The sequence below is a fragment of the Jaculus jaculus genome, chromosome X (assembly GCF_020740685.1).
Source record: "Jaculus jaculus isolate mJacJac1 chromosome X, mJacJac1.mat.Y.cur, whole genome shotgun sequence".
Classification (NCBI taxonomy): domain Eukaryota; kingdom Metazoa; phylum Chordata; class Mammalia; order Rodentia; family Dipodidae; genus Jaculus; species Jaculus jaculus.
The window spans coordinates 62,733,502-62,805,590 of NC_059125.1; the positions used below are offsets into that span (position 1 = coordinate 62,733,502).

At 40.8% G+C, this 72,089-nt stretch overlaps 1 protein-coding gene across 1 annotated transcript; it reads right to left on the reverse strand.

Moving 5' to 3' along the window:
- Positions 1–40,226: 40,226 nt before the first annotated feature.
- On the reverse strand, positions 40,227–40,814 carry Rpl11 (ribosomal protein L11). The gene has a single exon (XM_004660973.3). It carries the CDS (start codon positions 40,762–40,764, stop codon positions 40,261–40,263), a length of 504 nt encoding a protein of 167 aa, XP_004661030.1. The 5' UTR covers positions 40,765–40,814; the 3' UTR covers positions 40,227–40,260.
- Between the last annotated feature and the right edge of the window lie 31,275 nt (positions 40,815–72,089).

Consider the following 72,089-nt stretch of genomic DNA (forward strand, 5'->3'; position numbering starts at 1 on the left):
GTTTGAAAAGGTAGTCATTTGTTAACTAACCTGACTATATGACACAATCATATAATCTGACTCCATGCCTATATTATAATATGGCATAGAAATATAGTTATCATCATGTCCTGAAGTCTAAAATATAGTACCAAGTAAAATGATATAAATCTCTGTCTCTACAAATTATGATGTAGACAAAGGAATATTCAATATGATACCTTGAATGATTTGAATTGATCTTTAGGTTTAGTAGAAATCTAATAAAATTCCAATAAACTTTTTTCCGGTGGGGGGGGGATGATCAAGGGTTGGGGAAATTGCTCAGTGGCTAAGGCACTTGCCTGCAAAACCTAAGGATTTGATTACCCAGTGGCCACATAAAGCCAAATGCACAGGGTGGTGCACGCATCTGGAGTATGTTTGTAGTAGCTAGAGGCTAATGTACCTGGTACATCCATTGTCTCTCCTTGCAAATAAATAAATAAAAATGTTTTTTAAAAATAAAGATAAAAAAAAAATCCCATTTATTACCTCAGTTCCCCTGGGTCAGGAGTCCCAGCACAGATTGGCTGGGTCCTCTGCTCAGGACCTTATCAGACAGCAAACAAAAATGTAGGCTAAGGCTGGCATAGTGGCCAGAGATCATATTGTTCTGTCAAGTCCACAGGGTTGTTGGCAGCATTTAGTTTCTTGTGGTTGTAGGACTAACTCCCTCAGCTCTTAGAGTTTAACAGTAACCCCTGTCCCCAGACATAACCTTCTTCACAGACAATTTATGTCCTGTCCATTTGCTTCTTCAATGATAACAGGAAAGTTTTTCTGAGTCCATTCTGCTGAAATGGTTTTATATAACCTAATGAAATCATGAGAATGATAACCTATCACCATTGCCACATAATGCCATTGAATCAAGGAAGTCAATCCCATCATCTTTGCCGTATGCTATGGATTAGAAGCAAGTCACAGGCATTATCTGTCTGTGAGAGGAGAGGATTATACAAGGTTTAGCTCCATGGGGGTTACCTAAGATATGTCTGCCTCAGTAAGGTAGGTACTAAATATAAGAGCAAAAAATAGCCATATTGTTCATTCAAACATGTGCAAGCTGGGGATGGTGGTGCAGGCCTTAAAATAGCATAAGAATTATGAATCCAAAACCAGTCTGGAGCACATAGGAAGTTCCCATCTCAAAAAAAAGTATAGATTACCTCTCATGGCTTAGGAATTATTGGGCACTGGGGACACAGGGATGAAGAAAGTGTCATCCTTATGGTTAAAAACAAATGGATAGCTATCCAGAAATAAATAAACAATTCATAGATTTGTCTTAAAATACAGAAAAATTAATATCAGATGGATGAAATATCCTGGGCTAGAGCCTTACCTTGAAGTTAGAGACCCTACTTTGGAAAAAAAAAAAAAAAAACAAGAACAAAAAAATGAAAATATACTCCCAACACTTGGGAGGTAGAGTCAGGAGGATCAAGAGTTCATTGGCAATGTCAGATACAGTACTTTGTTAGAGCTCAAGGCAGGCAGACAGGAAGGCAGGCAGGCAGGAAGGAAGGAAGGAAGGGAGGGAGGGAGGAAGGGAGGGAGGGAGGGAGGGAGGGAGGGAGGGAGGAAGGAAAAGAAATTATACCTAATTATAACTATACAACTGCATTATTCCACAAACAGAGTTATATACAAAAAGACTGATACTCCTCATGAAAATAGGAAGGACACAAGTTGGACTAAGGAAGTTAGCAGTAGTGGAAGCAGGATAAAAGAGGGTGATGGAGGTAACATGGTCAAAATATATTATAGACATGTGAAATTGTCAAAAAGAAATTTTTTTAAATTTTGTTTTGTTTATTTTTTATTTACTTATTTGAGAGTGACAGACAGAGAGAAAGAAGCAGAGAGAGAGAGAGAATGGGCACACCAGGGCCTCCAGCCACTGCAAATGAACTCCAGACACATGCGCCCCCTTGTGCATCTGGCTAACAGGGGTCCTGGGCAATGGAGCCTCGAACCGGGGTCCTTAGGCTTCACAGGCAAGCGCTTAACAACTAAGCCATCTCTCCAGCCCAAGAAAATATTTTTAAAACAAGAAAAGATTGATTAAATTTGAGCACAGAGAAATAAAAGAAATTCTAAATGGCAAAACAAAACAACAAAAACTTGCTATATGAAACAATTTGTAACTGACATTATAAAGAGTAAATTTTCCTGAGGCAGAATAGAAATGGAAAACTATGGGGATCAGGAGACCCTCACACTAATCTGGTTGAAGCCTCTTGGTCACTGAGAATCAATGGTATTTCTTTTATGAAGACATATTTTCAAATAAGAATGTTAAAATAGTAATGAACCATGCTTAAACCTAAGCATCTTTAACCTTCAATGTGGCCTTACTCCTTTCTCAGATATTTTCCGGAAATCTCACAAACAAGATTATTTTGTTTACAGTGAAGATATCCTAAATCTCCCCTCCCCTTGTGATCTAGGGTTTTACTTTATCTGCTGTAATCCTGTCTGGTGCACCTCAGGAGCCACCTTGTAATCTCATTTAAATTCCTTAGCAACCTTTTAAAGATAATAACTTCAAACCCTATCAAAATGCTATAGATGGCTATTATAAAAACAATAAAGTGTAAATCTCCTGTACAAAACCCACACCCACACTCTTTGGTGTGTTTCATTATTTCCCTGAGTGCCTCTTTCTATTAATGATCCCTCATCTCCATGCTGAAATATATGTTAAAATTCCCTTTAATAAATTCCGACTCTGTCTCATCCTGTCTCTCCCAAAAATTCCTTTCTGTGGCCAAGTCAAGGATGTGGCTTTATTTATCGAAGTGGAAGTGTCTAAAGAGAATTCCTCAGACTGCTGCAGGTGACTGCTACTGTACCATCATCACTGATATTAACATGCAAAGAACACCTATAACTCAATAAGGAATAGGCTATCCTTCCAATTCAAAATGAACAAAAGATATAAATAGTACAGGAAACGGATGGCTAGTAATCTCATGAAAATGTACTTCATTGATAATTTTGTTTTAAAAACTCTTAGTTTATTTATTTATTTGCAAGGAGAGAGAATGGGGGCACACCAGGGCTTCTACCACTGCAAACAGACTCCAGATACTTGCGCCAGTTTGTGCATTTGGCTTTACATGTGTATTGGGGAAACAAAACTGGGTATCACGTGTTGCAATGAAGCACCTTGACCAATAAGCAATCTCTCCAGCCCACTTTCACTTATAACTTTTTTTTTTTTTCTGTTTCACTCTGTATTCTCAGGGTGGCCTCGAACTCACTGTGATCCTCCTACCTCTGCCTCCCGAGTGCTGGGATTAAAGGCGTGTGCCACCATGCCTGGCTTCACTTATAATTTAAAAAAAAATAAATTGAGCTGGGCATGGTGGCTCAAACCATTAATCCTAGCACTCAGGAGTGGGAGGATCATCCTGAGTTCCAGACCAGCCTGGGCTAGAGTGAGAGTCTGCCTCAAAAAAAACAAAAGACAGGGCTGGAGAGATGGCTTAGCAGTTACGTGCTTGCCTGTGAAGCCTAAGGACCCTGGTTCGAGGCTCGATTCCCCAGGACCCACATTAGCCAGATGCACTAGGGGGCGCACGCATCTGGAGTTCGTTTGCAGAGGCTGGTTGGTGCCCCAGCGCGCCCATTCTCTCTCTCTCTGCCTCTTCCTCTCTCTGTCTGTCGCTGTCAAATAAATAAAATAAAAATAGCCCGGCGTGGTGGTGCACGCCTGTAATCCCAGCACTCTGGAGGCAGAGGTAGGAGGATCACAGTGAGTTCGAGGCCACCCTGAGAATACAGAGTGCATTCCAGGTCAGCCTGAGCTAGAGTGAGACCCTATCTCGAAAAACCAAAATAAATTAATAAATATAAACAAAAAATTTAAAAAAAACAACAAAAGACAAATTAAAACTAGTTAAGAATCATTTTTACATAATAAAGTTAACAAAGACCCCAGATTTTTATATTACATTATGATGGTCAGAATATGAGGAAAGTAGAGGCCCTGAAATAAAGGCAAATTAGCAACATATATCAAAGTTGCTTATATTCATATTATTTGATACATGAAATTCATAGTACAGATATACTAGTACATGTAAAGGGTTATTAATTATAATCCTATTTTTTGAGGTAGGGTCTCATTGTAGCTCAGACTGACTTGAAAGTTACTATGTAGTCTCAGGGTGGCCTTGAACCCATAGTGATCCTCCTACCTCTGCCTCCCAAGTGCTGGGATTAAAGACTTGTGCCACCATACCCGTCACTACAATGCTATTTTAAGTAACCATTTTAAGTAACCTAAATGTCAATCAGTGTGGAACTAACTAAAATATGAAATACAATATGATTTATATAAAAATGAAGGAGATTCCACTTCCTAAGTGTAGTATGAGGAACTCCACAGATCCATTCTCCAGTGAAATATCCATAAGTAGTGAAAATTACAAATACAGAACCACTTAAACACTCTGGAAATTGCCCTGAGGACATAGAGCAAATGAAGCAACATTTATTCAAGAGAATCTACTAAATTTCTACAAGAACAAGAGTCTGTGAGACTTGAGTAACCCACACCCCAACCAGCCTCTTTCAATGTGATAGAAGCTCCACTCTAGGCCTTCTCCCAGGCCTCAGTCAAGGTCTATGGTGTATCTCCAGAAAGGACAGGCCTACATCATTTCTCAACACCATCCCCAGTCAGCACAACAGAGGAGGTTAAATTTCTAGCAATGAAGTCAAAACATCAAGGAATTTTGGGCTGGAGAGATGGATTAGTGGTTAAAGACACTTTTTTTGCAAAGCCTGACATCTCAGGTTCAATTCTCCAGTACCCACATAAAGCTAGATGCACAAATTGGCACATGCATCTGGAGTTGGTAGTAGTAAGAGGTCCTGGTGTGCCTGTTCTCTCACTCTCTCTCTCTTCTCCCTCCCTATCTCTCAGATGAATGATAAGTAATTTTAAAAAACAGATGTGAAAGGAGCCTCACAGTTCTTTAAAAAAGGAAATCCCTTCACCATCCAACACCCATTCATAGAACAGAGTCTCTCCCAAGCATAGTAGGGCAAACATACTGCTACCCTAATGGCCCTTGCTACAGCTGACTTGTAAAGCAGAGGTACCACACTGACAAGCTAATATGTGACTCTACAACAGAAGCAAGCAAATGTCCCATCTTGACCTTAGAGGAGAGGCTCAGAGATGTAGCACAGGTGGAGAAGCAGTCTTCAAGAACTATCACAAAAACATAGCTACCCTATTCAATGGTCAAAAGGTAAATGCTTTCTCCTAAGATCAGCAATATGACACCAGGGCTAGAGAGATGACTTAGCAGTTAAGGTGCTTGCCTACGAAGTCCAAGGACCCTTTTTCGACTCTCCAGGTCCCATGTAAGCCAGATGCACAAAGTGATACAAGCACACAAGGGGGCATTCATGTCTAGAGTTTGATTGCAGTGGCTGGAGGCCCTGACACACCAATTATTTCTCCCTCCCTCTCTTCTCTCTCTCTGTTTCTCTAGCTCTTTTATAAAATAAATGTAGAAAATTAAAAAGTTATGTTTATTTTAAAAGTAGAAAATAAATTGAAATGTGGATATAGAATTGACAAAGTCTACTTTCCTCTGAAGACAGTAACTCTAAAGCATGCTTACTAGCTAAGAGAAATGGGTTGATCTAGAGCTCTGAGCTCAGGAGTAGAAGGCGATCGAAACGCTGAGTACTAGTGCAGCTGGATTGTGCAGTAGGGCAATTGATATAAGGCTTGAAATTTCTTATTAAGGGAAGGCAAGAGCATTTGCAGAAGGGGATAGATTAAGAGTGGAGCAGGTAGCCTGAGGAGTTGAAAGGAGATTTGAAGAGCATCTGTAGGAAACAGGAATCAAAGATGCTTAGTCATTGCAAAAGGATGCTAGATGGCTGGGACCATTGCATTTTTCATGGGGCAAAGACACCATGCATTTCACTTGGGGCTCCACATCAGAGCTGGCCCACTGTAAACTACAGGACAAGTTCCGATTAAGGTAAGAACTAGAGGAACTTTTCTGGAAACCTTGTCATATGCATGCTGGCTGAAGTGGCTAGATCTGTTGACATGGAATAAAATGAATCTAGCAGAGGACAGTCACGAAACAGCATGTAAAAGACAGCAGGATGAAGAGACTATCTCGAATACTCTATAATTTGTCTTTGCAAATAACATTTACTAGTTGTTAAATGGATGTGAATAAAAACTGAACCGACCACCTCTGAGTGGTGGAGTGAGATTGCAGTGGATTAAGGAAGAAATAGAAAGGAAGGAAAGATTCTAGGCCACCCTGAAACTACATAGTGAATTCCAGATCAGCCTGGGCTAGAGTGAAATCCTACCTCAAAAAAAAAAAATAAAATAAAATAAAATAAAAAAGGAAGGAAAGATAGGAAGTGCAGACCTCTCTGTGGAGACTATGAAGGAAAAGACAGCATTAAATTTAGCTAAAAAGAATTGCAGAATTCATGACAAACATAATGATACTATCTGATCTACATATTTCATAGTTTAAAAATACCCTTTTCTCTTGTTCTTTCTTTCATTTGTTCTTATTTTTAAAAATATTTTTATTTTTAATTATTTATTTGAGAGCAGAAAGAGGCAGAGTGAGAGAGAATGGGCACACTAGGGCTTCCAGCCACTGCAAACAAACTCCAGACGCATGCACCACCTTGTGCATCTGGCTTACGTGAGTACTGGGGAATCGAATTTGGGTCCTTTGGCTTTGCAGGCAAGTGCCTTAACCACTAAGCCATCTCTCCAGCCCTCATTTGTTCTTATTTTATGTTTCATGTTTTAAGGATTCAAGATAACCTTTTCTTTTTTTCTATCATTCTTTATTTCTGTTCTTTTACTGAGACAGTCTCATGAGGAACAGATTTTGTAGCCAAGGATAACGCTGAGTTCTTGATCCTCCTGCCTTACTACCTCCTGAGTGCTGGGATTACAGGCTTGTCCCACTTTACCTGGTTTAGGTAGTGCTGGAGAGCAAACCCAGGGCATCCTTCATGCTACACAAGCACTCTGCCAACTGAGTAGCCCCAGCCCAAAGAGTCACTTTTCTTTTCTTTTCTTTTCTTTTCTTTTCTTTTCTTTTCTTTTCTTTTCTTTTCTTTTCTTTTCTTTTCTTTTCTTTTCTTCCTTCCTTCCTTCCTTCCTTCCTTCCTTCCTTCCTTTCTTTCTTTCTTTCTTTCTTGTTTTTTTTTTTTTTTTTGAGGTAGAGTTTCACTCTAGCTCCGCTTCACCTGAAATAAACTCTGTAGTGTCAGGATGGACTGGAACGCACAGCGATCCTCCTACCTCTGCCTCCCAAGTGTTGGGATTAAAGGCACTTGCCACCATGCCTGGATCACATTTCTTTTGTTTGAAAATTTTCAAAAATTTTAATACATCAGATAATTTTAGAATCTCAAAATTGCTGTTGGCCGGGCAGCTGTTGCGATACAGCTGTCATTGACTGACACCTTCTGGTGAGATCAGGAAACACAGAACATATTAACTGAGTCCAAAAGTAATTCAGAGGCATCAGATTTCAAGTGTAAAGATGTTTCATCAACATCTTAACCAAATAATTTCATATCAGTGTTCTTTGTAAACAACAGGGGTAAACTGTGTTTAAATTCATTTCTGCTGGACATGGTGTTGTGTGCCTTCAATCCCACAACTTGGAAGGTTGAAGTAGGAGAATTGCTGTGAGTTAGATGCCAGCCTGGGCTGCAGAGTGAGTTCCAGGTCAGCCTGGGCTCGAGTGTAGACTTTGCTTCAAAATATTCATCTGGGCTGGAGAGATAGCTTGGCAGTTAAGGAGCTTGCCTGAGAAGCTTAAAGACCTAGGTTCTAATGCCCAGGACCCATGTAAGCCAGATGCACATGGTGGTGCATGATTATGGAGTTTGTTTACAGCAGTAGGAGACCCTGGTGCACCCATTCTTTCTCTCTCTATCTGCCGTGGTCTCTCTAAAACAAATAAATAAATAAAAAATCATCTAGAGGTGGAGAGATGGCTTAGTGGTTAAGGTGCTTGCCTGCAAAGCCTAAGGACCCATGCTCAACTCTCTAGATCCCATGTAAGCCAGACGCACAAGGTGACACAAGTGTGCAAGGTTGCACATGCACACAAGATGGTGCACACATCTGGAGCTCAATTGTAGGGGCTGGAGGCCCTGGCATGCCAATTCTCTCTCATGAAAAAAAATTATAAAAAATTTAACTATAGGGCTAGAAAGGTGGCTTGGCAATTAAGGCATTTGCCTGTGAAACCAAAGGACCCAGGTTTGATTCCCCAGAACCCACGTAAGCCAGATGCCCGTGGTGAGGCATGCATCTGGAGTTTGTTTGCAGTAGCTAGAGGCCCTGGCATGCTCATTCTCAAACAAATAAATAAAAATTCATCTATAGGCTGGGTATGATGGCATATGCCTGCAATTCCAGCACTCCATAGGCATAGGGATTGCTATGAGTTCAAGGCCAGTCTCAAACTAAAACAGCAAAAACTACAACAAATTTTATATATATATATATATATATATATATATATATATATATGCATTTTAAGTAAGAAAGAAAATTTTCAACTTTATATTTGCAATGCATAAATTCTAAATGGCAATATTGCCTTCTGTTATAATTTAACTAGTAGTGTTTTGTTCTTTCATACTTACTAGTGCATAAAATGAGAGTGCATTTTCTAGTCAATATTTCAAATTAGATGAAATACAGTAACAGTACATCATAAAGTGTCTATCAAAGCCAGGTGTGGTGGCGCACACCTTTAATCCCAGCACTTGGGAGGCAGAGGTAGGTGGATTGCCATGAGTTTAAGGCCACCCTGAGACTACGTGGTGAATTCCAGGTCAGCTTTGACTAGAGTGAGTCCCTACCTCAAAAAAAGTGTCTATCAGAGTACTATCCTTAGAAAAATACTAATATCTTAGCCATTAACATTATTCAACAACATTTACTGGCAACTCCAGATGTATGCGCCCCCCACCCCGCCCCGTGCATCTGGCTAACGTGGGTCCTGGGGAATCAAGCCTCGAACAGGGGTCCTTCACAGGCTTCACAGGCAAGCGCATAACCACTAAGCCATCTCTCCAGCCCAAATATATTTTTTTTAATGTGTAAAGATATAATTGGCCCAGTTACTTTGTCGCTGCTGAGACAAAGTACCTGACAAAAACCAGTTTTAAGGGTGGAAGGGTTTATTTCAGCCTAAAGTTCAAGGTTCATATTCAGTTCATAGCAAGGAAGCAGAGAGAGAGAAATACTGGTGCTCAGCTAGCCCTTCTTATTATGCAGTGCAGAATCCCAGTTCATGGAATACTGCAGTTAAGATAGGTCTTCCCAACTCAATTAACCTAATTAAAATAATCCCAGCTGGGCATGGTGGTGTGGGCCTTTAATCCCAGCACTTGGAAGGCAGAGGTAGGAGGATCGCTGTGAGTTTGAGGCCACTTGAGAGTACATAGTGAATTGCAGTTTGCAGTTCAGCCTCGGCTACAGCGAAACCCTACCTCAAAAAAACAAGCAAGCAAGCAAACAAAAACCTTTGATGGAAGGAGGATTCACGGGAGGTATTAAAGGTGGCATCACTTTTTCAAATGGAATCACCAATTCAAATGCCACCAAAAAAACAGAAAACAGGGCTGGAGAGATGGCTTAGCGGTTAAGCGCTTGCCTATGAAGCCTAAGGACCCCGGTTGGAGGCTCAACTCCCCAGGATCCACGTTAGCCAGATGCACAAGGGGGCGCACGCATCTGGAGTTCGTCTGCAGTGGCTGGAGGCCCTGGCGCGCCTATTCTCTCTATATATATATCTGTCTCATTCTCTCTGTTGTTCTCAAATAAAAAAAAATAAACAAAAAAAATTTTAAAACAACAGAAAACATGAACCAGATATAGAGGCACACACCTATAACCCCAGTACTCTGGAGGCAAAGGCAGGAGAATCAGGAGTTTCGGGTCAGCCTGGGCTACATAGAGAGACCCTATCTGAAACAGACAATGACAAAATATGTAATATAGCAAAACCAAAACCCATGGGCAATAACTGTAACAAAGCTAGGTAAAAATATACCTCCACTAACTCTAAATCTGTGGAATGGGTACAAACTACCAATAGCTATAAAACACATGTGTGTGATACCAGCAATTATGCGAAAGGAAGCACAGGGACAATGAGCAGCTGACAGACCAGAGAATCTCCAAATAGCTAAATTCACACATGTCCAAGTGCCACTGTGTGGACAGCAGCTGAAAGTCAGGGAGATTTGGTACATCCCAGTAGTGCGTAAGAACTAAAAAAGTTGAATCTGTCCATGTCTGGAGCAATGTAAGCCCCATGAACTCTCCAAAGTAACCAACAAAAGCTCCTTCCCAGCAACCCATCCAAGGAAACGGCTAGAAACAAACTCTTGTAGCACAGATGAAAGCTTGAAAGAACACAAACTCAGTACTGAGAAAGGAAGACATCGCATTTTTTGAAAACTACACGAAAGCGTCAGAAGAGGGAGCTAAAAGCCATGAAAATAGAAAATCGATTCTGAATCCCCACCTCCTTCCTTTTTCTTCTTCTTTTTTTTTTTTTTGTTTGTTTGTTTGTTTTTTGTGGTAGGCTCTCGCTCTAGCCCAAGCTGACCTGGAATCCACTATGTCGTTTCAGGGTGGCTTCAAGCTCACAACAATCCTACCTTTACCTCCTAAGTGCTGGAATTAAATGCATGTGTCACCACACCCAGTTTAATGTTTTGTTTTGTTTTAATTTTTTTGTTTATTTATTTATTTATTTATTTGAAAGTGACAGAGAGAGAAAGAGGCAGGTAGACAGAGAGAGAGGGAGAGAGAGAGAGAGAGAGAGAAAGAAATATGAATGGGCACGCCAGGACCTCCAGCCACTGCAAACGAACTCCAGACGCGTGCGCCCCCTTGTGCATCTGGCTAACGTGGGTCCTGGGGAGTCGAGCCTCAAACCGGGGTCCTTAGGCTTCACAGGCAAGCGCTTAACCGCTAAGCCATCTCTCCAGCCCTTGTTTTGTTTTTTAAATCTAAAGGTAGTGCACAATCCAGCACTCCAGAGGCTGAGACAAGAGAATGACAACTTCAAAGCCAGCCTGGACTGCATAGAGAAATCCTGTCTTTTTTAAAAACCAAATAAGTTGGAAAGATTGCCCAGTGGTTAAAAAAACCCACTGGCCCAGGTTCTATTCCTCAGTACCCACATAAAGCTAGATGCACAAAGTGGCTCATGTGTCTGAAGTTCACGTGTAGCAGTAAGAGGCCCTGGTGAATTCATATACTCTCTCTGTGTGTCTCTCTCTCCCTCCTCACAAATAAATAAAAATATTTTTAAAACAAAATAAATGCATAAATTTATTTCATGTAAAAATGAGTAACAGAAAGGATCGGTGTACTTATTAGCAGAAGAAATAGAGGATAAGGAGAAAAACTCACCTTGACAATGAATGCATGGCACAGACATATAACTATAAAACATAAAAATTATAACCTAAACCGGGCGTGGTGGCGCACGCCTTTAATCCCAGCACTTGGGAGGCAGAGGTAGGAGGATCGCTGTGAGTTTGAGGCCGCTCTGAGACTCCATAGTGAATTCTAGGTCAGCCTGGGCTAGAGTGAGACTCTACCTCGAAAAACCAAAAAAATAAAATTAAAAAAAATTATAACCTACTATATTTTTTCAAAGTAGGGTCTCACTCTAGCCCAGGCTGACCTAGAATTCACTATAGAGTCTCAGAGCGGCCTCAAACTCACAATGATCCTCCTACCTCTGTCTCCCAAGTGCTGGGATTAAAGGCGTGCGCCACCACACCCAGCTATAGCCTACTATTTTTATGCAAATTAAAAAGACATTATGGAGCTGAAGAGATGGCTTAGCGGTTAAGCACTTGTCTGTGAAGCCTAAGGATGCTGGTTTGAGGCTCAATTCTCCAGTATCCATGTAAGCCAGATGCACAAGGTGGTGCATGCATCTGGAGTTCGTTTGCAGTGGCTGGAAGCCTTGGTGTGCCCATTCTCTCTCTCTCTGCCTCGATCTCTCTCTGTTTGTCTGTCACTCTCAAATAAATAAATTAATTAAATTTAAATTTAAAAATATTTTTAAAAGACATTGTGGAAATGATAGAAGCTATGAAAGAATAAAATAAATCAATATGTTTTAAACTTTTTATTTATTTGTTTGTTTGAGAGAGAAGGGGCACACCAGGGCCTCCAGCCACTAAAAATGAACTCCAGTTGCATGTGCCACCAGGTGCATCTGGCTTATGTGGGCACTGAGAAATCAAACATGGGTGCTTGGGCTTCGCAGGTAAGTGCCTTAACTGCTAAGCCATCTCTCCAGCCCATAAATCACTATTTTAAAACCCCAGTCAATAAAATGAAGGAAGGAATTGGAAATAAGAGGGAAAAACAGAAATGAATTCTAAAGTGGAAAGGACAGAAGAGTAAATAAACCCAAGACATACTGCCTTCAGAGGAACAGAAGGGATTTTTGTTGTTGTTGTTGTTGTTTGGTTTTTCGAGGTAGGGTTTTACTCTAGCCCAGGCTGACCTGGAATTCACTATATAGTCTCAGGGTGGCCTCGAACTCATGGTGATCCTCCTACCTCTGCCTCCTGAGTGCTGGGATTAAAGGTGTGCGCCACCACACCTGGCTCAGAAGGGATTTTTTTTTTTTAATCCAAAAGGAAAAGACAAAAGTGATAAAAAGGCCTTGAGAGGAAGTGATATGTTTAGAAGATAGTTGAGGAAATTCCAGCTAGGAGGATAAGAAAAAAAAAAAAAAACTCATCTTAACAATGAATGCCTGGCACAGACATATAACTACAAAACATAAAAATTATAACCTACCTGTATATTATGACATATCTGTAATTGTAGCACGGGAGAGGTTAATACCCTGTGTCAAATGTCACTCCCCTCCAAAGGAAAAAAAGAAAACCCAACATAGAGAGAAGAAAATAAAACCAAGAAACAGAGCAGAATAAGCTTGACACAGGAAGACAAATAACACATTGTTTGTAGAGCCTAGAATTCTTTATCGATAAACTATAACACACACACTAACATACATATATATGACTTAAAAGCACAAGAGAGAAAGAGATTAGTTGGGGAGAGTGGAGACTAAAGGGAAGGAAAGAAAAGAGATAGATATTATCAAAACACATGATATGCTTGAAACAAATTACCTATATGAAACCCAACAAAATGTACAAATGAATACACACCAGTTAAAAAGAAAAAAGCACTTTTTTCAGCGACAAGGGGAACATAGAGATCTGGGCCGCAAAGGATGTGGGATTCCGGGGATGTCTTGAGCCCCTCCCCACCTAATAAAATGGTTTGAGTACCAAAAAGAAGGAGGAGGAGGAGGAAGAAGAAGAAGAAGCAGAAGGAGAAGAAAGCAGCTGAGAGCTGAGCATGGAAGTTCATGTCTGTAATCCCAGTACTTCAGAGGCTGAGGTAGGCTATCTACAAGTTTGAGGCCAACCTGGGATACATGAGATCCAGGACAGCTTGGGCTATAGAATGACCCTGTTTAAAAATTAACAACCAGGGCTGGTGAGATGGCTTAGTTGTTAATGCACTTGCTTGCAAGGCCAAAAGACTCAGGTTCGATTCCCTAGGACCCACGTAAGCCAGATACACAAGGTGGTGCGTGTGTCTGGAGCTTGTTTGCAGTGGCTGAAGGCCCTGGCATGCCCATTCTGTCTCTCTCTCTCCCTCTATCTCTTTATCTCTCACACAAATAAATAAATAAAAATTAACAACAACAACAATAATAAATTAAATAAAACAGAACAAAAAATAAAGGCCACAAGAAAGTTCACCTGAAATAAATAACAGACTTGAGAAAGCATAATAAAAAGGCTATTATATACCAGAGAAAATCAATCCAAATGACTAAAACTGAAATATGTCCTAGTAAAATTAATAGAATTTTATGAAATAACATTTTTAAATTTATTTTTATTTATTTTTGAGGGGGGTGCTGCTAGCACCTCCAGCCACTGCAAATGAACTCCAAATGCATGCACCACCTTGTGCATCTGGCTTATGTGAGTCTTGGGGTATTGAACCTGGGTCCTTTGGCTTTGCAGACAAGTAAGTGCCTTAACTGTTAAGCCATCCCACCAGCCCAATATTTTTTTAAAAAATATTTATTTATTTATTTATTTGAGAGAGAGAGAAAAAGAAAGAGGCAGAGGAAAGAGAGAGAGAAAATGGGCATACTAGGGCCTTTAGCCACTACACACAAACTCCAGATTCATGTGCCACCTTGGGCATATCTGGCTTTATGTGGGTACTGGGGTTAAAACCCAGGTTCTTAGGCTTTACAGGCAAGTGCCATAACCGCTGAGCAATCTCTCCAGCTCCAAATTAATAGATTTAATTTTTTTAAGTGTATTTTATTTATTTATGACAGAGAGAGAAAGAGACAGAATAAGAATGGGCACACCAGGGCCTCCAGCCACTGCAAATGAACTCCAGATGCATGTGCCCCCTTGAGCATCTGGCTTATGTGGTCCTGGGAAATCAAGCCAGGGTCCTTTTGGCTTTGTGGCCAATGCCTAAACTGCTAAGCCATCTCTCAAGCCCCAAATTAATAGATTTCTAAAGGAAACACTTTTGTGCATCTAGGCAAAAAGAATCAAGGAAAGAAAAACAGCCAGTTATCAGATATATTGACAATAATTCCCTATGCAGGAAGAAAATAACATAATCATGATGCACAGGAAAGAAAAGAAAATATCTCCCACGATTTTCATGTGTAGCCAAACTAACTGTTCTAAAGTTGAATTGCATCCTTCCACCAAAACAACAACAAATAAACAAACAAAACACATGTGTTAAAGTCCCAACCCCCAGTATCTCAGAATGTGACTGTATTTGAAGGCAGGGCCTTTAAGAGAAGTGATTAAGTTAAAATGATACTGTTGGGATAGGCCTGTTAAACGAGGTTGGTCAGTATGACTGAATAAGGCCCTAGGTTCCATCCTTAGTACTGTGAAAATGACTTGAGAGAGGAAATTTTTGCTGGGAGATGGCTCAGTGGGTGAAGCACTTGCCATGCAAGAATGAGAAGACCTGAGCTCAAACTCCAGCCTAAGCCAAGCCCAGCAGAGGAGAAGCGGAGACAGGAAGATCTACAGGGCTTCCTGGGGAGCTGGATTAGCTGAAACGGTGAGCTATAGATGCAGTGAGACCTCTTAAACAATAACGGTGGAGAGCTACTGAGAAGGGCATATGAAACTGACCTCTGGTCTCCACGCTCATGTGCACACATATGCATGCACAACTACATGTGCTCACACACATATGAACATACATACATGCATGCATTCACACCACACCCACATTTTATATATATATATGGTTGCATGTGGTGGCTCACAACTGTCATCCCAGCACTCGGGAGGCAGGAAGAATGTAGCAAGTTTAAGGCCAGCCTGGGCTACATAGTGAGAGCCTGTCTCCAATAATAATAATAATAATAATAAGCCAGGCATGATGACCTACTCCTATAATCTCAGTATTCAGGACTTTGTTTGCAGTGGCTAGTTGTCCTGGAGCACTCATTCTCCCCCCGCCCCAAACTCTGCCTCTTTCTCTCTCTTATAAAAAAATAAATAAGAAATATTTTTTAAAAATATTTTTTGTTCATTTTTTTTATTTATTTGAGAGTGACAGACACAGAGAGAAAGACAGATGGAGAGAGAGAGGATGGGCGAGCCAGGGCTTCCAGCCTCTGCAAACGAACTCCAGACGCGTGCGCCCCCTTGTGCATCTGGCTAATGTGGGACCTGGGGAACTGAGCCTCGAACCGGGGTCCTTAGGCTTCACAGGCAAGCGCTTAACCGCTAAGCCATCTCTCCAGCCCAAGAAATATTTTTAAAAAATGTTAAAGGTACTTGCTTGCAAAGCCTGCTGGGTCAGGTTCAATTCCTCAGCACATACACAAAAGCTATATAAAAAAGTGGTACATGGGCTGGAGAGATGGCTTAGCGGTTAAGCGCTTGCCTGTGAAGCCTAAGGACCCCAGTTCAAGGCTCGATTCTCCAGGACTCACGTTAGCCAGATGCACAAGGGGGCACATGCATCTGTTGTTCACTTGCAGTGACTGGAAGCCCTGGTGCTCCCATTCTCTCTCTCTTTCTCTCTCTCTCTCTCTCTGCCTCTTTCTCTATCTGTCGCTCTCAAGTAAATAAATAAAAATAAACAAAAAAAATTTTTAAGTAGTGCAAGCTCACCTTGGTAACACATATACTAAAAACATGGTAAACAGCACTCTGGTGTTCAAATATAGTGACAAAAGACCCTGATGCTCCCCCCACACGCACACATAAATCAACCAATTAACAAACAAATAAATATTTTTTTAATTTTTATTTATTTATTTGAAAACGACAGACACAGAGAGAGAAAGAGGCAGATAGAGCATGGCGCACCAGGTCTTCCAGCCACTGCAAACGAACTCCAGATGTGTGCACCCCCTTGTGCATCTGGCTCACGTGGGTCCTGGGGAATCGATCCTCGAAGCGGGGTCCTTAGGCTTCACAGGCAAGCGCCTAACTACTAAGCCATCTCTCCAGCCCACAAGTAAATATTTTTTAAAAGCATTACAAAATTTTAAAAACACATTAATTAAGCAACAGACACCAGAGGAAAAAAGCATGTGAGTATATAGCAAGCCCTCTGTAATCCAAAGGCAGATGCCTCAGAGAAAGCAAACTTGCCAACATCTGACCTTGGGCTTCTAGCCTCCAGGACTATGAAATACATTTCTGTTGTTTAAGTCACTCAGTCTGTGGTATTTTTTTATGACATCCTTAGCTAAGTAATATTCAAGGGTAGAGGCTACAAGCTTGTCAACATGCAATCATTCAGGAAATACTGCTCTTGTGACCTCTTCCTAAGCAATCTACCAGAGAACAAATTCTATAAAAACAAAAACAACTAGAAAAACATTGACAAAATGTTTTGCTTGTGACCAATAAATAAGCTGAGTATATAAAGGTATGAAAATTCTTGTGGAACTAAGAGTCAATGAAGGGTGTGAATGTGAAAGTACAGTTTATAATCACTGAAAATGGAGGACAAGTGCAGAGAGGGTATGCAGAACATGTTCTGTTGTTTTATAATCATGTTAGTGATGGCACTATTAAGATTGCTATTTTGAGACAGCTGTGTATATCATGGGATATAAAGCAAATGAGTAATTATGTCTATTGTCTCCTATAGTCTTGGAAAGGAAATTCAGATGTTAGGTAAGTTAGAAAAACCCTGTAGATCTGACTTTGAGAAAAACACATTAAAGTCTACTCCTGTCTCATTTTTTTCTTAAAAGGTTTAGAAATAATGATTAGCCCAGTATCTGCTAGCATCTCGATAGTGGCCTTGAAATGTCATTTCCCTCTTAAAAAAAAAAAAAAATACAGGGCTTTTTAGAAAAGTGGATGATTCCAGGTCAGTGCCAGGAAATGTATAAAATGTGCTTGACGAAGTGGCGCATATGTCTGGAGTTTGTTTGTAATGGCAGGAGGCCCTGACGCATCCATACTCATTCACTCACTCTCTCTCAAATAAATAATTTATAAATAAATAAATGTTTTTAAATAAGATAAAATGTGCTTGAGGTATCAATTTCATTTAAATTTCTTAGTTCATAATGATTTTTCTTATATTGCAGACAATTGTTAGAATGGGAAACCAAATAATTATTTTGCAAGTGTTAAAGGGAAAAGCCAAGTATTTACACTGCCTTCTTTTAGCAAGCTATGCCACTGGGCAACCAAATAATAGAAGAGGAGGTGTTTCTCTTTATTTCAGAAGGAAAATGATGAATAATAGAATTTGGATTTCATCATTTTACAAACGTTAATGAATAAATGGATCAAGGCTTTAAGTAACATCATAAACAGAGAGATACCTAGGCATTAGGTTCCTTCTGCTGGGAGAGAACAAACTCATCTATAAAATGGTCTTAGCAATACTCTCGAATGTGAACCTGATCCAACTAGCAACGTACAGAAAATGTAATCCAAGCTGGGCATGGTGACACACAACCGTAATACCAGCAATTAGGAGAATCAGTTCAAGGTTACCCTCAACTACATAGTGACTTTAAGGCCAACATGGGCTACATGGGACCCTATATCAAAAAAGAAAGAAAGAGAGAGAGAAAGAAGGAAGAAAGAAAGGAGAGCCAGGTGTGGTGGCGCACGTCTTTAATCCCAGTACTCAGGAGGCAGAGGTAGGAGGATCGCTGTGAGTTCGAGGCCACCCTGAGACTACAAGGTGAATTCCAGGTCAGCCTGGGCCAGAGAGAGACCCTACCTCGGAAAAAAAAAATCATTAAGAAAGAAAGAAAAAGAAGGAAAGAAGAATAAAAGAGAGAAAGAAAACAGAGCAGAATAGAAAAGGATAGCCAAGTGTGGTGGTACATGCCTTTTAATCCCAACACTCAGGAGGCTATAGCAGGATTGCTGTCAGTTGTCCTCGGACCTTCACACGTTCACCATGACATGCACACATCTGCACTCATGCACATACACACATCATACTTTCACAACAAAGATAATCAGACCGGGGGCTACAGAGATGGCTCAGGGGTAAAGTGCTGGCCAAACAAACATGAGGATCTGAATTCAGATGCCCAGCACCCATGTAAACGTCAGGAGTGGCAGCACGAACCTATGCTCCCAGTGTTGAAGAGGCAAATACTGGAGGATCTCTAGGGTTTGCTGACTAGCTAGTCTAGCTGAATCAATGAGCTCTAGATTCAGTGCAAGACCTTCTATCAAAAATCAACGTGTCATCCCTCAACCAGAATCAACAAACTTTTATGCTCCATCCAGACCTACCAAGTGAGAATCTCTGGGGGAAAGACTCAACAAGGTGTTCTGATTAACCCTCTAGGCAGGATTATGAGATCAAATACAGGACACTTAGTTACAGTTGAAATTCAGGTAACCAATGAATGAATTTTTAGCAAAAGTATTGGACCCATTTGAAACACATTCAAATTTAAATTTAATTGAACATCCTTGGCTTATATTTTTAAATTTTTGTTTGGTTGTTTTTCTAAATCTAGCAACTTGCCTTCCAAGGGCTTGTGATCCATGCTAGTTTGAGAACTACTGGGGTAGAGGTAAGGCGAGTGGCTTGGATTCACATAGGTATGACTGCACTACATTTTTTTTTAATCAGGATGGAATTCCACAAATATGACTCTCATCTCCTTATGACAAAGAAGACCATGACAAGGAAGCAGAAATGTGGGGAGAGAGCCAGTCAGCCTCAGGCCCTAGAGTAAAGTTAAGTAGCTGAAGGGGCCTGAATTTTACCAGAAAACTCAAACACACTAGCTCCAGTGTTCACAGGGTGCTGCTTTCATACCAAGGACAACTTTGGATGCTATGGGATTAAGGGCTAGGGTAGATATGGTGGTGGAGGTGTAGGTGTGGCGGGGGGGGGGTACATGGATAAGAACGCAGAAAGATCTTTCTTTATTTTAAAATATTTTATTATTTTTATTTATTTATTTGAGAGAGAGAAAGACACCAGAATGGAGAGAGAGAGAGAGAGAGAGAGAGAGAGAAAGAGAATGGGCACATCAGGGCCTCCAGGCACTGCAAATGAATTCCAGATGCTTGTGCCACCTTGTGTATCTGGCTTATGCGGGTCCTGGGGAATCGAACTGAGGTCCTAAAGCTTTTCAGCCAAGCACTTCAACCACAAAGCCATCTCTCCAGCCCCCAAAGTTTTTTATTTTTATTTATCCATTCATTCATTCACCCATTCTTTAAGGCAATGTCTCCCTATGTGACCCAAACTGGCCTCAAACTCATGATTTATCCCAGGGTGACTTTGAACTCATTATCCTTCTGCTTCTACCTCCTTAGTGCTTCGCTTGAAAACCAGAACTCCTCCCTAGAATTAGAAGATTATAAAGGACACAGGAAAGAGGCTATGACTTATAACATGCTGACCAAGGTCAGTTTGTGCTTACATCGGGTTAGTTACCACTGATTTGACAGGTAAAGAATGGGAAGGAAACATTCTCTTTGAATGTGAAGAGGGTTGGGGTAGCCATGTTCCTGTCCTGTGAGCCTCTAACACAGTGGTTGCCAGTCAGAGGGATTGTATCCCCTGGCAATGTCTAGAGCCACTTTTGGTTGTCAAAACATGGGATGGGGGGTTGGAGAGATGGCTTAGTGGTTAAGCGCTTGCCTGTGAAGCCTAAGGACCCCGGTTCGAGGCTCAGTTCCCCAGGTCCCATGTTAGCCAGATGCACAAGGGGGCGCATGCGTCTGGAGTTTGTTTGCAGAGGCTGGAAGCCCTGGTGCGCCCATTCTCTCTCTCTCCCTCTCTGTCTTTCTCTCTGTGTCTGTCACTCTCAAATAAATAAATAAATCAATAATTAAAAAAAAAAACATGGGATGGGGCATTCAGAGATACTCCTGAATATCATATAAAATATAGGACACCCCCCCCACACACACTACAAAGAATTATCTAGCTGTAAATGGCAAATTTCAAGTCTCCAAAGCTCCTCTAAAGTAGATGGGTGCAGATAAAGAGCCTTTCCCCTCACTCCCTCATCCCTCACCCTTAAGCCCTGTTTCTCCTTTGAAATGAGGGCATTAGGGCTGGAGAGATGGCTTAGCGATTAAAGCACTTGTCTTTGAAGCCTAAGGACTCAATTCTCCAGGTCCCACATAAGCCAGATGCACAAGGTAGCACATGCATCTGGAGTTTGTTGCAAGGGCCAGCAGACCTGGCGCACCCATTCTCATTTTCTCCCTCTCTCTGTCTCTAATAAATAAATAAATAAAGATAAAAATAAATTAAAAATGAGTACAATGTATGCATGCACATCCCTGTAAATCAGTAAAGGGATATAATGTATTTGAACTTGCTACTAAACTGAGATTCAGTATCCTATTTTGTAAAATATGGATAAAAAGTATTTACCTCATAGGTCTGTTGCTGAGATTAAATGACTACTTTAGAAGTTGAGATTAAAATATGTATTAAGTACCCACACTGTGTTCCAGGTGTCCCAAGTGCAGACATGGGCTTTGCTGTGACATGCTGATGTCTAGTGAGGTTTTTTTTTTTTTTTGTTTATTCTATTTTGTTTTGCTTTGATTTGGATATTTTTGGTTTGGTGTCTGTTTTTAAGACAGAGTCTTACTTTATAGCCCGGGCTGTCCTGAACTTACTATGTCCACCAAACTGGCCTGGACTTCATGGTGATCCACCTGCCTCAGTCACCCAAGGGCTGGTATTACAAGTGTGAGCCCATCATGTCCAGCTAAATCTAATTAGTTTTAAAGCACATGGCAGATTTTCAAACAAAGGCTAATTTCCTGTGTGCACATGCACACGCGCACACACACACACACACACAAACCATCCTCTTCCTTACTAGACAGGGACTTAATCCTGTTTCTTCCTTACCAGGGAACGGAATTAATGCCTATTATAAAGAAGAGTTGCATGCAACTGCATTGACAATTTGGGCTGTTTTGTTAATGTTTCTCATTATTAGTCCCAAATACAATACTAAAGTCAGCATCTGACACTTTTTTTTAAATCTTTTGTATGTGTGTAAAAGTGTATATGAGTGTGGACACACATGCACAATGGTATACACGTGGAGCTCAGAGAACAAACTCAGGCATTGGTCCTCACCCTGCACCTTGTTTGAGGTAAGAGCTCTTGTGTAGTTCACTGCTGCATGTGTCAAGCTAGCTGGCCATGAACTTATGGATTCTCCTGTCCCCACCTCCCATCTTGTCATGGGAGGGCTGGAATTGCAGGTGCAGCTACAGTGTCTTGTGTGGGCTCTGAGGAGCTGAACTTCAGTGATCATGCCTACACAATAAACACTTTTACAAGCACTGAGCCATCTCCCCAGCCCCCAACATCTTATTCTTTTCCTTTCTTTCTTTCTTTCTTTCTTTCTTTCTTTCTTTCTTTCTTTCTTTCTTTCTTTCTCTCTCTCTCTCTCTCTCTCTCTCTCTCTCTATATATATATATATATATATATATAGAGAGAGAGAGAGAGAGAGAGAGAGAGAGAATATAAAGAATAAGATATTGAGCTGGGTGTGGTGGCACACATCTTTAATCCCAGCACTTGGGAGGCAGAGGTAGGAGGATCACTATGAGTTCGAGGCCATCCTGAGACTACATAGGTCAGCCTGGGCTAGAGTGAGAATCTATCTCAAAAATAAATAAATAAATTATATATATATAACTTCTATAGTTACAGACTTGGCTTCTTGAAGAGGCTTTCTTTTCTCCAGTGAATATTTTGGGGATTTTTGTTAAAAATTAGATGGCTGTAGCTGCCTGGATTAACATCTGTGTCCTCTATTCTGTTCCATTGATATATATGTCTGTCTGTGTGCCAATACCATGCTGTTTTTGTTACTATGACTTTGTAATATAGCTTAAAATTGGGTATGGTTATACCACCAGCCTTATTTTTATTGCTCAAAATTGTTTTGGCTATTTGAGGGTTTTAGTGCTTCCAAATGAAGTTTCAGATTGTTTTTTCTGTTTCTGCAAAAAATGTCATTGGAATTTTAATGGGGATTGCATTAAATGTGTAGATTCCTTTGGTAATATTGACATTTTCACATTAATTCTTCAAATCAAAGAACATGGGATGTTTTTCCATTTTCCTGTGTCTTCTGCAATTTCTCACTTGAGTGTTTTAAAGTTCTCATTGTAGAGATCCTTCACTTCCTTGGTTAAGTTTATTCCAAGCTACTTTTTTTTTGAGGCAATTGTGAATGGGAGAGATTCCCTGATTTCATCCTCCACACATTTGTTGTTAGTATATAGAAAAGCTACTGATTTCTGTGTGTTTATTTTGTATCCTGCTACATTGCTAAAAGCATTAACAGTTTGCTGGTAGAATCTTTGGGGTCCTTTATGTATAGAATCATATCATCTGCAAATAATGATAATTTGATCTCTTCCCTTCCAATTTATATCCCTTTTTTTTAAATTTTTTTTTAATTTATTTATTTGAGAGCGACAGACACAGAGAGAAAGACAGATAGAGGGAGAGAGAGAGAATGGGCGCGCCAGGGCTTCCAGCCTCTGCAAACGAACTCCAGACGCATGCGCCCCCTTGTGCATCTGGCTAACGTGGGACCTGGGGAACCGAGCCTCGAACCGGGGTCCTTAGGCTTCACAGGCAAGCGCTTAACTGCTAAGCCATCTCTCCAGCCCCAATTTATATCCCTTTTAAGAGTGTCTTCTGCCTTATCCCTATAGCTAAGACTTCCAGTACTATATTGAATAAAAGTGGGGACAGTGGGTACCCTTGTCTTGTTCCTTAATTTAGTGGAAAAGCTTCAAGTTTTCCCCCATTTAGTATTATGTTGGCTGTAGATTTGTCATAAATAGCTTTTATTATGTTGAGATATATTTCTTATATTCCCAGTTTCTGCAATACTTTTATGATGAAGTGATGTTGGATTTTGTCAAATGGCTTTTCTGCATCTATTGAGATGATCATGTGATTTTTGTCATTCAGGCCATTTATATAATGTATTACATTTATCAATTTGCATATGTTGAGTCATCCCTGCATCCCTGGGATAAAGCCAACTTGGTTGGGGTGAATAATCTTTCTGATATATTCTTGTATTCTATTTGCCAATATTTTGTTGAGAAATTTTTCATCTATGTTCATGAGGGAGATTGGTCTGTAATTTTATTTTTGTTCTGTCTTTGGTTTTGGTATTAGGGTGATGCTGGCTTCATAGAAGGGGTTTGGTAGAATTACTTTCTTTTCTATTTTATGGAAAAATTTGAGAAGCAGTGGTGTTAGTTCTTCCATGAAGGTCTGGTAAAATTCACCAGTGAATCCATCTGGGCATGGAATTTTTTAGTTTGGAGATTTTATTTTATTTTATTTTATTTATTTATTTTTTATTTATTTATTTTTTTTTTTGGTTTTTCGAGGTAGGGTCTCACTCTGGTCCAGGCTGACCTGGAATTAACTCTGTAGTCTCAGGGTGGCCTTGAACTCACGGCGATCCTCCTACCTCTGCCTCCCGAGTGCTGGGATTAAAGGCGTGCGCCACCACGCCCGGCCCAAGTTTGGAGATTTTTTTATAACTGCTTGCATCTCCATACTTGTTAAAGGTCTATTTAAATGATTTATCTCATCTTGATTTAATTTTGGTTGGTCATATGAACCAAGGAAATAATCCATTTCTTTCAGATTTTCAAACTTAGAGGCACATATATTCTTATAGTATGTCCTTGTAATTTTCTGAATTTTTTTGGTATCTGTTGTAGTGGTGCCTTTTTCATCTCTAATTTTATTAATTTTTGACTCTTATCTCTTTCTTCTGGTCATATTGTTAAGGGTTTATCAATCTTGTTTATCTTTTCAAAGAACCAACTGTTTGTTTCATTGATTCTTTGGATATTTTTGTTTCTATTTTATTAATTTCTGCCCTAATCCTTATTATTTCTTTCCATCTACTGATTTTTGGTTTGCCTTGTTCTTTTTCCAAGGCCTTGAGATGAAGCATTAAATTGTTTACTTGTGGACCCTCTAATTTCTTAATATAGGCACTTAGAGCTATAAATTTCCCTCTTAGGACTGCCTTCATTGTGTCCCAAGGGTTATGGTATGTTGCATTCTCATGTTCATTTGATTTTATGAATTTATATTGATTTCCTTTTGATTTCTTCAATACCCATTCATCATTCAATAGTGTATTGTTTGGTCTCCATAAATTTGTGTATTCTTTGTAGTTTTCCTTGTTGCTGATTTGCAGTTTAATCTCATTGTGGTCAGATAGAGAACAAGAGATTATTTCAATTTTTGTGTATTTGTTGAGATTTGCTTTGTGTCCTAATATATGGTCTATTTTAGAGAATGTTCCATGTGCTGCTGAAAAAAATGTATTTTCTGCAGCATTTGGATGGAATGTTCTGTAGATATCTGTTAGGTCCATTTGTTCCATGACTTCATTTAATCCAGATGTCTCTCTGTTTATTTGTTGCCAGAATGACCTGTCAATTGATTAGAGTGAGGTATTGAAGTCACCTACTGCAATTGAGTTTGATGTTATCTGTGACTGTAAGTCTAATAGTGTTTGTCTGAGGAAATTGGAAACCCCCATGTTAGGTGCATATATGTTTAGGACTATAATGTACTCCTGTTGGAGTGTTCCTTTAATCAATATAAAATGACCTTCTTTATCTTTCCTCACTAATGTTGGTTTGAAGTCTAGACTGTCAGGTATTAGGATAGCAACCCCTGCTTGTTTCCTAGGCCCATTTGCTTGAACTACCATTTTCCATCCTTTCACCCAAAGACAGTATCTATCTTTTATTGAAAAATGAGTTTCCTAGAGGCAACAAATGGCAGGATCCTGCCTTTTAGTCCTGTCTGAAAGCCTGTGCATTTTGGTTGGGGCATTGAGGCTATTGATATTAAGAGCTATTATTAGGGCTGGACAGATGGCTTAGTGGTTAAGTGCTTGACTGTGAAGCCTAAGGACCCCGGTTCAAGGCTCGATTCCCCAGGACCCACGTTAGCCAGATGCACAAGAGGGCACACACATCTGGAAGTCGTCTGCAGTGGCTGGAAGCCCTGGTGCACCCATCTCTCTCTCTTTCTCTGTCTGTTGCTCTCAAATAAATATATAAAAATAAACCAAAAAAAATTAAAAAGAGTTATTATTGGAAGGTATGTATTTATTCTGGCCATTCTTCTTATTTTGTAGTGTGTCCTGTTTTCCCTTTAATTGCTTGTTTTAACTGTTATTTGAGTAGGGTTTATTTTTTCTTATTTCCTCCTGTGTGTGTTTTGCTTTCTTTTCAGCGTGAAGGATTCCTTCAAATATTTTCTGTAGAGCTGGTTTAGTTGTCATAAATTCCCTTAGTCTGTTTTTGTTGTGTAATGTCCTTATTTCTCCATCAATTCTGATAGATAGCTTTGCAGGATAAAGCAATCTTGGTTGACAGTTGTTATCTTTCAGAACATGGAATACATCATTCTAAGCCCTTCTGGCTTTTAAAGTTTGTGTTGAGTAATCTGCTGTTATTCTGATGGGCTTGCCTTTGTAGGTGACTTGCTTTTTCTAACTGCTTTCAATATATTTTCTTTGGTTTGCATGTTTAGTAGTTTAATTATACCATGGTGAGGAAAGGTTCTTTCCAGGTTTTGTCTGTTTGATGTTCTAAAAGTTTCTTGTATCTGCATTGGCATTTCTTTCCCAATTTGGGGAAATTTTTCTTCTATATTCTTGTTGAAAATGCCTACTAAGCCTCTGAATTGAAATTCTTCTCCTTCTACTATACCCTCAATTCTTATATTTGATCTTTTCATAGTGTCCCGATATCTTGAAATTCCCATTCATACCTTGCTATTAGCTTGTCTTTCTCTTTGTTGGACTGTATTAGGTCTGCCACCTGGTCTTCTAGTTTAGATATTCTGTTTTCTCCTTCATCCATTCTACTGGTTTTTCTTCAGTGTTTCTATTTCCTTACTCATGTCTTGTAATGACCTCCTTATTTCATTAAGCTGGTTTCCTGTGTTCTCTTTCAGGAGATTGTTTTCTTCTTTAATTCCTTTGTTTTCTTCTTTGATTCCTTTCATTTCTTCTCTGATTTGTTGGATTATAGATACAATCTTTTTTTTTAATCTTTGTCAGGCATTTCATCTAAAACAGTTTCATTGGTGATCATTTCTGATAGATTTATAATTTTTAGTGGGATATATTGTCTTGATTCTTTCTGTTTCTTGTATTATAATGTAGCAACTTTTATATCCTGAATTGATTTGATGTTTGGGTTTTCTACTTATCTGCTGTGTTCTTAGATGTACCAATCCACCTTTAACTTTGCTCTTTATTTTTTTTCAAGGTAGGGTCTCACTCTAGCCCAAGCTGACCTGGAATTCACTATGTAATCTCAGGGTGGCCTTGAACTCATGGCAGTCCTCCTACCTCTGCCTCCTGAGGGCTGGGATTAAAGGTATGTGCCACCATGCCCAGCTGCAATCCACCTTTATATACCTTCAGGATATGTGTTTAAGGTGCTCTTAAACTCTTGTACCCCAATCCAACCACAGGAGTGGTTGTAGCTCTTGTACCCCAATCTAACCAGAGGAGTAATCCTAGGTGTTGAGTTTGCTTACTAAGCTAGTATTCTAGTGGCCTGGGTGGAACAATTTACTGGCAAATTCTAAACTTCAACTGAGCAATATACACATTCAATAAAAACCAGCACAGAGTATGCAATTTTGGGGATTAAAACAGATACTCTTATAAATCCAAAATCTCTAAGTGTGTGTGTTGTTCTACACCCTTGATCTTGTCAGCTGGGACGTAGAGAATTCTATTCTGAATTGGGTTCCAGGCCAGCCTGGACTGAACTGGACCCTGCCCCCAATAATGACAGAAGCAGAAGAAACGACCCTATAAATCTGTAAGCATCAAAGGCAACAATATTCAACCCCCAAATACAGCTTATTTGAAAATTGTAAAGCCAACCATGAATATGTAACCCATAACCTGCCCTGATATAGAAGGAGAGATTAGCTCTTCCAATGCAGGCCTATGTACCTGCTTTTTTTAGTCAGTTAGCCTTGTTACCTTTTGGGGTGGCTTCTGATCTCATACTGAGTGCCCACTTCAATCCAGGATCCATCAAAGGCTCTGCCCCAGAGAAATAAGGAATCCTCCTCACACGTGTGCATGGGGCATACATATCTGCATCCATACTTTCATACATCACACAAATACACACACACCACACAAATAAATAAAAATGCACTTTTTAAGATGTCATGTGGATGTTCACCTTCTTGCTCTCTCCATCTCTCTCAAAAGACCTTATTGCTCTGTGCTCACTCTTCTTAGTGATACTGCAATACTTAGTGATACTTAATGGAAACACTCATGACTTCTTTTTGGGACATTTGAATTGCCATTCTCACTTCATGCATTTTGGAGCTCTCACTGGTTAACATAAGGCTTACTTGAACTAAGCACTACAATATTACAACAATCAACCTGACAACTAGACTGGATGACATGAGGCAGAAAAATATTTCAATATTTTCCCCACATTACCTAGAACTTAAAACTTAGGATATGTTTATTTCTGGAATTTTCAACTTAAAACTTTCAGAATTTCACACCAAAGTTGAAAACAAGTAATAAAAACTGGGTGCAATTAAAAGTATAGAAAGGAGACTGGGAGATGTCTTAGTGGTTAAGGTACTTGCCTGCAAAGCTAAAGGACCCAGGTTCGATTCCTCAGGACTCACGTAAGCCAGGTGGACATAGTGGCACATGAATCTGTGGCGGGCACTGCCAGGCACAGGCTTGAACCTTCAGGAGAGTGGCCTGAGCTGCCAGGCACTGCTAAAAACCCCCAGGCTACAGGAGGCCACTCCCTCTCCAAGCCCAGCACACCTGAACTTAGGCTCTGCCCATAGCCCTGTAACCTTTGGCCAGATGTCTAGAAAACTCCTTATCAGCCTTCACACAGCCCATCCCCATGAGACCCTAGATCAGCTAACTCCCCCTGCCATTGCCTACGTGCTAGAATGAATGTCCCCATATGCTAATTAGGCAACAGAAATGAACAGAAATAAACCCATTTCACTGACAATAATCTGAGAGCTATTTACTAAGACTCCTCCCAAAAGTCTTTTACACTCACCTACCCTAGTTGCCTGGGTGCCTTTGCGGGGAGGGGGACCCCGGAGGACACAGGAACTCACAAATCTGCCGTCCATTTGCAGGGGCTGGATGCCCTGGCATGCCCATTCTTTCCCTCTCTACCCGCCACTCTCTCTCTCTCTCACACACACACACACACACACAAATAAATAAAATAATTTTTGTAAAGTATAGAATGGGGCTGGGGAGATGACTCAGTGGTTAAAGGTGCTGGCTTGCAAAGCCTGCCAGCCCAGGTTTGATTCCCTAGTACCCACAAAAGCCAGATGCACAAAGTGCCACATGTGTCTGGAGTTCATTTGCAGTGGCAGGAGGCCCTGACATGCCTCCTCCTCCTCTTCTTCTTCTTTTCTCTCTCTCTCTCTCTCCCTCTCTCTCTATTTCCATCTCTCAAATAAATTAGTAATATATATTAAAACTATAGGAAGCAAAACAGTGGGGATGTGGGAGGCTCCCAGATGTCCTCCCCTTGTCCTTTCCACATGACTAGAATTACCCTCCTAGTTACAGGTAAATATCTTAATTGTCAAATCTAATAGATATTTTTCACTCCTATCCATCATGTGATGTCTCTGTAGCCTTTGATGCAACTGATCCTTCTTCTCTTTCTTTGAAAATATATCTTCCTTTGCCTTTCTTACAATTATTCTCTCCAGCTTCTTCCTCTTCCATGACTTTCCCTTGTCACATTCTTCTTGGAGCCTCCTCTATCTGTAGCTTAATTATTTGTCTTAGTCCATTTTACATGGCCATAATAAAATTATGTTATATGATACCAGATAATTTATAAAACAAGAAGGTTATTTAGCTTATAGCTATGAAGGCTGGACAGTCAAAAAGTATGGCATTGGTACCACTTGAACGCTTTCCTCCTATATTACAACTTGGTTAGGAACATCACAGCAAGACAGAGAAAGCAGTTTTTAAGTAAAAAGTTACTCCCATGATAATCTATTAATCTGACAATCCATCAATGGATTAACCCGTTCATGCAGGTAGAGGCCTAGTGACCCAGTCATCTCCCAAATGTCCCACCTCCAAATATTACTAACATGTGAATTTGAGGATTAAGCTTCCAACATATAAGGGAGGAGCCTAACACAGACCAATAATAATAATATAGGGCTGGAGAGATTGTTCAGTGGTTAAGGCACTTGCCTGCAAAGCCAAAGGTCCCAGGTTCGATTCCTCAGTACACGTGTAAAGCCAGATGCACAAGGTGGCACATGTGTCTGTAGTTTATCTGCAGTGGCTAGAGGAAGCCCTGGTACACCTATTCTCTCTATATATCTGCCTCTTTCTCTCCTTTCTCTCAAATAAATAAATAAAATATTTTTTAATGATAATATATTAGAAACCAAGGAATATGATTGTGAGCCTGCATCACTGAGGAGCTTCCCCCAAATTATTAACACATTCTCTTTCATGCTATTGTTTGTTTTAAACTTTCCCAGTAACAATACTACTGCATTAAATAATATCAGTATCTTTATATTGGTGACTTTATACCTAAAGCATTTATTTTTAATTTATTTATTTATTTATTTGAGAGTGACAGACACAGAGAGAAGGACAGATAGAGGGAGAGAGAGAGAATGGGCGCGCCAGGGCTTCCAGCCTCTGCAAACGAACTCCAGACGCGTGCACCTCCTTGTGCATCTGGCCTGGGGAACCAAGCCTCGAACTGCGGTCCTTAGGCTTCACAGGCAAGCGTTTAACCGCTCAGCCATCTCTCCAGCCCAAGCATTTATTTTTAAATTGTGGTATCTTCACCTATAGAATGATATACTTATTAGAATCAGTTACAAGAAACATGCAAAAGCACATATGGTGGTTTGATTCAGGTGTCTCCCATAAACTTAGGGGTTCTGAATGCTAGGTTTCCAGCAGATGGACATTTGGAAATTAACGCCTCTTGGAGGGAGAGTATTGCTGGGGGCAGGCTTATGGATATTATAGCCAGTTTCCCCTTGCCAGTGTTTGACACACTCTCCTATAGTTATTGCCCACCTGATTGATGTTCATGAGGGGGTGATGTCCACCCTCTGCTCATATCATCTTTTTCCCCTGCCATCATGGAGCTTCCCTTCCAGTCTGTAAGCCAAAATAAACCTTTTTTTCCCACAAGCTGCTCTTGGTTGGGTGATTTCTGCCAGCAATGTGAACCTGACTGCAACAGCACATCATAATAAATATTTTAAAAACACAAGACAAATAAAAACTCTTGGAGTCAGCGAAAGAGAAAAGATGCAGCTGGGCGTGGTAGCACACACCTTTAATCCAGGAGGCAGAGATAGGAGGGTCACCATGAGTTTGTGGCCACCCTGAGACTACATAGTGAATTCCAGATCAGCCTGGGCTAGAGTGAGACCCTACCTCAAAAAAAAAAAAAAAAAAAGTAGAGAGAGAGATGCATCTAGGAGACACAGAATAGATTTCTCATCTGAAACCATGCAAGCCAGGATGAAATGGAGCATTTTCAAAATTCAGAGGTAAAATGAGCTGTCAGATTACAGCAGGAAGTATATGCAAGATGACCCTAGAACATGTCACAATACCATGTCATAGTGCCAGACAGTAAGAAAGTGCCACCTCAAAATGATGATAAGGGTATAGCAGCAATCTACAAGAGCTCCTGATGGGCAAATCTGACCAACAAAATGAAGTGGCACTAGATAATCACTCAAGGAATCCATGCTGATATAAATAAATTATTAATGCACTGGACAGACAGTGGACAGGTCAACTGATACATCATACATATATACACACATGCATACATACATCCTTAAACACACCCATACCTGAGGGAGAAAAGACAAATCTTCTATAAATATTTCTAAATAATTTTTATTAACAACTTCCATGATTATAAACAATATCCCATTGTAATTCTCCCCCCCCTTCTCCTTTGAAACTCCATTCCCCATCATAACTTCTCACCCTCTCAATCAGTCTCTCTTATTTTGATGTCATGATCTTTTCCTCCTATTATGATGGTCTTGTGTAGGTAGTGTAAGGCACTGTGAGGTCATGGATATCCAGGCCTTTTTGTGTCTGGGAGGAGCACATTGTAAAGAGTCCTACCCTTCCTTTGGCTCTTAGCATTCTTTTCACCACCTCTTCTGCAATAGACCCCGAACCTTGGAAGGTATGATAGAGATATTGCAGTACTGAACACTCTGGTCACTTCTTTCCAGCACCATGATGCCTTCTGAGTCACCTCAAGGTCACTGCCATCTGAAAAGAGAAGATTCTCTACCAAAAGTGAGAGTAGCATTAATATAAGGGTATGGACATTAAGAGAAGTGCTTACTGGGCAGTTTGATGAGCATAGTATATACATTTAGCCAGACAGCAGCAGACATTACGACCCTAGGGCTCATGACTACCCCTGTTTTAAGTTTTCAGTATCAGGGATGTATTCCCTCCCATAGAGCGGGCCTCCAGTCCAATTAGAGGGCAGTTGGTTTCCACCATGACAGATGTTCCACTATTGCATCCATTGGCTCATTTGGCCTGGCTGGCCAAATATAAGTCTTGCAGGGTCCACTGTTGAGTATCTTCACTGGTGATTTCTCTCTGTCCCATTGAACTGCATGCAGAATGGCTTCTTCCAGTTTTCTGTCAGCTGGTCTATATGGAGTAGGTTATCAGCTCAGTTTCAGCAGGATTTCTCAGTGGACTTGCAGCCCAAGTATGTGGAATCTTCAGCAATAGGGTCTTACCATCTATTCCTGGTGGGAAACCAAGGGCCTCAGCAATGGCCTATAATGTTTTAGGGGTATTAGGGACCTCTCTGTCCAATAACTCACTGGAAAGTATCCCATCCCTGGCAGTGAAAATTTTCTAGCAACCATCTATGGCTCCCGAGTGTTCCATTGTCCAAAAAAGTAGGTTGCCATATGATTCTAAATAATGTTTTGAGACAGGGTCTCATATATACCAGGCTGGCCTCAAACTCACTATGTAGTCAAGAATGACCCTGAACTCCTTATTTTCCTGCTTCTATCTTCTGAGTGCTAAGATTATAGCCATGCACCAACATGCCTGTTTATGCAATGCTAGAGACATAATCCAGGACTCTGTGCCTGCCAGGTAAGCACCCTATCAACTGAGTACATCCTCAACCCAGAATTCATTTCTTGTTATTTTTCCTGATAATTACGTTATTTATTATTTATAAGGAAATTCACGCTAAAAATAGATCAGTGCCTCACCATTAGAGGAGACTGCTGACTCATTGGTTTCCAGTGTTTTCTAATAAGAAGATTTCAGGTAATAATCTTACTTTCCAGCTCTTAGAAACATACTTTTTAGTAGCATCTACATTTCTCTTGACTTATATGTATACAGAGTATATATTTTTATTTTATTATTATTATTTTGAGACAAAGACCTTTCTATATTGTCCATGCTGTCCTGGACTCAAGTGATCCTGCTGCTGCAGGTTCTTAAGTGGCTGCACATAAAAGTACATGCCACTGTGGCTGCCAGCCCAGAATTCTAAATAATAACTACAGATATTCTTCCTTCAAAGGGCAGGGAACATAACTCTGCTATGTTTTTTTTAATTTTTTTTTTATTTTGGTGTTTTGAGGTAGGGTATCGCTCTAGACCAGGCTGACCTGGAATTCACTATGGAGTCTCATGGTGGTCTCAAACTCACAGTGATCCTCCTACCTCTGCCTCCCCAGTGCTGGAATCAAAGGCGTGTGCCACCATGCCTGACTGTAGGTCTGCTATTTAAGTTTGGGCACACATAGTAACTTCTAGGAGTCTAGTATAAAAAGAGGGAAAAGAGGACCCACATTCCCCAATGAAGAGGGTCCCTGAGGAGGGTGGAGTACAGGGAAGAGTCTAACGATGATACCAACATGGTTGTATACACACTGTACACATAACTAATAAAGAGAAAGAAAACCTAGGGGGAAAAAAAAGAAGGAAAAAGCCGGGTGTGGTGGCACACACCTTTAATCCCAGCACTCAGGAGGCAGAGGTAGGAGGATTGCCATGAGATCAAGGCCACCCTGAGACTCCATAGTGAATTCCAGGTCAGCCTGGACTAGAGTGAGACCCTACCTTTAAAAATCAAAAAAAAGAAAGAAAAAAAGGAAAAGAGCAACATTATTGTGGAGAACTTTGACAAATACTACCTCAACCAGGTGATAAAGATCAGAGCAACGGTGGTGAAGCATTTTGATATGATGTGATGTAATGAAAATGTTTTTGCCTCTGTAGTCTTCCTCCCCCAGACCTACGACTGAGGTTAATCAGAAGAAATGCATCATACAAATCGTTATTTTACAAAACAACAAGTAGTACTCAAAACCATCAAAGTTATCAAAAAGCAAGCCAGATGTGGTGGTGCATACCTTTAATCGAGTACTTGGTAGGCAGAGGTAGGAGGATCACCATGAGTTCAAGGCCACCATGGGACTACATAATGAATTCCAGGTCAGCCTGGGCTAGTGTGAGACCCTACCTTGAAAATACCAAAAAAAAAAAAAAAAAATGTCTGAGAAACTGTCATGGTCTAGAGTAGCTCAAGGTAACATGGTGATTAAATGCAATATGATGTTTTGGATAGTATCTTAGAACAGATAAAGGAAAACTGATTAAAAAAATAAGGAACTCTGAATAAAGTATGGACTTTGAAAATAATGCACCAGGGAGCAAGCTAGGGCTGTACCTCAGTTTACAGAGTGCTTGCCTAGCATACACAAAGCCCTAGGATCAATCCCAGCACAGCATACATGGGTACGGGTGGGGTACATACATAAAATCCCAGCACTTGAGGTATAGAGGCAAAAGGATCATAACCTTAAGATAATCCTCCATTACATAATAAGTTTAAGGTCAGCCTGGGCTACATGAAATATCTCTCAGAATATAAAATTGGCTCCAGTCCAGAATATTAAAAAAAAAATTGCTCAGTGGTTAAGGCACTTGCCTGAAAAGCCTAAGGACCCTGGTTTGATTCCCAATACCCACATAAAGCCAGATGCACAAGGTGGCACATGCACCTGAAGTTTGTTTGCAGTGGCTACAGACCTTGGTGCATCTATTCTCTCTCTCTCTCTTCCTTTCTCTCTCTCTCTCTGATGAATAAATTAATTTAAATTTAATGTATATATAATTAGAAAAAATAAGAATATCAAATAAAATGCATCAGAGGCTAGGAATATAGGTCAGTTGGTAAAGTGTTTGCCTAACATGCATGAAGCCCTGAATTCAGTCCACACTATCACATTAACTAGGCACGGTGGTGCATACTACAATCCCAACATTTCGGAGGTGGTAGCAGAGGGATCAGACATGTTCAAGGCCATCCTGGGCCTTAATCTAATATAACTGACATTCTCATAAGAAGAGATAAATGTGGGGCTGGAAAGATGGCTCAATGATTACAAGCTCTTTCTTACAAACATTGATGGCCCAGATTTGATTCTGCAGAACCCATATAAAGCGAAATGCACAAAGTGGCACATGTGTCTGAAGTTTGTTTGCAGTGGCAAGAAGCCCTGACATATCCATAGTCTCTCTCTGTGTCACAAAAAAATTAAAAACATATTTTAAAAAAGAAAAGAGAAATTTTGGGGAAAGACATCAAGAAAGGAGAACAGCATACAAAGACACAGATGCAGAGGAAGATGCCATGTAAAGATAGTACAGGGATCACAGTTCTGCTACTGAAAGCTAAGGGACACCTGAACTCAGGCCATCAGAGCCACAAGAGGCAAAGAAAGCATCTCCTCTAGAGGTTATGGACAAAGCATGGCTCTGCAGCAACTTGATTTTGGGTTTCTATCCTCCATAACTGTGAGACAATAAGTTTCTTATCATTTTACTGCTCCCAGATTGAGTGACTTTGATATAGCAACCCTAGGACACTAATGTAGTGACATAAAATACAAGTGGTCCAATTAAACGACAAAGACTGTGCCGGAGGGATGCCTCAGTGGTTAAAGGCACTTGCTTGCAAAGCCTAGCAGGCTGGGTTCAATAACCTATATTCACAATAAAGCCAGATCACCAAGTGGCACAAATATCTGGAGTTCATTTGCTATGGCAAGAGGTCCTGTCTGCTTCTTTCTGTTTCTCTCTCCAGTAAATAAATAAAAATATTTGAAAAAATAAGCTAGGTGTGGTGGTGCATGCCTTTAGTCCCAGCACTTGGGAGACTGAGGTAGGAGGATTATTGTGAGTTCAAGGCCAGCCTGGAACTACATAATGAATTCCAGGTTAGCCTGGGCTAGAGCGAGGTCCTACCTCAAAATTTTTTTTAATAAAATAAAAACAAAGATTGGTAAAATAAATAAAAAATCATGAACTAGCCAAGCATGGTGGCACATGTCTTTAATCCTAGCACTAGGGAGGCAGCGGTAAGAGGATCATCATGAGTTCTAGGTCACCTTGAGACTACATAGTGAATTCCAGGTCAGCCTAGGTTAGAGTTAAACCCTACCTCAACAACAACAACAAAAAAAATTCATGAATCAAATGTCATCTACATGAAATTCACTTGAAATGCATAAGATAGATCAGAAAGAGAGGCAAAAACTTACATCATACAAATATTATTTTTTAAAATGTGAGTTAGATTGGAATATGCTGACCTAGGGATACATCCATTGCAGTATGGTCAATTGGGGAAACAAAATTGCAAGATATTATCTATATGCATATATGTAATTAATAATCTCATTTTATAAGGAAATTATCAATATCATATACATACACATACGCATATACACATGAATGAAGACTGGGTAAAAGTTACACATATTGGTCCCCCAAATGTAAAAGGAGACATTATGATGATAACAATTATGATGATTATATTGTTTAAACAAGAGCATACTATCCATATTTTTTTTTCAGACAAGGTCTTGACATGTAGACCAGGCTGACCTTGAACTTGCAGCAATTCTCCTGCCTCTGCTGCCTGAATGCTGTGATTATAAGCATATGTTACCATATCCAGCATATTTTATTAATGTTATAAATTTGCAGTAGTTTATGTCAAGGCAAGTAAGCATAATGTAATGTCAGGGAGAAATACACAGAACTAAAGGATATATTTCACAAGCTGCTGCTTTGCTAAACTTCTGTTAAAATACTTTCTAACCTTATAAAGTATTCATTTTTTTTGCCAGGCATGGTGACATACACCTTTAATCCCAGCACTCAAGAAGCAGAGGTAGGAGGATAGCTATGAGTTCCAGGCCAACCTGACACTACTTAGTGAATTCCAGGTCAGCCTGGACTAGAGCAAGACCCTACCTCAAGAAGAAAAAAAAAAAAAAAAAGAAAGAAAAAAGAAAAGAAAGAAAGAAACAAAAACCAAAAAAGCATTTAAATTTTTTTTTTTCTGTTTTTCGAGGTAGGGTCTCACTCTAGCCCAGGCTGACCTGGAATTCATTGTGGAGTCTCAGGGTGGCCTCGAACTCATGGCAATCCTCCTACCTCTGCCTCCCGAGTGCTGGGATTAAAGGCATGCGCCACCACGCCCGGCTATCATTTAAAATTTTTAATGAGGAATAAGTTAGGCAAGGTCTGGAGAGATGGCTTAGCAGTTAAGGCGCTTGCCTGCCAAGTCTAAGGACCCATGTTCGATCTCTCCAGATCTCTCCAGATCCCATATAAGCCACATACACAAAGGTGACATAAACACAAAGTCACACGTGTGCACTGGGTGGTACATGTATCTGGAGTTAGATTGCAATGGCTGAGGACCTGGTGCACCAATTCTTGCTCATTCTCTCACTCTCTCTCTCTCTCTAAAATATATTAGGCAAAATCCTTGTTTAGTGGCACTCTAGGACTCCTTCAAGATGTTTAAGGAAGCATAAAGGCCAACTGAAGTAGGTACCATGATTATTTGCATGTTTTTCCAGTTTCTGTAATTGTTTCTTTTCTACATTAAAAGGATCATCAAGGGCCTAGGGAGATGTCTCAGTAGATAAAGAGCTTGCTGCTTAAACATGAGTACTTGAGTTTGAATACTCAGCCCATACATAAAAGCCAGAGGTGGGGTCAGGTTTCTATAATCCCAGCATGTAAAAGGGGAGATGGGAAGCAGAGACAGGAGAATTTCCTGGAAGTTTGCGGACCACATAGCCTGGTGGATGAAGCAGTGATAACCAAGAAAGTGAGAGAACTTGCTACAAATGAAGAGGAAGATGAGTACCAACACCTGAAAGCTGTCCTTAGACCTCCACACACATGCGGCGGCATGCAAATGCCAACACTCACGTGCACATAAACACACACAGACATACACAACAAAAATACTTATAAAAGAAAATATAATCGAAGAAAATATTTTGCATGTAATCTTTCTTTTACATATGTTTTACTTAATACACAAGGAAGAAAGTATTAAACTTTATCTTCTTGCATCCTTTGTTGTTTTCCTTGTTACAGTGAGAACATATTAGATTTTTAATTGGAAAGACAAGTGACATTAACAACAGAAAATAATGGAAGAAACTACCTTTCCACACAAATTCCATTTTGCTCTTGTTCTCTACTTTAGAAAGTGAAATCATCATTCACTCCCAAGACAAGAGATCTCCAAGTCATGCTAGGTCACTCCCATTCTGTAATCTTCCACCCTTCCTCTTAATTAGTCACCAAATCTACATTCTAGTTTATATATATCCCCACTTTCCTCTAATTAATCATAAATCCCATCATTGCTACTTCCTAAATCTCTTGCAAAATCCCTTCCCTTCTTCACCACCCTTTCCAATAAGGCTTTTTATAGTTTAGGACTTTATGATCTCTCAGTTTCAATAGACTCTAATGTAATCGCTTCTCTTACTTTTCCACCTAATCTCTCTCCATATTGCTCTAAGAAATGTCTCTCTAGAAAGTTTGAATGTGCATTGGTGGTACACAAATAAATACAATTTAGTTAAGTATTTATATTTTAATATAAATAAGAAATACAACATAATATTTATGACTTCAATGATATTATTGTTTAAATTTAAAACATTCAAGTGATGAATATTCAAGGCCTGCCTCAGAAGCCTAGTAAAACCTTGTCTTTAAAAATGGCTTGGGATGGCCTGGAGAGATAGCTTAGTGGTTAAGCATTTGCCTGTGAAGCCTAAGAACCCTGGTTCAAGGCTTGATTCCCCAAGACCCATGTTAGCCAGATGCACAAGGGGGTGCATGCGTCTGGAGTTCGTTTGCAGTGGCTGGAGACCCTGGTGTGCCCATTCTCTCTATCTACTTGCCTTTCTCTCTGTCGCTCTCAAACAAATAAATAAACAACAAAAATTTTTTAAAAGGCTTGGGTTATAACTCAGTGGTAGGGAGTTGCCCAGCACACATAAGGCCTCATCCTGCCTAGTACCAGGAAAAAAATTTTAAAAAACTAAAATATTTCTTCTGTGAGAATTTTTTTTTCTAAGATAGGGTCTCACTCTAGCCAAGCTGACCTGGAATCCCTATGTAGTCTCAGGGTGGCCCTGAACTCACGGTGATCCTCCTACCTCTGCCTCCCAAGTGCTAGGATTAAAGGTATGTGCTACCACATCTGGCTTCTATGAGAATTTTGTTCCTGACATTCTCAGACTTTCTTACAGTGTCCCCATAACACTTATATTCCAGGACCTACACTTCATAACATGATAATTATTTACATACCTGTTTCCCCCACAAAATTATAAACTCTGCCTGGACAGGGACTATATATTACACAATTTCTTTCAGTGTTTTTTTTTTTATTGTTTTAACTATTTTTATTTTTATTTATTTTAGAGAGAGAGAGAGAAAGAGATGGAAAAGTAGGAAGGGAGAGAGAGAATGAGCATGCCAGGGCCTCCAGCCACTGCAAATGAACTCCAGATGCATGTACCCCCTTGTACATCTGGCTTATGTGGGTTCTGGAGAATCGAACCTGGGTCCTTTGGCTTTAAAGGCAAGCAGTTTAACTGCTAAGCCATATCTCCAGCCCCATTATTCTTATTTTAATTTTATTGGCAACTTTCATAATTTTAGACAATAAACCATGATAGTTCTCCCCTCACCTTCCCCTTCACAACTCCACTCTCCATCATATCCCCTCCCCCTCTCAATCGGTCTCTCTTTTATTTTGATCTATAGCGAGGAGGTTTTCAGCTTAGCTCCAGCAGGATTTCTCAGAGATTTTGCAGCCCAAGCATGTAGTATCTTCAGCAATAAGTTCTTACCATCTATTCCTGGTGGGAAACCAAGAGCCTTGGCAATGGCCTGTAATGCTTTGGGGGCATCAGGGACCTCCCTGGCCAACAACTCACTGGAAGGTATCCCATCCCTGACACAGAAAATTTCCTAGTAACAATCTATGGCTTATAGGTTCATCACTGTCCAAAAATGTAGGTTTCTATATGACTTATTCATACCCTCTTAGATTTTTTTTTTTTTACATGTCACAGAAAACATTTTATTGGCCATTTGGATGGTTTATTTGCCAGGAAGGATGATCCCGTCATACTTCTGCTGGAACCAGCGCATGGCCTCCTCCTTGCTGATTCTGTGTTTGGCCCCAATGCAGCCTGTCCTGCGCTTCTTGTCTGCGATGCTGAAACCTGGCCTACCCAGCACCACATAGAAGTCCAGGCCGTAGATACCAATGCTTGGGTCATACTTGATGCCCAGGTCAATGTGTTCCTGGATCCCCAAACCAAAGTTTCCAGTATCTGAGAAGTTATTTTTTCTTAACTCGTACTCTCGCACCTTCAGACCCTTTTCCAGGATTTCTTCTGCCTTGGCTCCACGGACTGTGCAGTGGACAGCTATCTTTTCATTTCTCCTAATGCCAAAGGACCTGACGGTGTATCTAGCTTTGGAAAACACAGGGGTCTGGCCTGTGAGCTGCTCCAACACCTTGGCTGCCCGGGTCAGTCTGTCTCCACTCTCCCCGACACAGATATTGAGGCAGAGCTTGCGGATGCGAAGTTCCCGCATGGGGTTCTCCTTTTCACCTTGGTCCTGCTGAGCCCACTCCTTGGGAGGACGGGCCGAGAGTGACCGTGGAGCCCCGCGCGCCCGGCCCGCACAGCCCTGCCGGGCCCCATCCGACCCGCACGGCGGGCTCTGTCCTCCTCTGGCCGCGGGCGAGACGGCCTCCCGCAGGCCCCACCGGCCGCGGATGGCGATGGATATAGGAGAAGCAAAGCCAACTCTCCGCTACTCCCCTCTTAGATTTTGATTAACCCTCCCCCACCCTTTCTTTACTCAATATCCTCCCCTGACCTCACTTAGGCCTTTCCACCCCCAGTAATCTGTTCTTCTATTTTCAGATATACAATATCATCCCCTTAACTCCTCTCTTCTCCTCCCTCCCTTATAGCCCCCTTTCCAGCTTACTGGCTTTTGCTACTGAGATTTATTCCAACTCAAATGCAAGCCCAATCATCTGTAGCTAGGATCCACATATGAAGGAGAACATGTGGCGCTTGGCTTTCTGGGCCTGGGTTACATCACTAAGTATAATCCTTTCCAGGTCCATCAATTTCCCTGCAAATTTCATAACTTCATTTTTCTTTACTGCTGATTAGAACTCCATTGTATAAATGTACCACATCTTCATTATCCACTCATCAGTTGAGAGACATCTAGGCTGGTTCCATTTCCTAACTATTGTAAATAGAGTGGCAATAAACATGGATGTGCAAGTATCTCTAAGGCAGTGCAATGAGTCCTTAGGTTATATGCCTAGGAGTGGTATAGCTGGGCCATATGGTAAATCTATTTTTAGCTATTTCAAGAACCTCCACACTGACTTCCACAATGGCTGTACCAAATTACATTTATTATGTATTATATATAATATATATTTATATATATTATTGACAACTTCCATAATTATAGACAATAAGCCATGGTAATTCGTTCCCCCACACTTTCTCCTTCATAATGCCACACTCCATCATATCCCCTCCCCTTCTCAATTAGTCTCTTTTATTTTGATGTCATCATCTTTTCCTCCTATTATGGTGGTCGTGTGTAGGTAGTGTCAGGCACTGCGAGGTCATGGATATCCAGGCCATTTTGTGTATGGAAGAGTGCATTGTAAGGGTCCTACCCTTCTTTGGGTTCTTACATTCTTTCTGCCCCCTCTTCCACATGTTTTCTAGATAATACCCATTCTTACAGGAGTGAGATGGAATCTCAAAGTAGTTTTAATTTGCATTTCCCTGATGGCTAATGTTGTAGAACTTTTTTTTAGATGTTTACATGTCATCTGTAGTTTTTGGGAGAAGGCTAATTTGATGGGTACTGACCTGGTGTAATCCCAGTTACCTTTTGGGATGGCTTTGGTCTCAATTATGCTGCGCACCCACTTGGGTCCCTCTTTGCTGTGCTGTGGGCTCAGGTAGCCTGGCTGAGTCAATGGGTCGCTGTTGCAATCACCTGTGCTGGGTACTGTGTAGGTGAGATCCCTTCCCTGGGTCTCTTGTGCTTGCTGGTGCTTGTGCTGGTGGTGGGGGAAGGGAGGCTATGGATGGTGGTTGAAGTTTTCCCACTGGTCCTTGCAATCCTCTTCCTCACGAGCCATTCCATTGGTCCCTGCCATCCTCCCTTCACATTTCTTGAGTTTGCAAGGAGGCCGGTGTGAGTGGAGAATCCCCCTACCTGGCTTTTCCGGTGGCACAGGCCGAGCCTTGGGGCTATGGCCATACAGAGCTGGTGCCCTTGCTGCTGGAGCTGCTTCTGCCTGCTTCTGTGGGCTCTAGATGCTCTGAATCTCTCCTACTTCTCTGCTGTGTTTGATAATTTCTTACACACCTCATTTTTTAGTAGAAGAGAGTATTTTGCTGGGTTTTTTTTTCTCCTCTAGGCTCCTTTGGTATGGTTCCTATAGTGCCATCTTAACAGAAGTCTCTTTTTGCTTTTTTTTTTTTTTTTGGTTTTTCCAGGTAGGGTCTCACTCTGGCCCAGGCTGACCTGGAATTCACTATGTAGTCTCAGGGTGGCCTCGAACTCTCGGCGATCCTCCTACCTCTGCCTCCCAAGTGCTGGGATTAAAGGCGTACGCCACCACGCCCGGTTTCTTTTTGCTGTTTTTAATGAAACATTGTGTTTGACATCTTCCAGCACAAAAAATAAATTAAATTAAATATTAAAATGAGGTCTAGCTGGGCGTGGTGGCATACACCTTTAATCCCAGCACTCGGGAGGCAGAGGTAGGAGGATTGCCGTGAGTTCGAGGCCACCCTGAGACTACATAGTGAATTCCAGGTCAGCCTGGGCCAGAGTGAGACCCTACCTTGAAAAAAAAAAAAGAAACAAAAGATAAAAGAGGTCTAAAGGGGAACCAACTATAACTGCCAGATGGGTGGCTTGCTGCCAGTATACAGAGTAAGCAGTAGTGGAATGGAATAAACTGATTTGGCTTTGCAGACTCGAGTTCCAGACAAAGCTCTCCCTCACTGTATGGTTTCCTAGACATGTCTTTCTCCTTGAACCTCATTTTCCTTACTTATAAAATGAGGGTTTTTCCATTCTACATTGCCAGGCATTGTGCAGATATCAAAAGCTACAATAACACACCAGAAAAGACATCTTTATAACACAGCATAATATTTGCTGTGATGGACTTAATGATCAGGACACTTGCCAAACAGACTTAACCCAATAAGGAAAGTCAGAAAGCTCATATAACTTGAACATAACTGGAAATGGCAAAATCTGGGTCCTCAAATGATGTCACCAGGGCTTTATTTCTCCTCTCTGCCTCTGTCATAGCTTTGTATCCAAGCAGGTAACATAAGCAGCTGTAGGCTCACATGATAAAATGCTATGAGCAAGGTGTGGTGGTGCATGTCTTTAATCCCAGCCCTTGGGATGCTGAAGTAGGAAGATCACTGTGAGTTCAAGGGCATCCTGAAACAACATAGTCAGAATTGTTTCTTCTATTTCCGTGAAAAGTGCCATTGGAGTTTTGATGGGGATTGCATTAAATGTGGATATTGCACTTGGTAAGATTGACATTTTCACAATATTTTTTTTATTTCCTAGTTAGGGTCTCACTCTATCCCAGGCTGACCTGGAATTCACTCTATAGTCTCAGAGTGGCCTTCAACTCACAGTAATTCTCCTACCTCTGCCTCCCGATTGCTGGGATTAAAGGTATGTGCCACCATGCCCAGCTAGGGAGACTTTTTTTTTAAATTTTATTTATTTGAGAGTGACAGACACAGACAGAAAGACAGATAGAGGGAGAGAGAGAATGGGCGCGCCAGGGCTTCCAGCCTCTGCAAACGAACTCCAGATGCGTGCGCCCCCTTGTGCATCTGGCTAACGTGGGACCTGGGGAACCGAGCCTCGAACCAGGGATCTTAGGCTTCACAGGCAAGTGTTTAACCTCTAAGCCATCTCTCCAGCCCTAGGGAGACATTTTATAACTGCTTGGATCTCCATACTTGTTACAGGTCAATTTAAGTGGTTAATCTCATCTTGATTTAATTTTGGTAGGCCATATAAATCAAGGAAATCATCCATTTCTTTCAGATTTTCAAATTGAGTAAAGTACATGTTCTTAAAGTATGTCCTTATGATTTTCTGAATTTCTTTAGTATCTGTTGTAATGGTGCATTTTTCAATTCTAATTTTATTAATTTGTATCTCTTCTCTCTTTCTTTTGGTCAGATTTGCTAAGGTTTTATCAATCTTGTTTATCCTTTCAAAGAACCAAGTCTCTGTTACATTGATTCTTTGTATTATTTGGGGGATTCTATTTAATTAATTTCTGCCCTAATTTTTATTATTTTGTCACAACTACTGATTTTTTATTTGCCTTATTTTTTAATCTTAATCTTTTGTTTATTTTTATTTATTTATTTGAGAACGATAGACACAGAGAGAAAGAGACAGATAGAGAGAGAAAGAGAGAGAGAGAGAAAGAGAGAGAGAATGGGTGCACCAGGGCCTCCAGCCACTCCAGACATGTGTGCCCCCTTGTGCATCTGGCTAACATGAGTCCTGGGGAATCGGGCCTCGAACCGGGGTCCTTAGGTTTCACAGGCAAGTGCTTAACCACTAAGCAATCTCTCCAGCCCGCCTTGTTCTTCTTTTTCCAAGGCCTTAAGGTGAAGCATTGTTTTCTTGCAACCTTTCTGATTTCATAATACAGACACTTAAAGCTATAAATTTCGCACTTAGGACTGCCTTCATTGTGTCCCAAAGGCTTTTGTATGGTATGTTCTCATTACCACTTGATTCTATGAATTTTTTGATTTCTTCATTCACCCATTCATCATTTAGTAGTGCATTGTTTAGTTTTCACAATGTGTGTATGCTTCAGGTCTTGCAACTCTGATCAGAATAGTCCATAAAGCTGTACTTACAGTACTGCAAGGCATTTCTTAGGCTTAGGTTTCAAATCCTTCCACATTTCTCTTGAAAATAAACTCCAAAAGGCCAAAGCCATATGTGAGTTCCTGTGTCCTCCGGGGCCTGACCACAGTTCCCCTGAAGGCGTCCCAGGCAACCATGGAGACCAGGGTTGTGTGTGTTCGTGACAAGAGAAAGAATCACTCCTGGGAGTCAGTTTCAGTGAACAGCTCTCAGTTTATTGTCAGGGAAATGAATTTATAAGCATCTTAGGGCGGGAAGAGGGTCCTAAGAGGATTGGTGGGTTTAAAGGTTGCTAGCCTATACCCAATATGGGGGCATTCATTTCAGCACGTAGGCAAGGGAAGGTATGCAAAGGTGCTGGCTTATACCATATAAGGAGTTCCCTAAGCAACTGGCCAAAGGTCACAGAGTTATGGACAAAGCCTAAGTTCAGGTGTGCTGAGCTTGGAGAGGGAATGGCCTCCTGCAGCCAGGGCGTCCTTAGCCATGCCTGGCAGATTAGGTCCCTTTCCTGAAGGCTCCAGCCTGTGCCTGGCAGTGCCGAACAGCCACACAATCAGATGTCTAGCAGCAACCCCACTCCTTGGTACCAACAGTACTGTTGCAGTCAGGTTCACATTGCTAGCAGAAATCCCCTAACCAAGAGGAGCTTTTGTTAAAAGGGGTTTATTTTGGCTTACAGACATGAGGGGAAGCTCCACAATGGCAGGGAAAATGATGGCATAAGCAGAGGGTGGACATAACTTCCTGGCCAACATCAGGTGGACATCAGGAGAAGGAGAGTGAGCCAAACACTGGCAAGGGGAAACTGTCTATAACACCCATAAGCCCACCCCCCCAACAATACACTGCCTCCTGGATGTGTTAAACCCCAAATCTCCATCAGCTTCCTGTATCTGTTTTGGCATCACTTTATTTAGAGGAAAGTTTTCTCTATGACTTTGTTGAAAATACCTGCTATGCCTTTGGAGTGAAATTATTTTCCTTCTACTATGCCCTGAATTCTTGTGTTTGATCTCTTCATAGTCTCCTGAATGTTTTGAAATTCCCATTCATGTCTTCCTATTCATTTGTCTTTCTCTTTGTTAGCCTGTATTAGATCTGCCACCTGTTTTCTAGTTTAGATATTCTGTCCTCTACTTGATCCACTCTACTGGTGACACTCTATAGAGCTTTCTATTTCACTTACTCTGTTTGCATTTCTAGTACTTCTGATTGGTATTTTTTTCATTATTTATATTTCCTGATTCATGTCTTATATTGAACTCCTTATTTCATTAAGTTGGTTTCCTGTGTTCTCTTGGGATTCCCTCAGGAGTTTGTTTTCTCTTTTGATTCCTTTGGTTTCTTCTTTGATTTTTTTGTTTGTTTGTTTTAGTTTTTTTTGTTTTTCAAGGTAGGGTCTTGCTGTAGCTTTTTTGCTGTTGTTGTTTTGAGGTAGGGTTTCACTCTAGCTCAGGCTGACCTGGAATTCACTCTGTAGTCTCAGGGTGGCCTCAAACTCAGGGTGATCCTCCTACCTCTGTCACCACACCCACCTTCTTCTTTGATTTTTTTGAGCATAGATATAATCTTTTTTTTTTTTGAAATCTTTGTCAGGTATTTAATCTAAAACAGTCTTACTGGAGGTCATTTCTGGTGTATTTATAACTTTTTAAAATATTTTTTTCATTCATTTATTTATTTATTTGAGAGCAACAGACACACAGAGAAAGACAGATACAGAGAGAGAGAGAGAATGGGTGCTCAGGGCCTCCAGCCAGTGCAGACGAACTCCAGATGTGTGCACCCCCTTGTGCATCTGGCTAACGTGGGTCCTGGGGAATTGAGCCTCCAACCGGGGTCCTTAGGCTTCACAGGCAAGCGCTTAACTGCTAAGCCATCTCTCCAGCCCTATTTACAGCTTTTGATGTAATTGTATTGTCTTGATTTTTGTGTTTCTTGTATTGTAATGTAGAATTTTTTGCCTCTTGAGTTAACTTGATGCTTAGGTTTTTCTGTTTATCTGCAATGTTCTTAGCCAGGAAAGTCAGACTTTATATATCTTCAGGGTAGGTGTTTAAGGTGCCAGGTGTAGCTCTTATACTCCAAGAGAAACAGCAGAAGTGACCCAAGGTGTTGAGTTTGCCTGTTATTCAAGTATTCTAGTAGACTGGGTAAGCAATTTACTGGCAAATTCTAAAATTCAACTAAGCAATATACGCATTCAATCAAAACCAACACAGAGTATTTATGCAAGAGAGGGGATTAAAACAAACAGATAATCTAATAAAGCCAAAGTCCCTAAGGGTGTGTGTTACCCCACACCCTTAAGATTTCTGGTCTGAAATGGTTTTCAGGTGAGCCTGGGGCTAGTGAAACCATGCCCCCAATTGTAACAGAAGAAAAAGACAAAGGCCCTGTGAATCAAGAAACATCAAAAACAACAACAGTCAACAAGAAAATACAGTTTATTTGAGAATGGTAAAGCTAAGCAAGAATATATCAGTTAGCTGTAACACATAACCTGCCCGGACTTGGAAAGAGAGATTAGCACTTCCAGTGCAGGTCTATATACCTGGTTTTGTATAAGAAGGCCCTGTTACCTTCTGGAATGGCTTCCATGCTCACCAGTGCTGAATGCCCACCTCAGTCCTTCTCTGTTGCACTGTGGATCTAGTATTCTGATTGGCTGTCCTGGGTGCTGTGCTTTGGTGGTTTGTGGTACTGGCAGTAGGGGAAGGGGAGGCTGTATGGGATATATGGAGTTGTACTGGATCTACTCAACTGGTCCCTATTGTCTTCCCCTTTGGGTTTCTTGACTTTGCAAGGAGGCTGATGTGAGTGGAAATTCTGTTTACCCGGTTTCTGCTCCTGCAGCTCTGTGCCAGCCAGGTAGGCAGGTGCGTGGATTGGGGCCACCGGGGTCTTGGTGGGATTCTGGCAAGTTTTTACCTCTCTAGAAGATTTGAGTCTCTTCTGCTTCTCTGCTGTGTTTGATAATAACTTATACACCTTCACCTTTTGGTAGAAGAATGTATTTTGCTGTTTTTCTGCTTATTTCTTTCCCTAGGCTGCATTGGCATGGCTACTATGCTGCCACCTTACTCAAAAATCTCATACAACTTTTATTCTAAAGTCTAACATCATACCTTGCATACATTATTGCCACCATGCACCACATATCATGTCAGTGATGAACTTCAGATATGACGGTATATGCCATATATCCTAGGTGTGTACTAGGCTATAGTTAGGTTTGTGTAAGTATGCTATTTAATATTCACATAATGATGAAAGTGCCCAATGATGCATTTTTCAGATTGTACCCCTACTGTTAATTGATGCATGAATGTACTCATAAAATTTAAATTGAATGAAAAGGTCAATGTTTGGAAACTAGAGTCATGGACAGCGTGTTTTAAAAGTGTTTTTTTTTAAATTATTGTCATTATATATAGAAACGTTATTTATTTATTTTGGTTTTTCAAGGTAGGGTCTCACTCTAGCTCAGGCTGACCTGGAACTCACTATGTAGTCTCAGGGTGGCCCCAAACTCACGGCAATCCTCCTACCTCTGCCTCCCAAGTGCTGGGATTAAAGGCGTGCGTGAGCACGCCCGGCATGGAGAGCATGTTTTCAAGGCAGATCTCTATTATATGTTATTGGTTCCTTTCTTTTAGGCATCACTCTGGCCACTTGGAAAAGCATACAGAGGACAACCTCATGGAAGTTTCAGGTACAAGAACAGAACTGATTGGAATGGAATGGTTTGTTTCATTTAGAATAATATCTTACTTTATTTTATTTTATTTTTTGGTTTTTTGAGGTAGGGTCTACCTCTAGCCCAGGCTGACCTAGAAGTCACAATGTAGTCTCAGGTTGAACTTGAACTCACAGCTATCCTCCTATTTCACCCTCCTGAGTGCTGGGATTTAAGGTGTGAACCACCACACACAGCTGTTTAAAAAAAATAGATAGGGTTTCAGGTAGCTCAAGCTGATCTCTCCTACTCCTTATGTAGCTGAGGCTGGTTCTGATCATCTAATCCTCCTCCTCTACCTCCTAAGTGCTGGGATGACAAGCATGAGTCACTATGACCAGTTAGTATAATTTCCTCAGTATTGCTACATGTTTTAGCATATGTCAGAATTTTTACTTTTTAAGCCCGAATAATACTCTGTTGCATATATTATACCACATTTTATTTATCCATGCATCCATTCATAGACATTTTAGTAGCTTTCATCTTTGGGTCATTGTGATGAGTGTTATGGAAATGTGGGTATAAAAATCTGTTTGAAGGCTGGAGAGATGGCTTAGTGGTTAAGCGCTTGCCTGTGAAACCGAAGGACCCCAGTTCAAGGCTTGATTCCCCAGGACCCATGTAAGTCAGATGCACAAGGTGGCACATGCATTTGGAGTTCATTTGCAGTGGCTAGAGGCCCTGGCACGTCCATTCTCTCTCTCTCTCTCTATCTGTCTCTTTCTCTCCCTGTCTGTCGCTCTCAAATAAATAAATAAAAATAAACAATTTTTTTAAAAAAACTTTTAAAAAATCTGTTTGACCCAAAACTAAACTCAAAATAAACTGGCACCATAGCAACCTTTCTCCTTGAAGGTAGACTAAAAGATTTAACCTTCAACAGGAGTATAAGGGGAACATCTGAAAAGAAGGGCCCTTAAGAAGGTGGGATGAAATCTAACCCTAAAAATATGTGGTTCTGGCCTGTAACTCCCAGTACCAGAATATAGTGCTATACACATTGAGCTATTGAGCAGAGACCTACAAAGTCTTCAAAACAAGACAGGCTTCTGTCAAAGCACTTGATTACCCACCTGAGGTAAAAAGTAAGACCTTATTGCTGCAGACACAGAATATGGAGAGAACTGGCTGGAATCTGGAAGAGAGCCAGTCCCCAGCCAGTTAGCCTGTCTAATTCTAGAAAGCACTACATGAGCTACTGGGGGACCAACAATGGTGTGAGCAAGCAGGGGTCTAAGCTACTCAGAATCAAACACCCTGACATGATGGACATGCCAGTGCAATAGTGGCACACAGCCTTGGTGGGTAACCAATGGCTTTCTGATTGGCTAAGAGATCCCTTAAGAGGAAAGGAGCCCATATCTGGAACCAAGAATCAGGTATGAATCCTATAGAGACAAAGACTGTTTTGTCCAATGTCAAGCTCCCACTACTCTTTGGCTGAAAGACAGGCTATATCCATCTAATTCTCCCCAAGTTAATAAGATGTATCCAATTTAACCTATGCTGACTTCACTCTCCATTGGAGAATCTTTTTTTTTTTTCATTTTTACAAGGTAGCAAGATCAAGGAGATAAACTACCCCTCACACTTCAGCACAGCCACAAATGAAGCCACAGAGATGGGGAGAGGAGCAAGAGTGCAGCTTCCATGTGAGCCTGACAATCAGCACCAGGGTGAAGGAGACAGATGCTGAGGACACTCAACACCTACCAAAGCAGAGATCCAGAGGCTCCAAAGAGGCCATAACTGAAGTAGACTTAAAACACACCCACTAAGGCTCAGGGAATATTGCAGAAGATGGAGCAGAAAGATTGTAAGAGCCACAGGTTGGGTGGTCATACCCAGAGGCATGGACTTTTCCCAATATACGACTGCTGCTCTAACCACACATAACCCACAACCCCATGGGGAATACCAGCAATTCCACTGAGATGGGCCCCCAGTGGAATTGGGGCAGTGAGAAGGGAAAGGATGGTATCCATACAAAGTATGTTCTTAATAAAAAAGAAAAGTCTGTTTGAGTCCTTGCTTTAAATATTTTATGGATATACTCAGAAGTGAAACTATAAGTTTGCATTCTTTTATTTGTTTTTTTTAAATATTTTTATTTATTTATTTGAGAGAGAGAGATAAAGAGGCAGAGAGAGAGAGAGAGAGAGAGAGAGAGAGAGAGAGAGAGAGAATGGGTGTGCCAGAGCCTCCACCCACTGCAATTGAACAGATGCATGTGCCACCTTGTGCATCTGGCTTACATGGGTACTGGGGAATTGAGCCTCAAACCCAGGTCCTTAGGCTTCTCAGGAAGGCACCCAACTGCTAAGCCATCTCTCTAGCCCCTCTTTTATTTGTTTTTTAAAAAATATTTTATTTATAAGCTGGCCATGGTGGCGCATGCCTTTAATCCCAGTACTTGGGAGGCAGAGGTAGGAGAATCGCATTGGGTTCGAGGCCACCCTGAGACTCCATACTGAATTCCAGGTCAGCCTGGGCTACAGTGAGACCCTACCTCGAAAAACCAAATATATATATATATATATATATATATATATATATATACATGATTTATTTGTTTATTTGAAAGAGAGAGAAAGAACGAACGAGGAGATAGAGAAAGAGTGAGAATGGGCACACCAGGGCCTCCAGCGGTTGCAGACAAACTCCAGACACATGTGCCACCTTGTGCTTCTGGCTTTATGTGGGTCCTGGGGAATTGAACCTGGGTGTTTTGGCTTTGCAAGCAAGTGTCTTAAACACTAAGCCAACTCTCCAGCCTATTTCTTTTTGTTTGTTTTGCTTTGGTTTGGTTTGGTTTGGTTTGGTTTGGTTTGGTTTTTTGAGGTAGGGTCTCACTTTAGCCCAGGCTGACCTGGAATTCATTATGTAGTCTCAGGGTGGCCTTAAACTCGCAGCAATCCTCCTACCTCTGCCTCCTGAGTGCTGGGATTAAATGCATGCACCACCATGGCCGCCTCTCTAGCCTATTTCTTTGTTTTGTTTAGTTTTTTTCGAGGTAGGATTTCAATCTAGTCCAGGCTGACCTGGAATCACGGTGACTCTCCTATCCCTGCCTCCCAAGTGCTGGGATTAAAAGTGTCTGTCACCAAACCCCGCCCTAGTTTTGCATTTTTTAAAAATTTATTTGAGAATGACAGACAGAGAGAGAAAGAGGCAGATAGAGAGAGGGAGAGAGAGAGAATGGGCGCTCCAGGGTCTCCAGCCACTACAAACGAACTCCAGACGCATGCGCCCTCTAGCGCATCTGGCTAACGTGGGTCCTGGGGAAGCAAGCCTCAAACCAGGGTCCTTAGGCTTCACAGGCAAGCGCCTAACCGCTAAGCCGTTTCTCCAGCCCCAGTTTGGCATTCTTTAAAAAAAAATTATTTATTTATTTGCAAGCAGAGAGCGATAGAAGACAGACAGACAGAATGGGCACGCCAGGACCTCCAGTTGCTACAAACAAATTCCAGACACATGCACCACTTTGTGCATCTTACTGTATGTGGGTACTGGGGAATTTAACTAGGGTCGTTAGGTTTTGCAGGCAGATATCTTAACCACTAAACCATCTCTCCAGTCCTAATTTTGCATTCTTAATTATACTTTATATTTCTCAACTTGTATTTTCCACAAATGTGTTACTTTAAATTAGTAAAAAAAAAAAAAAAAAAGTTATTATAAAGGAAAGATAGAACTGAGGTGTTGGCATAAACCTTTAATCCCAGTACTCCAGAGACTGAGATAGGAGGATCAACAGGAGTTTGAGGCCAGCCTGGGACTACAGAGTGAGTTATAGGTCAGTCTGGGCTAGTGAGAGCCTACCTTGAAAAACAACAACAACAAAAAGATTTAAAAAACATTGGTTAGAGAGATGGCTTAGCGCTTAAGGCATTTGCCTGCAAAGCCAAAGGATCCTGGTTCAATTCTCCAGGACCCACGTAAGCCAGATGCACAAGGGAACGCATGCATTTGGAGTTCTTTTGCAATGGCTGGAGGTCATGGGGCACACACACTCTCTCTCTTTCTCTCAAATAAATAAAAACCAAAACAAAAAAATTTTAAAACATTAATAATACAATAGCATTTCCAATCTATTGGTTATAGAATTCAAGTTAGTTTTTATTGGAGATGTGGCTCAGAGTAGAGTACTTGCCTAGTATTGTCAAAGTTCCAAATTATTGAACCACTATTAGAACTGTTAAAACCCTGTCAATGTGAGAGAACTCTATGCAATTTTCTTCTCACTAATATGAAGTTGTAAAAATGTGCACTTAAAGAACACAAGAGTGATCAATACCGTAGAGTAAAACTGCGTGCCAAGGGGTCCCACCCACGACAAGCTACATAGCAGGACTACCACCATGACAGAACCTTAGAAAAGCCAAAGTAATAGAAGGAAGGGAGAGCACCAAGAGCCTCCTGAATTGGAGAAGGCTGGGGCAGAGCTGCCCTCCCAGGGCAAGGATACCAGTTTGGAATTCCAAGAACAGTCACAACTCCTAAGGTCTGAGCACTTGTCTCAGGAGTCATACTTCACCTGTGTCCTATGCCATATAAGCTACCTTGGTGTGTCTCACTGGCTGGAGTATGTACAGCCTACAGGTGTCCAGGAGTGTGGATCCTGAGAGACCCCCAGGTGAGGAGCCTGCAGGTTCACCAGACAGGACTGGGTAGAAAGACACCATAGCTCAGCCTGCCTGTTTGTTCTCTTCTGCGATGAAATAATGGAACTATGACTGAACACGATCCCAAACAGTCTGGCTCCGAAAATGTAACAGATTCTTGATAGGTGAAATGACCAGCATTTTCTCATAGAAACAGAAAGGTAGACGAAACTACATTTGGGACCCAGTAGACTAGCTCATGGGTGGACAGGCAGTAGAGAGGAAGCCACTAGATGGACTTCCCACAAGCCAGACTCACTTGAGTGGCTGAACCTTGCCCCAGGGATGGGGTATGTGTAAAGAGAGAAGCAAGACAGTATTTTTATAAGGGGTGCTTATGTTCAATCTGTGCAGAGGATCTGCCACAACCCAAACAGGTATGAAGTGGCATGGTGCCTCCAAAACTCGCTGGCACAAGTGGAGAGAGTGTGGCCTTCCTGACCATCTCCAGTCCAACTGACACTGACCCTCACAGGGACAATTAATCTGTGAACCAAAGCCCCACTGAGCAGGTGGAGACCTTGGAAATAGCATCCGTAGCAGGAGTGGAAAACAGCAGCCAGGAACCCTGTAGCAAGGCCCCACAGCCAATGGATAAAAGCCAAATGAAAAATCTAAGAACAGTGTTTCCAACTGCCCCTGCTACAGACTCCAAGGACTTAAAGGCACAGAGGTGTGTGAGGATGGAAGAACCCCAGTTGAAATTTCAATCCAGGGCAAATAAATAAATAAATAAAGTACAGGTAAGAATCCAGAGGCCGGGCATGGTGGTGCACGCCTTTAATCCCAGCACTCAGGAGGCAGAGGTAGGAGGATCACTGTGAGTTTGAGGCCACCCTGAGATTACATAGTGAATTCCAGATCAGCCTGAACTACAGTGAGACCCTATCTCAAAAGGTGGCACATGCATCTGGGGTTCATTTGCAGTGGCTAGATGCCCTGATGTGCCCATTCTCTCTCTCCAGCTTTCTCTCTCTCTCTCTCTTTCTATCTCTTTGCCTCTTTCTCTCTCAACGAAAAAAATAATAAAATATAAACACAGGCTGCAGAGATGGCTTAGTGGTCAAGGCGCTTGCCTGCAAAACCAAAAGACCCAGTTTCAATTTCCCCAGGATCCACATAAGCCAGATGCACAAGTTGGTACATGCATCTGGAGTTTGTAGTGGCTGTAGGCCCTCTATTCTCTCTCACACACCCTTTCTCTCTCTCTCTTTCAAATAAATAAAAGTTGTTAAAAAAGTCACACACATACACACACTCCATCAACACTACAACCACCAACAATCACCACTTCCACCTACCCAAAATGAATTGGCCATATGAAAGTGTTTTTAGCACATAGGTGTATGGCCTGTAAAAGCATTAATTAGGATGTGGTTCCCTTAGGAAATGCAATTATCAAGTTTTTTTTCTGGTGTTTCAAGGTAGGATCTCTATCTAGCCCAGGCTGACCTCGAATTCACTATGTAGTCTCAGGGTGGCCTCGAACTCGCAGCTATCCTCGTACCTCTGCCTCCTGAGTGCTGAGATTAAAAGGCATGTGCCACCACAGCAGGCTTTGAGTTGTTATTTTTATAAAATACTACCTCAGTGAATCAGTAATAACCACGCTATAACCTTGTTTACACTAGAAAAACTGCGATTTCTGTGTTATGAAGTGAAAAACTTTACCATAAACTTGTATCTTGGGCTGACTACAGAACTCAGCATCTCAGACAAACTTCAAGTAAGTATGAAGTTTCTTTATGAAACATTTATGAAAATGTTTAGAAATTGATGGTAGTGAGAGGAATGCATATATTAAAATCCATTCAGTTGTATGAACTGTTTGGCATGTAGATTATACCTCAACAATAGTGTTACAAAAAAAGAAATTAAGGGTTGATATAAATGACTGACTCCGTGGCTGAAAGTACTTTCTGTGCAAGCCCAATACTGGAGATCAGATCTCAGAATCTATGTAAAGTCACAGATAGGAGCAGCACACACATCTGTAAACCCAAGGCACCTACAATGAAAGGTGAAATCAAGAGAATCTTAAAGCTCATAAGCCAGCTACTCTGGAAGTCACAGAGACAAAACAAGAGATACTCTGGCTCAACAAAGTAAAAAGCAAGGATCAGCACCCTGAAGTTGTCCTCTGATCTCTACAAATGTGTGCAGCAAACATATGCCCATACATACACACACAAAAAAAAAATTAAGAAAACGAAGATAGCCAACACAATGGGAAATATTCAGAAACCAAGTGCTGTTAATTATCTGATTTCCAAAATCTATAAAGAGCACCTTTATTTATTTATTTATTTGCTTATTTATTTATGAAAGAGAGAGTGGCAGATCGATGGGGGGGGGTGGAGAATGGGCACACCAGGGCCTCCTGCCACTGCAAACGAATTCCAAAGGCAGGTGCCACTTTGTACAACTGGCTTATGTGGATGCTGGGTAATCAAATCTGGGTCCTTAGGATTCACAGGCAAGCACCTTAACTGCTAAGCCATCTCTCCAGCTTAAGTTTTTTGAGGTAGGGTCTCACACTAGCCCAGGCTTACCTGGAATTCACTATACAGTAGTCTCAGGCTGGCCTCAAGCTCACAGCTATCCCCCTACTTCTGCCTCCCAAGTGCTGGGATCAAAGGCATGTGCCACCATATCTAGCAACAATATATTTTTTTAAAAGATACATATTTTATTTTTGGTTTTTCGAGGTAGGGTCTCACTTTAGCTTAGGCTGACCTGGAATTCATTCTGTAGTCTCAGGGTGGCCTTGAACTCACAGTGATCCTCCTACCTCTGCCTCCCAAGTGCTGGGATTAAAGGTGTATGTCACCACACCCGGCTTTTAAAATATTTTAATTCATTTATTTGCAAGGAGAGAGTGTCAGAGAGAGGATGGGAGTAAGAATGGGCACACCAGGGCCTCTTACCACTGCAAACAAAATCCAGATGCATGCACCACTTACACAGCATCTGGCTTTATGTGAGTACTAGGGAATCAAACCTAAGCCATCAGGCTATTCAGACAAGTGCCTTAAACCACTGAGCCATCTCTACAGCCTCAAAAAGATTTTTTTAATTTAGTTAACATTTTCCATGATTATGAAAAAAAATCCCATAGTAATACCTTCCCTCCCCCCGCACACACTTTCCCCTTTGAAATTCCATTCTCCATCATATTACCTCCCCATCTCAATCATTGTACTTACATATATACAATACCAACCTATTAAGTACCCTCCTCCCTTCCTTTCTCTTCCCTTCAAAAGGATTTTTTGTTTCATTTTTTATTTTTTATTTTTTATTAACATTTCCCATGATTATAAAAAAAAATACCCCATGGTAATACCCTCCCTCCCCCGCCCCATACTTTCCCCTTGGAAATTCCATTCTCCATCATATTACCTCCCCATCTCAATCATTGTACTTACACATATACAATACCAACCTATTAAGTACCCACCTCCCCTCCTTTCTCTTCCCTTCAAAAAGATTTTTTGAAAGCAACTTAAAAATTAGAGCCTGTCTTAGTGGTGCATATAATCTCAGCTACTCACAAGGTTAAGGTGAAAGGATTGCATGTTCAAGGCCTACCTGGGCTACAGAGCAAGTTCAAGGCCACCTATGTAACAAAGTGAGATGCTATCTCAAAATAAAACCTAATAGATGGATCTGGAAAGGATTATACTAGGTGAGGTAACCCAGGCCCAAAAAGCTAAATGCCACATGTTATCTCTCATATGTTGATCCTAGCTATAAATGTTTAGACTTGTGTGTGAGCTGGAACCAAAAATCAGTAGCAGAGACCAGTAAGCTAGAAAAATGCAAGGGAGGGAGGGAGGAGAAGAAAGGAGTTCAGGGGATGTTATATATGTAAGTAGAAGAACAGTTTACAGGGAGTGGAATAGCCTAAGCAAGGCCAGGGGAAGAGATTGAGGAAAAGAAGGGTGGAGAGAGGGTCAATCAAAATTCAAGATATGCTGAATAAGACATATGAAAGCCTACTTTTTGGATAATGGCATACCAAGAAGCCATTGTTACTAGAAATTTTTTAGTGCCAGGGATAGGATTCCTTCCAGTGACATATTGGCCAAGGAGGTCCCTGTTGCCTCCAAATCATTACAGGCTATTACCAAGGCTCTTGGTTTCCCTTGTGAAATAGATGTTAAGACCCTATTGCTAAAGACTCCACATGTCTGGGCAGCAAGGTCACTGAGAAATCAAAGTGGGGCTGAAATGAAAACCTTCTCCCTATAGAATAGCAGACTGAAAGCTGGAAAAAGCTGCACTGCATGTAGCCCTATGGGAGACATAAGTCATCAACAGTAAAACAGTGGACACTGGAAGCCTCAAGTTTGGCCAGACAGGACAAATGACTGAACAGGTGCAATAGTGGCATATTTATTCTGGGGGAAATCAACTGCTCTCTAATTGGATTGGAGGCCTGCTCTATGGGAGGGAATACATGCCTAGTACTGAAAACCTAATCAAAAATTTATGTTAAGCTGGGTGTGGTAGTGCATGCCTTTAATCCCAGCACATGGGAGGCAGAAGTAGAAGGATCACTATGAGTTTGAGGCCACCCTGAGACTAGAGTGAATTCCAGGTCAGCCTGAGCTAAAGTGAGACCCTACCTCACAAAACAAAACAAAAAAGCCTATGGCAGGGGAGGTCATGAGCCTTAGGGGTGTAAAGCCTCCTCTTGTCTGGTTAAATGCATATATTATTCTCACCAAACTGCCCTGTAAACAATACACTTAAAGTTTATATTCATATATTAATGCTCCTCTCACTTTGGGTTAGAAAAGCTTCTCTTTTCAGATGGTGGTGACCACTGGGATGATCCATAGGGCACCATAGTGCTGAGAAGAAGTGATAGAGGAGTGCTCAGCACTGAAACATCTCTACCACATCCTCCAAGGCTCAGGGTCCATTGTGGAAGAGGTGGCTGAAAGAATGTAAGAGCCACTGCAAAGGACACAGTGAAAAAAGCAAAGAGGCAACCTACAGAATGGGAAAAAATCTTCGCCAGCTATATATCTGATAGAGGATTAATATCTAGGATATACAAAAAACTCAAAAAGTTAAATAATAAGGAATCAAACAAGCCAATCAAAAAATGGGCTATGGAGCTAAATAGAGCATTCTCAAAGGAAGAAATACGAATGGCATATAAGCATCTAAAAAATGTTCCACGTCACTAGCCATCAGGGAAATGCAGATTAAAACTACATTGAGATTCCATCTCACTCCTGTCAGATTGGCCACCATCATGAAAACAAATGATCATAAATGTTGGCGGGGATGTGGAAAAAGAGGAACCCTTCTGCACTGCTGGTGGGAATGCAATCTGGTCCAGCCATTGTGGAAAACAGTGTGGAGGTTCCTAAAACAGCTAAAGATTGATCTACCATATGACCCAGCTATAGCACTCCTAGGCATATATCCAAAGGACTCATCTCATTTCCTTAGAAATACATGCTCAATCATGTTTATTGCTGCTCAATTTATAATAGCTGGAAAATGGAACCAGCCTAGATGTCCCTCAACTGATGAGTGGATAATGAAGATGTGGCACATTTATACAATGGAGTTCTACTCAGCGGTAAAGAAAAATGAAGTTATGAAATTTGCAGAAAAATGGATGGACCTGGAAAGGATTATACTAAGTGAGGTAACCCAGGCCCAGAAAGCCAAGCGCCACATGTTCTCTCTTATACTAGCTACAGATGATTGGGCTTCTGCGTGAGAATGAAAATACTTAGTAGCAGAGGCCAGTAAGTTAAAAAGGAGACATAAAAGGAAGAGAAAGGAAGGGAGGAGGGTACTTAATAGGTTGATATTGTATATTTGTAAGTACAATGATTGTGATGGGGAGGTAATATGATGGAGAATGGAATTTCAAAGGGGAAAGTGTGGGGGGTGGGGAGGGAGGGAATTACCATGGGATTTTTTTTTATAATCATGGAAAATGCTAATAAAAATTTTAAAAATTAAAAAAAAAGAATGTAAGAGCCAAAGGAAGGGTATGACTCCTTACAATGCAACCATCCAGATAAAAATTGGCCTTGATATCCATGACCTCGCAGTGCCTAGAAATACCTTCACAAGACTCTCATAATAGGAGGGAAAGATGATGACATCAAAATAAAAGAGAGACTAACAGAGAGAGGGAGGGAATATGATGGAGAGTGAGCTGTGAAGGGGAAAGTGGGAGAGGAGAGGGAATTATCATGGTTTATTATCTGTAAGTAGAGAAGTTGTCAATAAAACATTATGCATTAAATAAGCCAATTCTATTTTAGCAGAATTTATATTATTAAGAGAATTAAAATAATCTTAATTGAAAATCTTCAGCGTTGCTTGAGTTGCAGAAATATTAAATATATAACATTCATATTAAAATATTCTCATTCAGTCGCAATACAAATATGTGGGTCATTCAGACACTCAATTTTCAAAAACAAAGTCCCTTTGTCTGATCGAAGGTGTACATTTTTCAAGCTCTTGTTCTGATATAATACAGTGCTTTGCACAATATGATTTCCTTTCACATGCTCACAGTTCCATGTTACTCGCCACAGAGAATCTTACTCTGACTGAACTGGATCTCCTTGGTTCTCATAGCAACTGCTGAGCTGTGGAGCTCCGGTGAGATGCACCATGAGCTGCGTTAGTACTGTGTTCAAACGTGGCATTGTTCATGTGTTATGATTTCTTGACTTGTTAGTGCATGTCAGAGGGGTGCATTTTGTTGTCACTGTATGTTAAATGATGACCAATGTTTTTACAAAGAAATTGAACAAAGATTACCTTTTAAGAAATTTGAAAAAAAAATTGTACATTAAAAATAAAATAAGTCGGGCATGGTGGCACATGCCTTTAATCCCAACACTCGGGAGGCAGAGGTAGGAGGATTGCCATGAGTTCGAGCCCACCCTGAGACTCCATAGTGAATTCCAGGTCAGCCTGGGATAGAGTGAGACTGTACCTCGAAAAACAAAAAAGAAAATAAATAAAATAAAACCTAATAAAAGGGCTGGAGAGATGGCTCAGCAGCTAAAGGCACTTGCTTGCAAATCCTGAAAACCTGGGTTCAATTCCCTAGTACCCACATAAAACCTGATGCACAAAGGGGCTCATGTGTCTGGACTTCGTTTTCAGTGACAGGAGGTCAGGGTGTATCCCCCTTCTCTGCTTGCAAATAAAATTTTAAAAATAAATATGTAAAAAGAAACAGCATTGGCTAGAGAGTTGGCTTAGCCTGCAAAGTCTAAGGACTCAGGTTTGATTCCCCACTACCCACATAAAGCTAGACACACAAGGTGGCCCATGTGTCTGGAGTTCATTTGCAGTGGCTAGAGGCCCTGGCACGCCCATTCTCTCTTTCTCTATCTGCCTCTCTAACTCTCTCTCTCTCTTTCTCAAATAAATAAATAAAATTTTAAAACCCTAAAACTAAAAGTCTAGAGGTTGTAGCTCAGTGGTAGATGGTTGCCTAGCGTGTCTGAGGCCCTGGATTCAATCCTCAGTAACATACAAAATTAGCATATGGTAATTACAAAAATAATAGGCTTCATTATGACATTTTCATAAGAGTATAATGTACATTGATCATATTCACCCCATATTTCCCTCTTTTGTCCCCTTTCTCCACACTGGTCTACTGTCCCTTCCCAAATAGTCCTCTTTCTTTCATGTATTTGTTGCATGTGTATGTAGTATAAGTACACATATGCATGTTCATATGTATATAAGTGCAAGTGTGTGTGTATGTGTGTAGACCAGAGGTTGACATCAGGTCTCTTCCTCAGTCTCTGTTCATCGTCTTTTATTATTATTATTATTTTATGAGAAAGAGAGGGAATGGGCATTTCAGGGCCTCCAGCCACTGCAAATGTACTCCAGATGCATGCACCACCTGGTGCATCTGGCTTTATGTGGGTACTGGGGTCTTTTGGCTTTGCTGACAAGTGCTTTAAGCACTAAGCCATCTTTTTTTTTTTGCACTAAGCCATCTTTCCAGCCCTGAGAGCTCACTTTTCAACCATACTTGTTAGTCTGTGAGCCCCTAAAATCTTCCTGTATCTGCCTATCAGCCCTTGGACTACAGGCATTCCCTGCTGCATCGAACTCTTTTGTTTTTGAGGTAGGATCTCACTGTAGTCCTGGATGACCTGGAATTCACTCTGTAGTCCTAGGCTGGCCTTGAACTTACAATGATCCTCCTATTGCTAGGATTAAAGGAATGTGCCACCTCTCCTGGCTCCCAACTTTTGTTTTATTTATTTATTTGTTTGTTTGTTTGTTTGTTTGTTTATTTATTTATTTATTTATTTATTTATTTATTTATTTATTTATTTATTTGAGTTAGGGTTTTGCTGTAGCCTAGGCTGATCTGGAATTCACTATGTAGTCTCAGGGTGGCCTTGAACTTGTGGCAATCCTCCTATCTCTGCCTCCTGAGTGCTAGAATTAAAGGCATGCACCATCATGCCCAGCTCCAACTTTTTATTTATTTATTTATTATTTATCTGCCTATCAACCCTTGGACTAACCCCTGGACCACAAGTTTTATTCATTCATCTAATGATGCATATTGAAGTTGATTTCATATCTCAGTCATTGTGAATAGAACTACATTGCCCATAGATGTGCAGGTAACTCTGCTATATACCGATTTAGACTCCTTCAGGTATATCCTCAAGTGTATTACAGTGGATGATATGGTAGTTCTACTTTCCATTTCTTGAAAGCCTCCGAACTGATTTCCATAGTGGCTAGACTATTTTACATTCTCATCAACAGTGTACAAGAGCTCATTTTCCCCTACATCCTTGACAGAATTTGTTTTTGGTTTTCTTGATGATAGCTAGTCTAACTGAGGTGAGATAAAATCTTGAACTAGTTTTGATTTCCATTTCCTTGATTGCTAAATATATGGAACATTGTTTTCATGTGTTTTGGGCCACTTGTACTTCTTTATTTGAAAAGTCTCTGTTCAGTTCATTTGCCCACTTGATTGCATGATTTGAATTTTTGGGGTGTTTAATTTTTGACCTTCTTTTAAAACTCTAGATATTTATTCTGTCAGATACATAGATGGCAAAGTTTTTTTTTTTTTTCATCCTGTAGGCTGTCTCTTCACTTTGCTAAATTGTACCCTATAGCAGTCAAAATTATACACAAAAGGTGGAACAGTTGTTTCTAGAGCTGAGGAGAGCATGAGAAGTTATTGTTTAATGACAATACAGATTTCTACCAAGAAGGACGAAAAGTTCAAGACCCAGGTAGAGGAAATGGCTGTTCAGCAGTGTGAATGTGTAAATGCTACTAAACTATATACTTAAATGTCTGAGGCTGGAGAGATGGCTTAAGGGTTAAGGCACTTGCCTACAAAGTGAAAGGACCTAAGTTCAATTCCCTGGGACCCACATAAGCCAGATACACAAGGTGGCACATGCGTCTGGGGTTCATTTGCAGCAGTTAGAGGCCCTGGTACACCTATTCTCTATCTGCCTTTCTCTCTCTCAAATAAATAAGTAAAATAAAAAAGTATATAAAATTTTTTTTTTAAGTCTGTTAAACCTTGGGCTGGAGAGATAGTTTAGCAGTTAAGGCATTTGCCTGTGAAGCCAAAGGACCCAGGTTCAATTCTCCAGTACCCACATAAGCTAGACAGATGCAGAAGGTGATACATGTGTCTGGAGCTTGTTTGCAATGGCTAGAGACTTTCATGTACTCATTCTCTCTCTCTCTCTCTCTCTCTCTCTCTCTCTCTCTCTCTCTCTCTAATAAATAAAATTAAGTAAAGTAAAAGGGTAGATCTTACTTATTACCATAAACTTTATTTTTAAAAAAAATTACTTATTTATTTGCAAGGAGAAGAGAGGAGAGGAGAAAATGGGCACTATAGAGCCTCTAGCTGCTGCAAATGAACTCCAGATGAATGCACAACTCAGTTCACTGGGCTTTATGTGCGCACTAGGGAACCAAACCCTTAGGTTTTGTAGGCAAATGCCTTAACCTCTGAGCCATCTCTCTATCCTTTTTTTTTTTTTTTTTCAGGTAGGGTCTAAATCTAGTAGTCTCAGGGTAGCCTTGAACTCATGGTGATCCTCCCACCTCTGCCTCCCAAGTGTTCAATTAATGGCATCACACCTGGCTTCCAGCCCTCTTTTAAAAATATTTTATTTATTTACTTGCAAGGAGAGAGAGAGAGAGAGAGAGAGAGGAAAGAGAATGGGTATGCCAGGGCCTCCAGCCACTGCAAAGGAACTCCAGATGCATATGCCACATCAGGCATTACATGGGTGCTGGGGAATTGAACTCGGGTCATTAGGTTTTACAGGCAAGCACCTTAACTACTGTGCCATCTCTTCAGTTCTTATTTTCTTTTTTATGAAGTATACATAACATTGACTAATTTAGCTATTTTTTAAAAATGTTATGGTTCTGGGATGGAGGCCCTGGCATGCCTATTCTCTCTCTGTCTTGCTATCTCTCTCTCTCTCTCTATCTGCTTGAAAAGAAAAAAAAAATATTTTTTTAAAGAAAGAGAGGAAGCCAGGCATGGTGGTTCATGCCTTTAATCCCAGCATTCGGGAGGCAGAGATAGGAGGATCGCTGTGAGTTTGAGGCCAGCCTGAGACTCCACAGTGAATTCCAGGTCAGCCTGGGCTAGAGTGAGACCCTACCTCGAAAACCCCCAAAAAGAGAGTGAGGGGGAGTGGGAGAAATGACTTAGTAGTTAAGGTGCTTGCCTGGGAAACCTAAGGACCCAGGTTGATTCCTCAGGACCCGTGTAAACCAGATATACAAGGTGGTACATATATCTAGAGTTCCATTTCAGTAGCCAGAGGCCCTGGTGCACCCCATTTTCTCTCTCTCTCTCTCTCTCTCTCTCTCTCTCTCTCTCTCTCAAATTAATAAATATAAAATATTTTTTAAAGATTTTTTAAAAAGTGGGATAGAGAGATGGCTTAGCAGTTAAGACACTTCCCTGCAAAGCCAAATGACCCAGGTTCAATTCCCTAGAGTAATCCTAGCACTCTGGTGGCTGAGGCAGGAAAATCATGAGTTTCATGCCAACCTAGGCTACTCAAGGTGACTCTATCATTCATAATTAAACAAACATTCTAAATCTAAAGTTGCACTCTGATTAACTGTATTGTTTTCCATGTTTCCATTAACAATGCAATTAAAATCACTTCTATAGATAATCTAAGCTCTTAGGTGATGATTATTATTAACATTTCAATACATAATTATTTTGCCAAGTTTTAGCATTCCACATATTCATTATAGCACTAATTAAACCTCATAACATCTACTCACTAATCAATTCCCAGTGAGAATTATGAGACATGCCCAGTAGCAAGAAAGAAAAAAGCTATTAGAGTTCTTGAGGCAGATGGTTATGAATATGCTTTAAAATCTAGGCTATGTGGAAAACAAAGATGTGAGACTCCTTGGTGATTCCATAGGATATAGTATTGATGGCAATAAATGCACTGTGTGGCTTATCAAAAATACTTTACGAGATTTGAATGGGAAGTAGAATTTTCAGTATTGATTGATTCTGTTGTCTTTCTTTCTTTTACTTTTCAATTATCATACAAAGTAACAGGCAACCTTATGGCATTTTCAGACAAACTATGGTTGATTCCCCCACACATCTTCCTGTCCACTCCCTGCTTGTACCACTCCATCCCCAGTATTCTTTTCTCCCCTCTCATGTTACATGTATCCTATTACCCAAGTCAGTACCCCTTAAAACCTCATTTTACACTCCCATGGGCCCTTTTCTGGTTTCATAACCTCCACATGCACTCACTCCTACATAAATACACACAGAAATTAGAGGCTATGGTGGTTTAATTCAGGTGTCCCCCATAAACTTAGTTGTTCTGAATGCTAGGTTTCCAGCTTACGTAGATTTAGGGATTAATACCTCCTGGAGGCAGTGTGTTGTTGGGGGCGGGTTTATGGATGTTATATCCAGCTTCCTCTTGCCAGTGTTTGGCACACTATTCTGTTCCTGTTGTCCACCTGATATTGGTGAGGAAGAGATTCCACCCTCTCCTCATGCCATTGTTTTCCCCTGCCATCATGGAGTTTCCCCTCGAGTCTATAAGCCAAAATAACACCCACCACCACCACCACCACAGACTGCTCTTAGTCAGGTGTTTTCTGGCAGCAATGTGAAACTGACTGCTACAGAAGCTAAAGCCAGGCATAGTGGTGCACGCCTTTAATCCCAGCACTTGGGAGGTAGAGGTAAGAGGATTGCCATGACTTCAAGGCCAGCCTGGAACTACATAGTGAATTCCAAGTCAGCCTGAGCAAGGGTGAAATGCTAACTCAACAAAACAAAATTTTTTAATTTTTTTTATTAACAACTTCCATGATTATAAAAAATACCCCATGGTAATACCCTCCCTCCCCCCACTTACCCCTTTGAAACGCCACTCTCCATCATCCCCCCTCCCCATCTCAATCAGTCTCTCTTTTACTTTTGATGTCTTGATCTTTTCCTCTTCTTATGATGGTCTTATGCAGGTAGTGTCAGGCACTGTGAGGCCATGGCTATCCAGGCCATTTAACAACAACACATTTTAGAAGCTGAAATCTCAATGTGCTACTTATCCTTCAGGGGCTAGGTTACCTCACTTAACATATTTTCCAGTTCCATCCACTTTCCTGTAAATTTTATATTTTTTTGAATATTTTCTTTATTTTAGCCAGAATGATCCTAGGTACAAATGATTGGACTTCTGTGTGAGTACGAATAAAACTCAGTATCAGAGGCCAATAAGCTAGAAAAAGGATATAAAGAGGATAGAAAGGGAGGAAGGGGGGACTTAATAGGATGGTATTGTATATATGTAAGTAAAAGAACAGATTAATAGGGATGGAAAGGCCTAAGTGAGGTCAGGGAAAGAGACTGAGTAAAGGAAAGGTGGGGCCAGGGCTAATCAAAATCTAAGAGGAGCCGGGCGTGGTGGCGCACGCCTTTAATCCCAGCACTCGGGAGGCAGAGGTAGGAGGATCGCTGTGAGTTCGAGGCCACCCTGAGACTACATAGTGAATTCCAGGTCAGCCTGAGCCAGAGTGAGACCCTACCTCAAAAAAAAAAAAATCTAAAAGGGTAAGAATAAGTCACATAGAAACCTACTTTTTTAGAGAATGGAACACTCAAAAGCCATAGCTTGTTACTAGAAAAATTTTAACGCCAGGGATGGGATACCTTCCAGTGAGTTATTGGCCAGGGAGGTCCCTGATGCCCCCAAAACATTACAGGCCATTGCCAAGGCTCTTGGTTTTCCACCAGGAATAGATGGTAAGACCCTATTACTGAAGACTCCAAATACTTGGGCTACAACGTCACTGAGAGATCCTGCTGGAGCTGAGCTGTAAACCTCCTCCATGTAGACCAGCTGACAGAAAGCTGGAAAAAGCTATGCTGCATGCAGTTCAATGGTAGAAAGAGACATCACCAGTGGAGATACTCAACAATGGACACTGCAGCCCTAAATTTGGTCAGCCAGGCCAAATGAGCCACTCTCTAATTGGACTGGAGGACCTCTCCATGGGAGGGAATACATCCTTGATACTGAAAACCTACAAAGGTGTAGTCAAGACCCCTAGAGATGTAATGTTTGCTGGTGTCTGGCTAAAAGTATATACTATGCTCAACAAACTGCCCAGTAAGCACTTCTCTTAATGTTTATACCCATATATTAATGCTACTCTCACTTTTGGTTAGAGAAGCTTCTCTTTTCAGATGGCAGTGACCTTGGGATGGCTCCAAAGACACCATGGTGCTGAGAAGAATTGACAGAGGAGTGTTCAGCACTGAAATACCTCTATCACACTTTCCAAGGCTCAGGGTCCATTGGGGAAGAGGTGGCAGAAAGACTGTAAGAACCAAAGGAAGAGTAGGACTCCTTACACTGTGCTCCTCCAGATACACAATGGCCTCGAAATCCATGACGTAACAGTGCCTCACACTACCTACACAAGACCATCATAATTGGAGGAAAAGATGATGACATCAAAATAAAAGAGAGACTGATTGAGAGGGGGAGGGGATATGATGGAGAGTAGAGTTTCAAAGGGGAAAGTGGAGGAGGGAGGGAATTATGATGGGTTATTGTGTATAATTATAGAAGTTGTCAATAAAAAATATAAATTAAATAAGAGTGCCCCTTCCCCATATCCTTGGCAGTATTTGTTGTAATTCATTTTCTTGATGATCGCCATTTTGACTGGGGTCAGAGAGAATCTCAAGGTGATTTTAATTTGCATTTCCCTGGTATTTAAGGACGTTGAATAATTTTTAAAATATTGTTGGCCATTGTATTTCTTCCGTTGAGAATTGTCAAGTTCATTGGCCCCATTTACTGATTAGCAGTTTTGCTTATTTTGTTTGGTATTTAATATGTTCTCTTGTTTTTGTAAAAATGTTTATCTATTTATTTGCAAGCAGAGACAGATAGAAAGAAGAGAGACAAACAGAGAGAATGGGAACACCAGGGCCTCTAGCCGCTGCCAATGAACTCCAGATGCATGTGCCACTTTGTGCATCTGGCTTTACATGGGTACTGGGGAATCAAACTCTGATCATTAGGCTCTGCAGACAAGTGCCTTAACCTCTGAGCAATCTTTCCAGCCCCATTTTCCCCCATTCTGTAGGCTCTCTGTTCACTCTGCTAATAGTTTTCTTTGCTGTACAGGAGCTTTATAATTTTATGCAATTCTATTTGTCAATTATTGGGGCTATTGCTGTGCTATAGGTATTCTATTCCACAAGTTCTTGCCTATACCTATCTCTTAAAATGTTTTCCTCTTTCACAGTTTCAACATTTTACGTCTTGAATTGAGGCCTTTGATCCACTTTGAATCCATTTTTGTGGGGAGTAAGAGATACAGTTCTAATTTCATTATTTTGCCCATTCTCTATCTTCATCTTTCTCTCTCTGAAATAAACAAATAAAAAATAAGAATGGGCTGGACAGATGGGTTAGCGGTTAAGGTGCATGCCTGTGAAGCCTAAGGACCCAGGTTCGAGTCTCCAGTTCCCACATAAGCCTGATACACATGGTGGCACATGCATCTGGAGATCATTTGCAGTGGCTAGAGGCCCTGGCGTGCCCATTCTCACTCTCTCTCTCTCTCTCCTTCTCTCTGTCTCTAATAAATAAATAAAAATAATTTTCAAAAAGAAAGAAAAACAAAACCATGGGCTGGAGAGATGACTTAGCAATTAAGGCATTTGCCTGCAAAGCCAAAGGATCCAAGTTCATTTCCCCAGGATCCACGTGAGCCAGATGCACAAGGTGGCCCACATTTCTGGAGTTCATTTCAGTGACTGGATGCCCTGGCCAGCCCATTCTCTCTCTTTCTCTCTACCTGCCTCTTTCCCTCCCTCTATCTAATAAATAAATAAAAATATTTAAAATAATGTGTATAGTGACTGAAGAAGGCACCAACATTGATCTTTGGCCTCTACATGCTCAAGTACATATGTTCCTGCACAGATGCACTTATATACATACATGCATGCATACCACATGCATACATACAGAAGATGGTTGACTTTTTTTCAAGGTAGGATCTTTCTCCAGCCTAGACTGACCTTGAATTCACTATTAGTCTCAGGCTGGCCTTGAACTCAGTGATCCTCTTACCTCTGCCCCCAAGCACTGGGATTATAGGCTTGTGCCCCCACACCTGGCAAGATGGTTGATTTTTAAAAAATTTATACAAGAATTTTTTTTAATTTATCCATTTGGAGTGCTTAGTGGTTAAGGCACTTGCCTGCCAAGCCAAAGGACCCAGGTTTGATTCCCCAGGACCTACGTAAGCCAAATGCACAAGATGGTGCATGCGTCTGGAGTTCGTTTGCAAAGGCTAGAGGCCCTGGCGTACCCATTCTCTCTCTCTCTCTCTCTCTCCTTTCCCTCTCTCACCCTCTTAAGCAAATAAATAATAAAATAAATAAAAACAAAAAAATTAAGTTATCCATTTTGAGAGAGAAAGTATGTGTGTGAGAGAGAAAGGCATACACAGAGAGACACAATGAAGGCGGTCCTCAGGGGAAAATTCATAGCACTCAATGCCTTCATAAAAAAGACAGAAAGATCCCAAATCAATAACCTAACCATCCACTTAAAGGCATTGGAAAAACAAGAAAAATCCAACCCAAAGAGCTCCAGAAGGAAAGAAATAATTAAAACCAGAGCAGAAATTAACGAATTGGAAACCAAGGAAACAATTAAGACAATTGACAAAACAAAGAGCTAGTTCTCTGAAAAAAATAAACAAGATTGACAAGTCCCTGGCCAATTTGATCAAGCAAAAAAAGGAGAAGCTTCAAATTAACAAAATTCAAAATGAAAAAAGAGAGATCACAATAGACATAAGTGAAATTGGGAGAATCATCAGGACTTATTTCAAAAACCTCTACTCCACAAAACTGGATAATGTGGAGGAGATGGATAAATTCCTGGACGCATACCATCTACCAAAGCTAAACTCAGAGCAGATTAATCACCTCAATGAACCCATCACACTCATGGAGATTGAAAAATTAATAAAACAAAAACCTCCCCAAAAAGAAAAGTCCAGGACAAGATGGCTTCTCAGCTGAATTCTATCAAACCTTCATGGAAGAACTCAAACCAATCTTCCTCAAACTGTGCCACACAATTGAAGAACAGGGAAAGCTACCTAACTCCTTTTATGAAGCTAGTATCACCCTAATTCCAAAACCAGGCAGAGATGCCACAAGTAAAGAAAACTACTGGCCTATTTCCTTAATGAACTTAGATACAAAGATCCTGAACAAAATCCTCGCAAACCGAATCCAACAACACATCAAAAGCATTATCCACCTTGACCAAGTGGGATTCACCCCAGGAACACAAGGGTGGTTCAACACATGGAAATCTGTCAATGTAATATACCACATAAACAAGGTTAAACATAAAAACCACATGATCATTTCGATAGATGCAGAAAAGGCCTTTGACAAGATACAACATCACTTCATGATGAAAACATTGGAGAGAATTGACATGGTTGGTACATATCTTAACATAATAAAGGCAATATACAAAGCTCCAAAGGCCCAAATAATACTTAATGCAGAGAGACTGGAGGAATTCCCATTAAGATCAGGAACAAGACAGGGTTGTCCTCCCTCACCTCTGGTTTTCAATATATTACTGGAAGTCCTAGCTCAAGCAATAAGACAGGAGAAGGAAATAAAAGGGATACAATTTGGAAAGGAAGAAGTAAAGTTAGCTCTATTCACTGATGACATGATTATATATGTATGAGACCCGAGAGACTCCATCCCAAAACTCCTGAAGGTGATTAATTCCTATAGCAAAGTAGCAAGATACAAAACCAATGCACAAAAATCAGTAGCATTTCGATATGCAAATGACAAAGATACAGAGAAACAAATAAGGGACATAGTCCCATTTTCAATAGCAACAAAAAGAATAAAATACCTTGGAATAATGTTAACCAAAGAAGTGAAAGATCTATACATCGAAAACATAAAAACACTCAAAAAAGAAATTGAGGAGGACTTGAGAAAATGGAAAGACCTCCCATGCTCCTGGATAGGCAGAATTAACATTGTGAAGATGGCAATCCTACCAAAGGCAATATATAGATTTAATGCAATTCCAATTAAAATCCCTACAGTGTTCTTCACAGAGATAGAAAAAATGATCTCAAATTCCATATGGAAAGGCAGAAGGCCTCACATATGCAAACATATCCTCAGCAAAAGAAATAACTCTGGTGGCATCACCATACCCGACCTAAAGCTATATTACAAAGCCATAATAATAAAAACAGCATGGTACTGGCATAAAAAACAGGAGTATAGACCAATGGAATAGACTTGAGGACCCGGACTTTGGGTCAAGCAACTATAGCTACTTGATATTCAACAAAGGCCCAAACAATATAGGCTGGAAAAAAGACAGCATCTTCAACAAATGGTGCTGGACAAACTGGATAACCACATGCAGGAAACTGAAACTTGATCCACACATTTCACCATGCACTACATTCAAATCCAAATGGTTCAAAGACCTCAATATAAGACCAAAAATTCGAATACTACTGGAAGAAAATTTAGGAAGTACTTTCCATGATATAGGAATGGAAAAAGACTTCCTGAACAAAACCCCAGTAGCTCACGATCTTAAACAGTCACTCAACCAGTGGGATCACATGAAGCTGAAGAGTTTCTTAACAGACAAGCATACAATAAGCAAAGCCAATAGATTACCCACAGAATGGGAGAAAATAATTGCTGGTTATCCAACTGTTAGAGGCCTAATCTCTAGAATCTACAAAGAAATAAAAAATCTAAACAGTAAGAAGTCAAACACCCCACTCACAAAATGAGGCAAAGAACTGAACAGGCAGTTCACAGAGGAAGAAATACAAATGGCAAACACACACTTAAGAAAATGCTCATCATCCCTAATCATCAG

Bases quoted from the DNA above. Each gene is read 5' to 3' on its own strand.
- Rpl11 (XM_004660973.3), bottom strand. From the start codon at position 40,764: ATGCGGGAACTTCGCATCCGCAAGCTCTGCCTCAATATCTGTGTCGGG.